This window comes from Elaeis guineensis, chromosome 9 (assembly GCF_000442705.2).
Source record: "Elaeis guineensis isolate ETL-2024a chromosome 9, EG11, whole genome shotgun sequence".
Lineage (NCBI taxonomy): Eukaryota > Viridiplantae > Streptophyta > Magnoliopsida > Arecales > Arecaceae > Elaeis > Elaeis guineensis.
Window position 1 is genome coordinate 68980797 of NC_026001.2, and position 72089 is coordinate 69052885.

General features: G+C 39.7%; 2 protein-coding genes across 2 annotated transcripts in view; both read left to right on the forward strand.

Annotated features, from left to right (window-relative positions):
• Positions 1 to 27277: 27277 nt before the first annotated feature.
• LOC105034960 (membrin-11) lies at positions 27278 to 38425 on the forward strand. The gene is made up of 4 exons (XM_010910318.4): positions 27278 to 27644; positions 36674 to 36794; positions 37625 to 37774; positions 37983 to 38425. Exons 1-4 carry the CDS (start codon positions 27358 to 27360, stop codon positions 38142 to 38144), a joined length of 720 nt encoding a protein of 239 aa, XP_010908620.1. The 5' UTR covers positions 27278 to 27357; the 3' UTR covers positions 38145 to 38425.
• An 8594-nt stretch (positions 38426 to 47019) lies between these two features.
• LOC105034959 (signal peptide peptidase-like 2) overlaps positions 47020 to 72089 on the forward strand; it is a 99348-nt gene continuing 74278 nt past the window's right edge. The window contains exons 1-8 of the mRNA XM_073243935.1: positions 47020 to 47310; positions 50078 to 50236; positions 54007 to 54118; positions 54278 to 54397; positions 63028 to 63185; positions 70438 to 70620; positions 70769 to 70803; positions 70904 to 71060. Coding sequence (XP_073100036.1) covers positions 47152 to 47310; positions 50078 to 50236; positions 54007 to 54118; positions 54278 to 54397; positions 63028 to 63185; positions 70438 to 70620; positions 70769 to 70803; positions 70904 to 71060 — 1083 coding nt within the window. The 5' untranslated portion in view covers positions 47020 to 47151. The remainder of the gene's footprint in view (positions 47311 to 50077; positions 50237 to 54006; positions 54119 to 54277; positions 54398 to 63027; positions 63186 to 70437; positions 70621 to 70768; positions 70804 to 70903; positions 71061 to 72089) is intronic.

Sequence of the window (72089 nt, forward strand, 5' to 3'; positions counted from 1 at the left end):
TAATGTGTGTGATTCCGTAGGTTCGAACCTAAGCCGGTAGCACAAGAATCAATTTTGTACTAATCGAAGTGATCATCTAGTAATGATATCCGATATTCGGATAGGTCGAATAGTCGCAATCGCAATATTCAGAACCTATGCGAATATGGTTACTATATAATTCATCCCTTTTGACCCCTGTGTATAGGACGACTCAGGGTTAAACTGTCAACCCTGATTAGATCATCCGAATCGTGCTCAACTCAAACAGTCCTGTGACTCCTCACTAGGACTACCCTAGCCAAGATTTTGCTAAATTGAAACACGACTGTACACAGCTCCTAAACTGGAGTGGTCAATCCCATCTTGACACACGCACCGACAAGTCAAGACTTGACTACACCCAGCAGCCTTCCGTCACTGAATTAGAAATTCAGGTAGTCCAGTGCCTAAGTGCAGTGAGTTGCTTGCAAGTCACCGTGGTGGTCTCAGATCGGAGGGACAGTTATACCTATATCCCATTGGAGCAAATCTTGACAGTAGAATAAGCTCCGGAGTCGGTCACGTTCAGTGCAGATGTACCCTTACATCTCACCTATAGCCATACCAGTATCTCTACACTCCTTGGTTAAGAGAACAACCAACCCATATGGCACACAACGACCTATGCTTGATAAACGTTGTTGTCCTTGGTAACAAAATATCATTTGATCACGAACTGGTTTAAGGGCTAAACGACAAATCTTCCTTTGTCGAGTCTAAATAGTCCTAAGGACTTTACCACAACACAGGAGTTCATTAGAAGATGAAATAATTTATGATGAAAAATATCAAAATAATTTTATTAATTTATAATTTATATACTAATATAAGAAAGAGCACAACCATCAACAGGCTGACGATTGGCTTTGGGACACTATTCCCAACATATGCATTATAGTTTCAGCCTTGAATGGGCTATAGAATAGGCTATTGAAAGATCATGAAAAAGATGGAAGATTTATTTTCTGGATTTTAGCATCAGATCACTCAGAGTCTTGAGGAGCATAGAATATCATCTGAGGGATAGTTTGAGCATCTTAGTCAGTAGATCAACAGCTTATCTCAGAGATTGAAAATTTTGGAAAAGACTCAGAGTGAGACTTTTGATTTTAAGTGTTTGACTGCACAGACTATCAGGGTTGCCAGGAGGATTGAGGAGGCTATCATTTCTCAGTAGGATAGCGTGGAGATTATCATCACTGCTATTCGAAAGATTGAGATGCAGATCAGTCAGCTCATGGTTAGTCCACCTCCTACCCAGTCTAGACCCTCCCCTAGCCAGCCTCACCCATTTACAGTTAGACCCCCTTTTAGTGCCTCTATTAGATCTGATACTGATTTTTCTCTATTCACTCTGGATCCTTTGTAAGGATCCAAAGTAAGAGATCAACACCCTCCTCCTCATTCTCTGGTCCAGTTAAATCCATCATAGAGTTTCCATCTGACGAGGAGTAGTCTTTTTAAGCTTAGATTTTTCTTTATGCTTGTCTTTATATTTGCAATGTCTTAAGTTATGTTGTATTATTTGGTTGGCACTTTTTTGTAAGCAATACAAGCATGTAATGAATGTTATCTATTTTTATCTTTGTATTAGGTATCTTTAGTTATTAATCATGTATTACTGATTTAAACCGCTTTGTGTACTATTTAAAGTTTCTTTTTATAAAACAATACACATACATAAAATGTAATAGTTCTTTAATACAATGATCTTTTTTTCATTATCATATATAAAATATAATATTATCTTATTATTTGATTTTGATGATGACAAAAAGAGAGAGAAGAGAAGAGATAAAGCCATAATACAAAATGATAGAAACTTTAATTTTTAATTTTTTTTTAAAAAAATCACTAATAAGAAGAGCTTAAATTAAGGGGAGCACTTCCTGAGGGAGAGCATAAATTGTTCAACTCTTGCTAAAAGGAACTCTTACAAATCCTTTGCTAATCATACTTCATTGTACAAAATTAAGTATCATGATTAAGTTCTCACAAATTCATTTATACCTTATATTTAGTTTAATTTGAGCAAAATTTAAATTATTCTTTTGCATATGCTCAATATTTTATCATCATCAAAAAGGGGGAGATTGTTGACTCGAAAAAATGATTTTGATGATGACTAAATATTGTAACATAAAGGTATACTAATATCTTTCAAGTTCTTTTTAAGAATATTTTTGTAGATGCAAAGCACCATTGAAATAAGATTGAAACCAATTGAGAACACCTTAAGCTAATGAGACATGAGTTGGAGTCAAACCCCATGCAAAAAGATCATTTGAAGAAATTTGAGTTGACTCCAGATGGAATAGAGTCGACTCTAGCACATTCTGAAACTGGCACACAGAAATGGCATGACATCGAGCCAACTCTGAACCAAACCAAGTTGACTCTATCTCAGAGAATAAAAGATCAATTTCTACGATCTCAAATCGAGTCGACTCAAAGTAAAATCGAGTCGACTCTATCTCCGAAGATAAAAATTCACAGAGAGCTATGTTTCTACCGACTGAGAATGAGTCAACTTGAAATTCAATCGAGTCGACTGGAAGACCAGTCGAGTCGACTCAAAATCAATCCGAGTCAACTCGTGGGACTCTGACAGCCATAACGACTAGTTCTGCAATAGTCCGAATTTCATCTAAAATTTTTTTCAATGACTATTTTCATCCACAATGGTCAAAAATGGCTATTTATGGCTTCAAACTACATCAAACTTGCTGAAAATCAAAGGAATATATATAAGACACAAAGAGACAAAAGAAAAACATTGTTCAAAGTGAAAAGAGAAAAGTTTGCAACATTCATTATGTTCAAAAGTGTTCATCAATTTTCAACCTACTTTCTCTTGACTTTTATGATATCATTGAAAAGAAATTCAAGAGTTTTAATTGTAAACATTCAAGCACTCAACAATCAAGCTTCATTGACTTTTAATCTGCTCATCAAAGGAGCTATTTGTATTTAATTTTCTATTCACTAAATTTTTTGTAACTAGTTTCATTTGGGATTGAAACTAGGAGGATAGGCTCATCCAAGCCTTAAATTGGATTTGTACAAGCCTAGGATTGGCTTGGGGTTAGGTTGTGGTTGGTTCTCTCACAAAATCAACTAGATTAGGATTGTGATCTCAGAAAACTATCTTGTTGTAATCTTAGTAATTATAGTGAAATTCTCAAGTGGATTGCTTGAGGAGTGGATGTAGGTGTTGGACTGACACCAAACCACTATGCGTCACTTGTTTGTGTGTATGCTATCTTTTCTTACATCTTAACTTTAATTTTCTGTTAATATATTTACTGCTTTCATTACATACATTTAATTTTCAGCATAAATAGTGCACATAATTATTTTTATCTTGCAAAAAATTTTAAAACCCAATTCACCCATCCCTCCCCTTCTTGGGTTGTATCTCTGGGTAACAGTTAATTTAGTTAAAATTTTTAAATAACCCAATTCACCCCCCTCCCCCTTTTGGGTTGCTACCTTTCTGCGCAACAGATGGGGAGGAGTCAGAAAAGAGCAAGACTGGACAATGATCAGAAGCAATACACGATAGATGTCAAACCAGAAAATTTAGATAATTCTGGATCTGAGAGGCCATTACTAAAAATCCATCCACCCACTCCCAGACTCTGGCTCCCCCTTGTTGGTTGTTGCACCAAATGAAGGTGAGACCAACAAAATCCAAATCCACTAAATCGATGGATTGAATAAAATCGCTAAATTCTTAGGACCCAATATCATCCATAAACGGCCGACCATCCCTCTTCTTATGCAATCCATAATACAGTTGAAATCCCCAGCCACTACTGTAGGAATGCCCTGATCAGCCAAGCATGATACCTCTTGCCAGACAGCCCTCCTCTCTCTATAGTCAATGCTAGCAAACACATCAGACAAAAGCCAAATAGGTCCATTAATTTTAGAAATAACAATTGCTACTTGCTGATAATATTTATAAAAAATATCAACTATAGCAATATTTATTCTCCACACAACAACGATTCCTCAGACAGACCCTAAAACTCCATAGCATAGAACTCCCAATTCGTCTAAAAATGATGATGAGCATGATCTAAACTTGAGCCACAGAGTCTGGTTTCGATCAAATTGCACAAGTCAGGACTATGAAGTTGCATGAAACTTTTAAAAGTAGACTAGAAGGAGATCTTTCCTGCCCTCCGAACATTCCATAGAAGTATCTTCATTGCAAACAACTCCATGACTCTGTAAGGATAGGCCTCAGACCCCCCCCCCACAAGTCTCCTTCTAATCCCCTCCAGTCATGGCTTCACTGCCTGAACTAGGCTTGAAGGCTTGACCATCTTTGGTGCAGCAAAGAGGGCTAGCTTCAAATGGCCCACAGTCTCCTCGTGGCCCAAAACTTTCCCAATTCCTCCTACACTTGAACCATTTTTCGTGATAGTCTCTTTCAACATCATAAGCTCCGTTGTTAAAGACTCCCCTGCCAATGGTGGCCTTTCCAATAATGGGGTCTGCTTCTCACACTGACAGCCATCAGCAAGCTCCTCCTAGCCTTCAGGCTATCCGCACTATAGGTGAATAAGAGCCAATGAAACGGGAGACGTCACTGGTCATCAGAGGATGGGCTATCGAGCTAGCACCAGTCGCTAGAGAAGAGGTTGAGGTGGCACGGCTCATGACATCTGGGCAGCCGTTGGTGAAGAAGATGTCGCTGGTGAAATAGCTAGTAGCAATAGTGGAACCTTCGACGAAGGATGTGGGACTGGTCCATCGCTTGACCCTATAAAGCTCAGCCCAAAAGAAGAGTTTGATGATGAAGACCCAACAGGATGTTGAATCGTCTGAAGTTGGGCAGCCTAACTAGGCTTTTGGCCCGCTTTAGAGAGGGTCCGCTTACCTCAGCCATATGGGTGTCTTTCGTGCTAGGGCCAGCCGCGAAGCCCACCTCCATGGCATCCTATACTAGGCCCGTAACTCCAAGTGAAAGCCCAACTCAGCTAATTGGACACAATTTGAACCCGACTCACTTGTCATCTTCTTCGATGAGTGGCGATGGGTGACTTTTGTGGGCTTTTGCCACCCATCGAAGTCCGACAAAGAGCCTGATGAGGTCTCCTGCACTCGCAGCGAACTCAAACAAGAGGGGAATGAAGAAGGTCTCAAAGACTCCGAGTTGGAAATATCTTCCTTCCACGGCTTGGTAGAAGCCCTAGATGGGAGAGGTAGGTAGATCCGGGAGGTTGCCACCCAAGGGCCAAGTTTCGGCCACTCCATCATCACCGCTAGACCATTACCCTCCAATCCCCCCTCAATGGCCAACAACGAAGAAAAAAAACTCCCTAGCTGAAGATGACGTCCACCGCTAGCCACCATCTCTCGAGGGAACCCATAGTCATTGCCAGAATGTCCCAACTAGCCACAGCAATAGCAAACCACCGAAATATTTTCATAAATGAAAGGCTGCCAAAATAAACCACCACTCCCCTAGATCGATATTCTGGATCTCAAGGGTTTCAATGAATCAATTGCCATCAGGATTTGAGTGAATCCAATTTTTCGGTGCCAATCGGTGAATTCATCCATATCCAAAGGTTGGTCAGCCTTTGTTGTGATGCCCAATAAAGTGTCCAACCACTAGTACTCCATTGGTAATCTCAAAAGATGAAACCAAAGAACAGCCCATCGAACCTTCTTGGTGCGAAGGACAAAATCATGAGCCTACGACTCCATTGCAAGAAAATTAGCCAGTGACGAATCAAGACCCTCTGGCAATGATCACATTGTAATCTTCTGCAGACCAAAATCTGATGAGATGATGGTCTTCAGCGAGGACGAAAAGCTTTGGATCATATTGAATCTTGCCCCTATCATGGAATTCCTTGACAATCCAATCCATCGACACTCGTCGGCCGACACTCCAGCCAATACATAGATGTTTTCCCACTGCTTCCTGAAATCCACCATCACCTCTTTCGGGAACTCCAAGACATCTGTAAAGTAATGTTGAAGTTCTTCCACTTCCTTAGATGAGATCTTATGGCTTGTCCAATGGGGTTGCTGCATCGGCCCCTGAGTCATCGACAATCTCCCCTCCACCTCAATTTCCAGCATCGATCGACTACTGTTGTTCGAGTTCTTCCCTTTCTCAGCCATCACAATAGACTCCAAGAACACCCAAACCTGTTCAACGACAGACCAAAGAGGACCACATGACTTTTGATGCAACAACACAATCGCATGCGAGCGGACCCTTAATAGCACAATGCCATCAATATTAGCCCCACATGATGCATGAGGTATACTTTTTTTACTCTTTCCCTCTATTTTTGAAATGTAATATGACAATGTAATAAATTATAATAAATATAATGCTTCAACAAGCAAAATTTTTACTACATATTAGGTAATAAATTTTGATAATGACTAGACATATCTATATCGATATCATTAGTATCTGTTATATATTTTTCAATAAACTTTAATTATGGATAAGCAACAACTTCCATTAGTAATACTAGCATCATTAATACTATATTCATATAGAGAATAGAAAATTCTGCATGGGTTAAGTTTCTATGCAAAAACTCCCTTTACTAATATTTTGGGCAATGAATCAGGTATGATTTTTTTTTTAAAGCTTTTTTTGAAATGTATTATAACAATGAAACAAATTGTATTCAATAGAAGGTTTCGATATCTAAATTTTTATTATATAAAAATAATAAATACTAAATAATGTACATTAATACTGAGGTCATTATTATTATTGCATATTAAACTATAAATTTTAATGATGATCGAGCACATTAATATTAGCATGATGTCCATGTAGCAAATGGAGAACTTGTCGGATGATTTCTCATAAGATCGAGTACATGATTATTAGAATATTAAAATAATTAATCAAAATTTAAAAGAATGTCTATTCACACCATTATGGAATATACAAATGCATATTTGATTCTGGATCTTTTTCTCCAAAAATCTTGCTCAAATGAAGGCTATCAATAGGGCAAACATCTAAAAATTAGGTTTTAGAGAGGGAACCTAGCCTATTTATAATAGTTTACTGATCCCTCTTATTATGGATCCAATAAAATCCAGTAGCCCACATTTATCATTCAACCAAATTTTAAATAAAAGGTATATTAGGTTTTTTAATTTTATGATCACAAATAGCCCATGATTTTATCTCATTGGACTATAACATAACCCAATTTTATTAAACACAAAACATATAATTAATGAAAGCCTGCATTTTTAATAAAATTTTCTAACATTCTCTCACTTGGGTGATATTTATTATAGTTTTTTTTTAAAAAAATAAAACTATCTCTCGGATAGATGGGAAAGTTTTGATGTGGCCATATTTAAAAAAAAAATCTTAAGATAATACCTCAACAATAACCCAACTAATATGACCATCAGTAATGAATCATGGTAATCATCATACTATTCTACTGACACAAGATCAATCCATAGTTACAGTTACCAATAACCATACCAACACAAATCACTAGCCTGGTAGGGTGGCAGGAATAGCACCTAATAGGTAATCTCAAAACATGTGCTATATCCATATCAGTCTTAATCATGATTTCTCTTTAACTTCATGCTTTAATAAAAGCTAGAGAAATTTTATACTTCAAAAGAAGCCTGTATATCTTCAAACAAATATGTTGAGATCTCATAATAGTAAAATGAAATATACTCATACAACTATCACTCTCAAGACAAATATTTATTCTTAAGATACTATGTTGTATTTTGTTTTATATGCGCATACAAATCATACAAAAACAAAATCCATCAATTAATAAAGCAATCAATTATAAATAAAATTTGTCTATCAAGTTATCGCATAAACTCAAAATATATTAAACTTTCACTAACTTGAAAAATCAAAAGACTCTAAAATATCCATGTTCTCGACATATTTCTTGAAAACTATGGGTCTTAGTCCATTGGTTAGGAGATCAGTTTGCATTGACTTTGCATCAATGTACTCTACTAGAATATCTTCCTTATTCACTAGGTCCCTGACTATGAGATATTTGATCTCCATGTGCTTGGATCTGCAACTGGTCTTGTTGTTCTTCAAATAAAAGATAGCTGCACTATTATCACTGTAAATCATCAGTGGCCTTGAGATGGAGCCAACCATGAGGAGCCCAAAAATAAAATTCTTCAGCCATATAGCTTGACAGGCTGCTCCATAGCATACAACAAACTCAGCATACATAGTTGAAGACACGATCAATATTTGCTTGACACTTTTCAAAGATATTACTCCTCCAGCAAGCATAAATATGTATCATAAAGTGGATTTTAAATTATCTAAGCAGCTATCAAAATCTGAGTCAAAGTATCTGTTGGTGCAAAAATCCGCCGGCATCGGAGAAGCTGGAATCGAGGGAGTCGCGGTCGCCGCGGGACCTACAAAGAAAGTCTAAACGGAGTTGGGGGTGCTCTGGTAAGATCCTCCGACGCTCAAGTCAGTTCTCTGCCTCAACAAGAATGGAGTGCTCGAACGAAAATTTTTAACAGAGTTTTGAGATAGAGATTAAAGCTTAAGGAATAACGTATCTGGGGGTCCCTTTTGATAGGCGGAGGGCGTAACAGATTGACAGCGATGTCTGCAGTGCCTGGTAGTGAGCCATTCAAGCCATGAGGAGTTTGTTACGGAGAGTAGTGGAGTGGAGTCGTGGCCATCACCGTGGCCTGCCACGTGGAGCCTGTTGGGGAGAGTGGGGTGATGTCCATTATCGTGACTCGTTAGAGCATGATGGAATCGTATGGATCCATTACAGGAAGTGGAGCAGAGTCGTGGCCATTACTGTGGCCTGTCGGGAGTCCAGGCCTGTCGGCCGAAGCTCGATTGGAGGCTTCCTGTGGATGAAGCTCGGGTTTCATGCAAAATCGACAGAAGGTCGACCGACAGTGGATGTCGGATGGTGCTGGAGAGGTTCACCCGCTGGAGGGTCCGGCTACTGGAGTCCATGTGTCTAGGAGTTCATCCGAAATCTGTCCGCTATAGAAGTTGATCGGAGTCCGATTCCCATAGAATCCGGATGGGGATCATTTGTGGAGGAAGCTCGGTCGAAGCCTGCCTGCAATAGAAGTTCGGAGGAAATTCGTTCACAATAGAAGCTCAAGTGGAGGCTTACAGTAAAATTTGACGTGGACCGCTCGTAGTAGAGATTCGAAGTAGACCACTTTTGTGGTAGCTCGGAGTAGACCGCTTGTAGTAGAAGTTCGAAGTAGACCGCTTGTAGTAGAAGTTCGGAGTAGAATCTTGTGGTGGGGGCTCGGAGTCGACCCTTGTCGGAATTCGGATGGGGCCTACCTGCAATAGGAGCTCAGGCTGAAGTCCGACTCCCGTAGGGGCTCGACGAGGTCTACCAGCAATAGGAGTTCGGGGAAGGAGTCCGGCTCCCGTAGGAGCTCGGACGAATTCGGAAGGTGGTCGATCGTCGTAGAAACTTGGACGGAGTCCGTCCGTCGTGGAGATCTACTGTTGGAAAGTTGACCACTTACGAATTGACAAAGTTCTGGAAGAAATTCGGATTGGAGTCGATCAAATCCTGTTGAAAAAAAATCTGGAATAGGTCCGGAGAATGATTGACCCTTGTAGGAGGTCGCCGACAGTAGAATCCTGAGAGCATTTGGAGCAGCCTGATAGACGACTGAAGAAGCTCATCGTTAGAGAAGTCCGGGAGATGCGACAGGGGTTCGTCCGTCGGGGAACCCGGTTGACACTTGCGGAAGGAGCTGTGGGAGTTTATCCGTCAGCAGAACTTGGGAATGTTGCGGAAACTCAACCGCCGGAGAGGTTCGAAAATATGTCGCCCAAGGTTGGATGCCGGCAGAGTCCCGGGAGGGTGACTTCCGACCCGAACTTCAGCTAGGGGATATTTTATACCCAACACCAGTCCCCCTACTTTCGAGTTCAAGCTTCGAATGAAAGAAGTATAGAGAAGTTTTTACAGCCGAAGTTGCCCCCTCGAATTCTGCACACGACTGCCCTCAGAAATCTTGACATTTAATGTGCGCGTGCCGGAGTCTTTTCAAATCGAGGCGATCCGAAGAGACTTTTCAAAATTTTCGCTGGAGCATTGCTCTAGGTACGGTGCAATAATGGTCATGCCAGCTGTCAGCCACTTTTAGTCGTCCGCCGTGACGAGTGAGACACGTGACGAACATGGGTTGCCTGGAGAGATCCGCATCATTATAGCGTCGGATCCCAGGGTCTATTTAAACCCACCCTTCTGCCTCCGGGAGTTTCATTCTGCCTGAAAGTCCTATTGGTGCCCGCCTTCTCTTCGAGAGCTCTGACCTTCCTTGGTTTTCGTTTTGGCCCTAAGTGTTTTTCGAGTCATCCTTGTCCCTACACCTCTGCATCCTTCAGAGCAACTTAGGTTAGTTCCAGAACTTTCGTTCCTTCTCTTGCCATCTAGGTACTCCTTCTTCTCCATTTTTCTTCTGCCGCATTCCACTCGTTTGGTCCCCCATGAACCTTTCGCCTCTTATTTCGCCTGATCTCTCCGAGATTTTTAGGATTCTTGCTTGAAATATCTTCTGGCACCTCTGCCTCTAGCAGTTCCAGGAGTTCGTCTGCCTTAGTCCCTCAGAACCCTCATACTGTAGACGAACCCATATCTAGGGCTGGGCCTCATCTGATTTTTGCGTCGGACGCCATTCTCTGTTCTCTGACTCCGGATGAACTTCTACTGATAAAGGTTCAGTATGGAGTTCCTCCGGAGTACGAACTGGAGCTTCCTGGTCCCACCGATCGGGCTAGCACCCCCCCATCTGGTCGTTTCTGTCTGTACCAGGAGGCCTTCCGTGCTGGGCTCCAGCTCCCGCTTCCATCCTTCGTCGTCGTTCTTTTTCGTTTTCTAGACATTTCTTTAGCATCAGTCGCGCCAAACTCCTTTAGATTTTTGATAGGGTTTCTCTCCCTTTGCCACGTAGTCGAAGTTCAGCCATCTCTTCCTTTGTTTAGGTATTTTTACACCTTCAAGCGCCACCCGTAGGCAAAGGACTGGTGGTACTTCTCCCCCAGTTCGGCAAGAAGGGGTTGCTGAAAGGTGCTCCCTCTTTATCCATAACTGGAAGGGAAGTACCTCTATGTCTAATGTCTGACTTTAAAGCTGGGATTGCCCCCTTGGGGCTCCCTGAGGGACTCTGTCCGTCGGACTCCTAGCCTGGGGAGGACGACCTTCAGACCGCCCGAAAGCTTCTTACTTATCCAACTCCTTCCCTTCCCAACCTTCTGAAGGAGCAATTCTGTTCAACATCGGCTTGAGTCCCTTGGATCCTACGAGTATTCCATCTTTCCTTTCTTCTTCTCTTCTTCTTCTCTTCCCCCCCTCTCTTTCTTTTTTTTTTATTTTTTATTTTTTTACTGCACGTCACCTCTTCCTTTGTTCACTCCATTGCTGATCTCTTTTTTTTTTCTCTTCTTCTTTTTTTTATTCATCATCATTTTTTTTTTAGGAATGGACGCCGAAGCAGCACGGATGCTTGCCAGAGGCCTCAAGGTTCACAAAAGAAAAGGGCTGCGGCCTCCAGATCGGCGAAGAAGGCCAGAACGGAGGAGACGAGCTCGATCACGCCTGCCCAGACGGCCCTCACGCGATGTTCCTTCAGACGTCGAGCCCCCGGTTCCCGAGCCTCTTCGAGGAGTTCTCCCATCGAGGTTCCCGCTTCGGGGGCCCGCTTCGAGGAGGTGCCAGGGGTTGAGAGGGGGAGGAGAAAGAAGACAGTGGCCCGCAGGGTCAGCGGCCGTCGAGCCGCCATCGAAGAATCCCACGGCTCCGAGGAAGAGCCGGTGGAGAATCCCTTTAATGACAGGGACCTGATAAAGTGACTGGTCGACGGGTGCATCCTGCCCGAAGTCATCCAGAGGATCGTTCGCCGATCCGAACAGGGTTTGGGACTCTCTAGGGTCCTTTCTCGAGGTAAGCAGATTCACTTTCCTCCTTCCCCTCGCTCCTTCATTCAATTAACTTCTCAACTTTCATTCTGACCTCCTGGCCGCCCTTGCAGATCGGGCACCAGCTCCTCCCAACATCGAGGCGACGAACAAGGTGAGGAGGGATGCTATCCAAGCGGAGGAGGGCCACCGGGCCGAGGCCGCCCGTCTCAAGGAAAAAGCTACCGAGGTAGCCAACCTCCAAGAGGTCCTTGAGAAAGAAAAGCAGGCCTCAGAGGAGATGGTGAGGAAGGCAGAGGTCGAGGTCGTAAATCTGACAGAGCAGATTTCGGTTCTGATCTCGGAGGCCAGGGTCCAAGCAGTGGAAGAGTTCAAGACCTCTGCTGAAATGAGGGACCTGAACGTCAAGTTCGGCCAAGATGCATTCATCAAAGAATTCGAGCTCTGCCAAAAGAAGATGGTCAAAAAAATTTTGAGCTCGACTTCAGCTTCTTGGACGAGGTGTCTGAAGATGAAGTCGGGCCTCTCCTACTGCCGCTGCCACCGCAGCCCCCCTTCCAAGAACACCGGACTCCCCAACTCCTGCTTCGAAGGTCTGAGACATCTGACTTTGTATTCTTCTTTCACTGTGATTTTCTTTTTTCTCTGTCTTTAAGAGGCATTCAATCAATAAAATTGGGCTCCCCCTTATGGGAAACTTTTCTTCTCCTTTCTCTTTTTCTCTTTTTTTTTTTTTGCAATGAGCTGCACCTTGACGCTTTTGTCTCCCAATGGTAGTGTCCTGCCGAAGTGCTTCCCTTGCAACAGGGAGTTCCGTGAGGTCTACGATCCGACATCTGAGGAAGAAAGTCCGTCATTTAACAAAAAAGTCAGGGAGATAGAGCACGAGCTTCGTAGGCTGAGGGAGAGCCACTCAGAGGCCACTGCGGAGGCCACCTACTTTCGGAACCTCCACGTAAAAGGGATCATGGAGTACAGTCGGAGGAAAGGAACTTCGAGAAGGAGCTCGAGGAACATAAGAAATACGCCAACGACCGATCTTGGGCTCAGGCTTCCAAGATCAACTCTCTTGGAGCGGAGCTGTCGGCTGCACAGGAGAAGATCGGCCAGTTGGAAGGAAGCTCGTCCTGACTTTCGACTCGGGCCGACCGCGACCAAGAATGGTCGAAGAAGTTCTCCGACCTTCAGCAATAACTCCAGGATGCCGAGGCGAACTATAACGCATACCGGGCCGGCTGGTGCAAGCAGGTGGACGACTACAGGAGGAAGCTCAGGATGGCGACCGACGAGGTTGCCCGCCTTCAAAGGCAGTTATATGAAGGAGCCCAGTTTGTTCCTGTTCAGGATCCGACGAACTCCAATCCCTGAGAGGAACCATAGAAGAGCTATCCATAGCCCTTGAGGAGGGAAAGGTCGAGCTACAGTAGTTGAAGATCCAACTAGTATACGAGCAGCAGGCGTCAAGGATGCGGAGGCGAAATCTGAGGTCCTGAGAAAGAGATTCCGAGAGGTGGAGAACGAAAGCCAACAGTTTCATCGGAGGTATATGAAGATGCTAATGAGGGAAAAAGAATTGGAAGAAGAAGTCGAAAGCTTAAGGCACTCCTGATGAGGGTCGAAGCGAAAGTTTGAAGTCGGAAGAAGCCGGGCCCCCTTAGGGCTCTTTTTGCCTTTCGTCCTTCTATGTGTCTTCTTTTTCTATTCTTGTCATTTTTATCTCCCCCCCCTTTTTTTTGGGCCTTCTGGGCTCTATAACGCATACCTTGCTAACGAAATGAAAAGGAGATTTTTTGTTACCTTGCCCACGTGTTGTGTTGAATTATCGTCCGTCGGACTTCTTTCATTTTTTGTCTTATTCGATGTCGATGTTGTCCGAAGATTCCTTGTTCATTTTTTATTAGGTCACCGTTATCGAATTTCTTGTGTCCTTTGATTTGTTCGACGTTGACATCGTTTGAAGGTTCCTAGCCGTTGTCGTGTTGATTTGCCTTTTCGTTCATGACCGTAGATCTCTCTTTCTCTTTCTCCTTCTCCATGGAGATGAGGTCTTTATATTTTTGGTATAGTTTGGCTTCCATTTTTCACTGGTGTAGTCCGTCGCTTTTCCTTCACATCTTCCTCCTCTTTTTAAGCAAGGGTTCTTCCTAGCTTTTTACGGGTTGGGGAGCGTAGAGGGGCCATCGAGAAGGTTCTCTTTTTTCTTATCAGATCTCGAATAGCCGGACTTAGTTGGTGTCAGGATGAGGTTCTTTCCCTATTTTGATGTAGTCAATTTTAGCTCAGATTAGGATGAGGTTCTCCTTCTGTCCCTAACAGGGCTGTGGGGGCACGTATGGGCGTTGCAGGGCCTCTCCCTCCATCCGGTCTAAGGGTAACCGGGCCTTCGACTTTGCTCATGTTAGGGCGAGGTTCTCCTCTGTCCCTAACAGGGCTGTGGAGGCACATATGGGCGTTGCGGGGCCTCTCCCCCATCCGATCTAAGGAGAACCGGGCCTTCGACTTTGCTCATGTTAGGCGAGGTTCTCCTCCTGTCCTAACTAGACTGTGGGGGTACATATGGGCGTTGCGGGCCTCTCTCCCCATCCGATCTAAGAAACGAGCCTTCGACTTTGCTCATGTTAGGGCGAGGTTCTCCTCCTGTCCCTAACATGGTTGTGGGGGAACACAAGGGCATTGTAGGGCCTCTCCCCCCATCCAGTCTAAGGATAACCGGGCCTTCGACTTTGCTCATGTCAGGAGAGGTTCTCCTCCTGTCCCTAACATGCTGTGGGGGCACATAAGGACGTTGTAGGGCCTCTTCCCCCATCCGATCTAAGGAGGATCGGGCCTTCGATTTTGTCGAGATGGGGCTCTCCTCCCGTTCCCGATACGGTTGTGGGGGCACATTACGGCCGTTATATGGGCCTCGCCCCCGTCTGATCTTAAAATAATCGGACTTTCAACTTTGTCCATGTTAGGACAAGTTCTCCTCCTGTTCCTAACACGGCTTTGTTTTCGTTGTCTGAAGGGGTTATCCCCTGTCGTTACGAGTCCATACCAAAAGGAAAGATATGCAAATCTGAAAGGAATCTTGATTTAAAGTAAAGTCGTTCGTAATACATTTACAGATTTTTCAAGTCTCATGGCTGTAGAAGGTCTGCTCCCCGTCAAGGTCCTCCAGAGATGGAGTTGATGATCCCAATTAGAGACCAATCTCCAGGCTGCTCTTCTCTCCTCGATGGCTCAGGTTGAGGCAGGGCCCTTGGCCGATCCTCTCTACCCTCAGACCGACGTCGGATGAACCTGTCGACCCGATCTCATCTGATGAGCTCCTCGATCTCATCTCGGAGTTGAATGCATTCCTCTGTGTCGTGGCCGTGGTCACGATGGTAGAGGCAAAACTTGTTAGGATTGCGCTTCCTGGGGTTGTGCGCATCCTTTCTGGCCTTGGGAGCTGCTCTCTGATCTCCATCAGCACCTGGGTTTTCGACGCATTGAGGGGGGCATAGCTGCGAAATCTTCCTGGGGGAGAGCCCCGTCGAACCCTGTGGTCTGGGCTTCTCTGCCTGCATGCTCGGGGAGGAGTCTAGGCGTGTTGTACCCGAGAGGAGTCCGAGAACATGGTCGGGCTTCATTCGGGCCTCTTTCAACTGCAGGCTTGCCGGAGTCACCTGCCTGCCGCTCCTTTGCGGCTTTCTCGTCCTTCAGCTTGAAGGCTTCCTCCACTCGGGCATATCCTTCGGCCCGAGCCAGCAGATCGGCGAAGTCTCTAGGATACTTCTTTTCCAAGAAAAAGAGGAGGTTATTCTTTTGAAGGTCGCTCTTTAAGGCGCCATTACAACCGATTGGTCCAGGTTCCAGACCTCCAGGATGGCGGCGTTGAAGCGGTTGACGTAAGCTCGGATGGACTCTTCCTCCTTTTGCTTGATGTTGATGAGGGATTCCGAACCTCACCGGGACGCCGGCTGCTGACGAAATGAGCCACAAACTGGTGACTCATTTGGTCAAAGGAGAAGATTGTACCCGACTTCAATATTGAGTACCAATTTCTCTTTCAAGGTAGATGGAAAGCTCGACACAAGATGGCGTCTGACGTGCCATGGAGCAGCATCATGGTCCGAAAGGCCTCCAGGTGGTCGACCGATCTGAGGTCCCGTCGTAGCTCTCGAATTGGGGGAGCTTGAAGTTCGACGGGATCGTTCCTGCATGATCATTTGAGAGAAAGGAGGGTCAGTGCAGATGTCCTCACCGTAAGCAGTGGGAGCACGGTGGAGCTCTTCGATCCGTCGGTTCATCTCCTAGAGTCTCTGATCCAGGAGGTCCCCTCGACTGCGGGCCTCGAAGATTTTCTGGTGGAGCAGAGGCAGGGACTCTCCGAGGGTTGAATCATGATCGGACGGAGGACTCTCTGCCTTCTGTTTTTCTTTTCTGGGGAAGATAGGGCGGCTGGCCCAAGTGGCCCATCCGGTCGTCGGATTCTGGAACTCCGACGATGCTCTTTCCAGCTGCACTGATGCCTGCGGCTGCTGCTGTATGCCTGCACTGCTTCGGTGAGGCCTCTGACCTGTTGAATCAGTAGGTCAAATTGCTCCATGCCGACCGCCGTCGCGGACGAGGAGGAGCCTGAAAAACTGGAGATGAGGCTGGGGCTTGCGGGGCTCGCTGAGATCTAGCCGTGGAGGCGTTGACTGCCTGGTAGATGCCCTTCGAGGAGGCATCAGGTGGAGATCAGGCAGGCAATCGGAGGAGGAGATGTCGGAGAAGATGATCGAAGGCGGTCTCATGAGCGCTCCTTTAAGAATAAGGGTACTACGAAGACACAGGCCCTTCCTCTAGCGCCAATCTTATTGGTGCAAAAATCTGCCAGCTCGGAGAAGCTGGAATCGAGGGAGTCGCGATCGTCGCTAGGACCTACAAAGAAAGTCTAAACCAGAGTTGGGGGTGCTCCGGCAAGACCCTCCGACGCTCAAGTCAGTTCTCTGCCTCAACAAGAATGGAGTGATCGAACAAAAATTTTTAGCAGAGTTTTGAGATAGAGATTAGAGCTTAAGGAATAACATATCTGGGGGTCCTTTTTATAAACGGAGGGTGTAACAGATTGACAGCGATGTCTGCAGCCGTCTGGTAGTGGACCGTTTGGGGCCATGAGGAGTTTGTTACGGAGAGTAGTGGAGTGGAGTCGTGGCCATCACCGTGGCCTATCACGTGGAGCCTGTTGGGGAGAGTGGGGTGATGTCCATTGTCGTGACTCGTCAGAGCATGATGGAACCGCGTGGGATCCGTTACAGGAAGTGAAGCAGAGTCGTGGTCATTTCTGTGGCCTGCCAGGAGTCTAGGCCTGTCGGCCGAAGCTCGATTGGGAGCTTCCTGTGGATGAAGCTCGGGTTTCATGCAGAATCTGACAGAAGATCGACCGCAGTGGATGTCGGATGGCACTGGAGAGGTTCACCTGCTGGAGGGGTCCGGCTGCTGGAGTCCGTATGTCATAGGAGTTCGTCTGAATCTATCCGCTACAGAAGTTCGGTCGGAGTCCGGTTCCCGTAGAAGTCCGGATGGGGATCATTTGTGGAGGAAGCTCGACCGAAGCCTGCCTGCAATAGAAGTTCGAGGGAATTCGTTCACAATAGAAGCTCAGGTGGAGGCTTACAGTAGAAATCTGACGTAGACCACTCATAGTAGAGATTCGAAGTAGATCGCTTGTTGTGGTAGCTTGGAGTAGACCCTTGTAGTAGAAGTTCGAAGTAGACCGCTTGTAGTAGAAGTTCGGAGTAGAATGCTTATGGTGGGGGCTCGAGTCCGACCTTGTCGGAATTCATATGGGGCCTACCTGCAATAGGAGCTCAGGGCTGAAGTCCGCTCCCGTAGGGGCTCGAACGAGGTCTACCAGCAGTAGGAGTTTGGGGAAGGAGTCCGGCTCCCGTAGGAGCTCGGACGAAGTCCGGAAGGCGGTCGACCGCGTAGAAATTTGGACGGAGTCCGTCCATCGTGGAGATCTGCTGTTGGAAAAGTTGGCCACTTACGAACTGACAAAGTTATGGAAGAAATTCGGATTGGAGTCATCAAATCCTGTTGGGAAAAAATCTGGAATAGGTCGGAGAACGATTGACCCTTGTAGGAGGTCGGCCGACAGTAGAATCTCGAGAGCATTTGGAGCAGCCTGATAGATGACTGAAGAAGCTCATCGTTGGAGAAGTCTGGAGATGCGGCAGGGGTTCGTCCGTCGGGGAACCCGATCGACACTTGTGGAAGGATCTGTGGGAGTTTATCCGTCAGCAGAACTTGAGAATGTTGCAGAAACTCAACCGCGGAGAGGTTCAAAAATATGTGCCCAAGGTTGGACGCCGGCAGAGTCCCGCGAGGGTCACTCCCGACCTGAACTTCGGCTGGGGGGGTATTTTATACCCAACAGTATCCAACCACTTCAAGATTATCCATCTTTCTATACACAAGTGTAAAGTCTTTTGTCTTCTGTAGGAACCTCATAACCTTTTTAGCTGCAATCCAGTGGTCAAGTTTTAGGTTTGAAAGATACCAATCAAGAATATTCACAGCGTAATGTCGGGTCTGGTGCATACCTATCTATACATCAAGCTTCCAATAACACTGATATAAGGAATATTCTTCATAGATTTTCTTTCACATCATTCTTAGAACACTGCTTGTTGCTGAGCTTGTCTTCTTTCATAATAGGTACATCTCCAGGCATTAGTTTTGCATATTGAACTTCTTAAGTACATGCTCAATATAAGTCCTCTGAGACAATCCAAGCAGCCACGAGATCGATCATAATGAATCTCGACATCGAGAACAAAAGATGCATTTCCAAGATCTTTCATATCAAAAGTCTTGGACAAGAATTCTTTGGTCTCATGAAGCAGGCTCACATCACTACTAACAAGTAAAATGTCATTAATATAGAGTACAAGAAAGATGAATATGCTTCCACTGGCCTTCATATACACACATTGGTTGAACTTATTCTTAGTGAAGCTGAATGATATCACAATCTTATCAAATTTAAGGTACCACTGTCGAAAAGCTTATTGGAGCCCATAAATAAACTTCTTCAGCTTGCAGACCATGTGCTCCTTTCATTCTTCTTTGAACCATAGGGTTGCACCATATAGATTTTCTTGTGAAGATCTTCATTCAGAAAAGCTGTCTTCATGTCCATTTGTTGAAGCTCCAGATCAAAATGAGCTACGAACGCCATCACTATTCTGAACGAGTCTTTAGTAGAAACTAGTGAGAAGGTCTCATTGTAATCAATGCCTTCTTTCTGTATGAAATTTTTTGCAACTATTCTGGCTTTGAACCTATCAATCCTACCTTTAGAGTCTTTCTTAGTCTTGAATAGCTATTTGCATCCTATAGGCTTGTAACCTCTAGAAAATTCTACAAGTTTCCATATAGAACTATCTACCATGGATCTCATTTCCTCTTTCATTGCATCTAACCACATATTTATTGAGGACTTGAGATAGCTTCATTATAATTTATGGATCCACAATATGGCCAATATCATAATCTACCTCTCAAAGATATAGTAATCATTGGGGTTTGCTGATCTTCTCTCTCTTATGGATCTCCTTATAGGAACCTCTATAATAGGCTCATCTGTAACAGGAGCTCCATCTATGGCAGCTTTAAAATCTTGTGGAATCTCATCAACAGCAGGCACATCTTGAGTCTCTACATTATGATAGCTCATCCCTTCTACAGGTTTCACAATAATATTATCTCATTCTGTAGGTAAAAGAATGGTAATAGAGGTACTTGGCTCATCCTCAATCATAGATTAAAAGTGGCTTTCATCAGTTACATCAAGCTCCAAGAACTTTACTATCATTAATTCAACTACTTTGGTGCCTCGAGTTGGATAACAAAACTTGTACCCCTTGGAGTGCTCTGGGTAAATAAAATAACAACGGATAGTTCTGAGATCCAGCTTTCTCTCAGAAGGATTATAAATCCTTACTTCAGCAAAATATCCTCAAACTCGAAAATGGTTTAAACTAGATTTTCTTCCTATCCACAGTTTAAAAGGAGTCTTGGACACAGACTTGCTTGAAACTCTATTCAAAATGTCCAGTGCTGTCTTAATAGCTTCTCTCCATAAATACTTTAGCAGATTAGATCTGCTCATCATGCTCCTCATCATATCCTTGAGGGTGTGATTTCGTCTCTCAGCCATGCCATTCTGTTCAGAAGTCCCAAGCATGGTGTATAGGACAATGATCCTACAATCTTGTAAGAACTTAGCAAATTGACCCATCTACTGTCCAGCTTCATCATGCTTGCCATAATACTCACTACCACGGTCAGACCTAATTATCTTGATGACTTTTCATGTTTGCTTTTCAACTTTAGTCTTTAAAACTTTGAACTTCTCAAGTGCATTGGATTTCTCTTTTATCAAAAAGACATAGCCATATCGAGAGAAGTCATCAATAAATGTGATAAAATATTTATTACCATATAAGGTGGTTGAGTGGGGCTCACTAATATATGTGTATAATTTTCAAAAGGCATTGACTACGGGTTGCATCTTTCTTTATAGTCTTTATCAACTTTCTCCTAATACAATCAATACATATTCCCAAGTCCCAAGAATCAAGAGGAGAAAGAATTTCTTCATTTATCGGTCTATCAACTCTTTCTCTAAAAATGTGGCCCAACCGTTTGTGCCATAGCAAGGAAGACTTTTTCTTGATTTTAGATCTCTTTGCCCTAACATTTTTTATATTAAAAGATGAGCTAAAACTATTGGGATCCAAGCACATCCTGTACAATCCATCAGATAAAACATAACTATTAATAACTTGAGAATTAAACTTAAATCAATTCTTCCATTACTGATAATAAAACTACATCCAATCTTGTCAAGCAAAGAAACTGAAACCAAATTCTCCTAAATGATGTACATAGAAAATATTCTCCATAACAGATTCAAATCCTGAATCTACTTCAACTTCACAGTTCCTACGTAGCTAATTTCGATTTTCACATCATTTTCCACTTTTAGTTTGGACTCCCTCTCACTTGGCTTTCATTTCCTTATGAACCCCTGCAAGGTAGATGCCACATGAAAAGTGGCACCACTGTCAAGCCACCAAGAATACAGGGGACATTGACCAAATTTGATTCAAACCAGATATAGACTAGTGAGTTATCTTGTTCTTTATTTTTTTTTTCTAGCCAAGCTTTTGAACTTAGTGCACTCAGCCTTCTTGTGATTCCTTTTCTTGCAAAAATAGCACTTGTTCTTCATGTCACTCTTTTATCCTGCTCCACTCTATGTCTGATCATTACCTTGCTTCTTGAAATCCTGATTTTTCTTAGGAGCAAAAGACTTAGATTTTCATTATTTCATTTTTCTTTAAAGTTAGGTTTGGACTGAGCAACAAAGTGAGCACTCAATTTTACCAAAAAAAAAAAAGAGTAAACACTCTCAGTCTTCTCCTTCTTCAGCCACACACTTGGTGATCAAATCATTGATACTCCAAGACTGATTCTGAGTGTTGTTGGCTATTTTGATTTGACTAAAATTAGCTGGCAATGAGTTGAGGGTATGATGGATAATAAAGTTATCATTGATGGGGATCTAAAAATTCTTGAGCTTAGATTGAGTATGGACCATCCTTAGAATGTATTTCTTGATTCTTTTTGAGCTGTCTTACCTTGCACCTATTAATTCACTCATCAAATGCCCAATTTTAGCATTATCTAATACTTGATATCTCTCTCCAATAGTGATGAAGAACTTCTTGGCACTGGTAGTCTCAGTCAAACTACTCATCAGATATTCTACAATCGATCTCTTCATAGCATGCAGGCTCAATCAGTTGGACTTCTCTCTCTTAGCATGGAGCTCTTTCTCTTCAATAATACTCTTGTTAGTAGGGTTAGGTGGCTCATTAATCTGCAGAGCCAAATCAATATCCATAATCCCAAGTGAGAACTCAACGTCTTGCATCCACCTCTTGTAGTTGGAGCCAGTTAGGACCTCTATGATGGCATTATTATTGTTCATATTAAAAGAGACTAAACACAAATACAACATATTAGCAGTACAAATAATAAATAAATAAGCAAAAATAGCTTTTAAACATGATAAGCTATTCCCCACAAGTGCACCAGGTACATCATCATAAACTCTCCTTTGGGCAGAGAACATAATATATTATTGAGCTCCAAGTATGTGTTAGATGTATGACCTGAAAAACTAATTGTTGACTGACACATTATATTTTTTCAAATATTTTTTTATACTTGATTTATTAAAATTAGTAAAATAGATAATTATTTTCATTCTAGAGCAATGTGTCTTAGAATCATCCAAGGAGTTAATGGTCAATGACATATATTCTCAAAAGTTGAGAATTTGAAACATGTCATTATAGATTAACTTCTGAATTACTCTCGATCGTTGAATCATCATGAGGTTAGTGATTGATCCGTCTAGATTGATGCACGATCATTTTTGGATAGATGGGTCATGAATCTATAGTATAGAGATATTGGAGCGAGAGTGCAGATGATTGTTAAAGAACAACGGTACTGAGTGTGATCAAGAACGAGAAGTCATTTAAATATCTACTCACTCGTTAGTAACTGTCTCAATGCCGTAGTTGTGTGGATAGTTCTTTGATCTACGGTATCTCGACTGCTCACAATAGGGTTATTATAGTTTGATAATACATAAACATGATCCCTAATCATTCGAAGTCCTGTGGTGTTCGTTAGCTATAGTAGATTTACTGTAGGAGTAAGAGTGCACTTATAGAAGATCTATTGACTTTAGTAGTTGAGGAGTAGTCCTATACGACTTAAGAGGCTGAGTCTTTAAATCTGTGGCCACAGCAGCATGATAATGGAAAGAAATTTTCATAAGATTCATGATTGAACTCAAGCTAATTAAGTCTGACATATGACAAATGCTTAAGGTTTGACAAATTTTCATGATCTGTATCCTGTCGAAACTCTCGATAAAAAAACTTGATCATACGATAACTATACCTAAGGATTCATCTTTCTATTCTACTGAGTTATCACTATATGCTGCTAGACATCACTGATGGATTGTGAGAACTCACTAAGATCATTTTTGGATTAACGATCCTTGTTGGGTTGAGTTAGAATCATTCCAGCCTATCGAAAAGAGTTTCAATGATACTATGATGGAGATCACGGTATGTCTCACTACCAGACAGAATAGAACCTAAAGGGTCACAGACAAAAAGAGTACGATATGATCAATAGCTTGGATCATAATCAAATTATCAATTGGGTTGATGGTTTGAGTTAAGAAATTGCTAATTATGTAAGAGTTATATATTTAGTAACTACTAATTGTTAGCAAAGGAACTTAATTGCAAGTGTTGCAATGTCATTGAGCTTAATTAAATTATGGATCAAGTCTTAATTAATTTAAATCAAATTTAATTTAATTAGGTTAGAGCTAATTTGAGGTTAATTGGATTTAATTATCCAAGTTGGACTGAAATTTTAATCCTGATTAGATCAAGTTGACAGTCTTTTCGAATTTAATTTGAATTAGACTCGAATTTGATTCGAATCCAACCCAATTTGAAATATAATTAAAATGGACTGCCTCAACCCACTTTCCTCGAGCTTCTCTCTCCTTTTTCAAGTCAGAAAGAGAGAAGGGTGCGTGAAGATGCTCTCCCTTTTCTCCCTTGCATGCATGAAAGCTAAAGGGGTGCCAATGGTTGGCGCCCCTCCTCTCTGGGACTCTCTTTCCTCCTTGGACTCCACTTCCTTTTAAATTCAATTCAAATAAGAAAGAGAATCTGATCTTTATCAGGTTTAAGGCATTGGTGGTTTATTTTGTGCAATAAAAAATAAGAAGAAAAGAGTAGGGCATGCGGTATTTTTGATGCGTGGTCCTTCCTTGCCGCAAACAACATTTTCACGCCCCCTCCTCCTTATTTCTCTACACGCCACACCTTGTCCTCAGATCTGATCTAAGATAGAGAGAGATTTTAAAGAGAGAGGAAGAGAAGAAGAAGGGTTCTTCTTCCTCTTCTAGGCATCCTGTTCAGTTTTCGTCAGATCTGCGCAAAAAGATTCATGCAGCCTTTGTCTTCTTCGAGATCTAAAAAAAAGATCCAGATTCAAGCCAAGGAGAGAGATCTGCAAAGTGCTAGCACTCTGATAGCCTTGATGCTTCGATCAGACTATCTCTGTGTGGATACCAGTAGAGGCTGAATGCTTGCGCGGCTCCGATAAAAATTTCGAGCATCCGTCGGATCCGATCCTAGTAAGAAGAAAGGATAGCGATTAAGATAATTATTCTTCCTTTTCTATTTTAATTTTTAGATCTAAAATATTTATTTCATAGCATGTTTAAAACGATCCTTAGGTGATTTAGGATTAGATCTAAGCATGTTTTAGATTAAACTTGTTTTAATCTTATCTTTCTGTTGCATTTGTTCATGAGATGAAAAATCTGTATGCTAATCATCTAGATATCCAACAGTATGAGGTCAAAATAATAAGAATATAAGGCATTCAAAAATCAGTCTCCTTTATGCAGATAAACTTTCTAGGCCTAATATACCTCTTTACAAAATCAAGGATGATACATGTCAATTGAAAAATCTATTACCTTAGGTAAACAGATTTCTCAGGTATATTTCCACCATCAAACTTCATATTATCATTAATTTTAATACACACAATAATCTCTTTTGGGTAGAAAATTGCACCTATTAATATTAAAAATGTCTCATAAAAATTTAAAAAAAATTGTGAGCTTTAAATTAATGCATCGCTTTGGTGACAACATTCATAACATCTCACAAAATTCTCAATTGAGACTAAAATTATTGTCAAAATATAATTTTATGAGATATTTATTCAAAATTATCTCTAACAATCACAATTTAATATTTGTTGCATTCAATTTTGTGAACAATAATTTTTTCTAAAATTTAAATTCTAACCTTACATAAAATATGTACTGCATCAAGTTTGAGAGTATAATTTTCACATTCACATTTAAGAAAAATATAATATGCAATCATGTTCAATCAATATCCAAATAATTTTTTGAACCTTATTTTTGGGCTCCAATAAAAAAGAGCTCCAAAGAAAAAGAGCCTGCCTGCACCCACATGCATCACATGATGTGAGTGGGCTTTGTCTGATGCTTTGATATCACATGTAGGATGATTTTTCATAGGATCAAGTACATGATTATTAGAATACTGAACTAATTAATCAAAAGTTAAAAGAATATCTGTTTGCACCATTGTGGAATACACAAATGTGTATTTGATACTTAGTCTTCCTCTTCAGAAATCTTGCTCAAATAACGGCTATTAATAGGGCAAGCATCTAAAAATTAGATTTTGAAGAGGGGACCTAGCCTATTTATAATGGTTTACTAGTCTTTTCTATTATGGGTTCAGTAAAATCTAATAGCCCCCACTTACCATCCAACTAGACTTTAAATCAAAGGTGCATTGGGCTTTTTAATTTTATGATCATAAATGGTCCATAATTTTATCTCATTGGATTATGTCATAACTCGATTTTATTAAACACAAAACCTACAATTAATCAAAGCCCAAATTCTAATGAGGATCGAGCACATTAATATTAGTATGATGTCCATGTAGTGAACGAAGAACTCACATATCGATGTCAACAGGGCAGATTCGATGCATTAGTAAGAAAATCAAAATTGAATCCAAAATCCATCATCATTTTCGAAAACTGAAACCGGATCTAGATGGTTTTTGAAATCAAAACTATAATTGCCACTGAAAAATTATAAATTAAAACCAAAAAACATAAACCATTAAACTTTTATTATTCATTTCAAACTTATCACATATAAGTAACAAAATTAAGGATATCATTGATAATTTTTATAATATAATTTATACCAACTCATCTGATAAATATATCAAAAATGTACTGACATTAATATACTTTATAATATAACAACTCACCATAATTTATAATATAGTAAAGTGTATTAAATATATTAACCATGGGGTATTTTTATTTTTGGGCCAATTTTGGATCGGAGAATTCATCAAAGTCAAACTTAAACTCTAAGTTGGTTGATTTTTAATTTTTAAAATCATATCCGAAACTAGACAATTTTATCTAAATAATATTAATTAAAAAAATTATGAAAATAATGTTCTTTCCAAAATATTTATCAAAATTCTATCCAAAACAAAATCGTCCTATCATAGGACGACTTTATGTGCTGACTCACCACAATTCACACTATGTGGACGATGAAATCAGCAACGTAGAGTCGCTCCATTGTAGGGCAGCTTACTAAGTTGTCCTACAATAGAGCGACTTTACAATAGGGCGATTTTTTTTCTAAGTTGGGAGAGGTGGGGAAGGGCCGAGAGAGATGGGGTAGGGGATTTCTGGCATCGGAGACCGAGAGGGAGGTTTGGGGGGGGGGGGCGCATGGGGAGGAGCGGCGGGACCGAGAGGGAGGGGGGTGGGGTGTTTGTATTTTTTTTTTTTAAGTGATGGAGAGAGAGGAGAGAGGGATTGTGGTGCTGGGGACTGAGAGGAAGAGGGTCGAAGGACCGAGAGGGAGAGGGATGGGTGGCCGAAAGAGGGGTGGGGTGTTTGGCTTTTTTTTTTTTTTTTTTTTTTTCTAAGTGACGGAGAGAGGGGTTTAGTCAGGAGAGAAGAGAAAGGTTTTTTTTTTTTTAAGTCTTAAGTTGTTCTACGGTAGGACGACTCATATAGCCATCCCACCATAGGACGACGCTTTTATTTTTGCCCATAACCCTTCGGCCCTCAAGGGCCAACCTTTTTATAAAAATTGGATGGTCGCAGAAAATCATCCTTTCAAGTAGCGACTCACTAACTCCACATACTGTCTTGCCAAATCGACCGTTGGCTGGACAAACAAAATCGTTCTTTCAAAAGACAATTTTATTTAGACAGTATTTTGATAAAAAAATTTTAATAGATATTATTTTTTTAATATTTTTAAAATTAATATTATTTTAATAAATTAGTCTCGAAACCATCTCTATTTAATTTTTTATTTAAACCATTTCATTCAGTTCGGGAATAAATGAAATATCCGGATATCCGTATCCATCTGTAAGCTGAGCCTCTATTTTAGATTTATGGTAGATGACTTACACCTGGCCTTGATCCCATCCAAGCCATTCTGCACCCAACCTGAACTCTACTTGATCCTACCTCAATTCGAGCCGACCAAATTCTTAGTTGGGTCAGACCTGGGTTTAGTCGGTTTAGGCGACATCCGGACCCGACTCGTTAGCGCCTTTCCCATCCCCATTCAATATCCTTCCTCTGACAGGAGGAGGAAAAACACATGGTCTGCGCTCCTAATTCTCCATCCGTTCTTCGTTTCCTCCATCTCGTCTTCCGAGAGAAGCCACCCAATGGAAGGAAGCGCCGGAGGAGGCGGGGGCGGTGGGGGCACGATTTCGGACGTCTACCAGAGCGCCCGCCGCCTGCTCCTCCGCACCAGAGATGCCCTCGACCGCCTCGAGCGCCTCGATTCCTCCTTCCCCTCCTCCTCGTCCGCCATCGCCGCCGGCGTCTCGGACTCGCCGGAGCTCGCCCTTTCGATCAAGAGGGACATCACCCAGATCCACACTCTCTGCGCCGACATGGACCGCCTCTGGCGCTCTATCGCCGCCAAATCCCAGCGCGATCTCTGGAAGAGGTATGTTACCGTCGATCATCTCATCTTCTCTCGTCTTATTGCTATTCCGATGGTTAGATGGTGGAATTAGATCTTCTGTATTTGATTCGATTCCAGAGGGGCGTAAAATCTTAGTTTTCATTTTTCTTTCTGAATCTTGGTTCTTGAGAAGGTGCATGCCATCAAATCACCCATGATCTCACCTTTCTTTTCCGGTTACGGATATTTAGATATCTCGTCTTTGTAATTACTGCTTCTTTTTTTTGGCTTTTGGATCTGTTTCCTTGAGATCTTTATCGTGGTTGTTGGTGCTTTGATTGGATTTGTCTAAGTAAAGGAAGGGGCATTCAGATGGTTGTCTGTTTAGATCAGAAAGCTGTTTCGCTGTCTCTTTGTTGTTTGTTGATCCCATCTGTTGATTTCAATTTTTTATATACAATACTAATTTGCAATTTTTGTTTCTGAATCTTGATTCTTGAGGAGGCACATGTTGTCAAATCATCCACGACCCCACCTTTCTTTGCTTCAGGTCGAATAATTAGGTCTCTTGCTGTTCCGCGGGTCCTCGTCTTTGTAATTACATTTCTATTGTTTGTGCTTTTCGATCTGTTTCCGTGACATTTTATCGTTTTTGTTAGTATTTTGGTTGGATTTGTCTAAGAAAAGGGCATTCAGATGGTGTTAGTTTAGATAAGAAACCTTCTTCGTTGTCTCTCGGTCGTTTGTTGATAGCATCAGTTGATTTCAATTTCTCTCCGATGTAACTCTAGTTATCATGAGATTTAAGATTTGCACGTATGAATGTAGAAGACCATGGTCTTCAATCGCCAGCCAAAATTTAAAAGAATCATTTTGAAATCTTTCATCACCTCAAGAAACTCGAGTAGCGGTAGATACCAAGTGAACTGTCTCCCAGTAAACATGACGTGGATATAAACAAAACGTGGATACAGAGGGCTCCTCCTAGGAAGTCTAATTCCTGGTTTGAGATGCACCTAGAGTAATTAAGGAAGCCATGGAGAAGAGTTCTGATTTCTGATTTACTATATGGCTTGTAGATAGCCCATTTGATACCCACAGGTGTGCCTCAACATATTGGAGACTTGAGCATTACATTTACATAATGGTGAAAGTGTTCAGGGCCCAAGCTGGTGCCACATTGGTTGAACTTTAAAATTAGGTTATTGGCATAATTGTGGTGCATGGGGAGTTGACTCCTTGCATGATTTTTGGGCCTCAGAAAGCTAACTTGCACATCAGGTGGCCTGTAAGCATGCCATTCTGACAAGAAGATATTAGTAAGTTTGAGTCCACAACATTTGGTTGCTATACTCAAAAGAAGCCCAAAGAACATGAAGGAATATCGAAAGAAAAGAAATTTCTCCTATACCACATGGAACCTAAACCTATTCATTTGCTCTCATGTTGTAGAGTTAGATTTAGGGCCCGTTTGTTGTCACCTTTGGAGGACCAGATTTTTTTGAATGATTTTTAAGGTATTTGATAAAAATTTTGGAACAGCTTTCTCGCTCCTCCAAAAGTTGAAAAGATCTGCTAAGTAAAAGCTCCAATTTGGAGCTTTTAGTTAAAAGCTGTACTTTATACGTGTTGAGAAGTTGTGCTTTTTTGGAAGCAAAAGGTCACTCAAGAGGCTCGGATTTGAGTCCCAAAAACAGAATCCTTTTAAAAAGTAATTTAAAATACTTTTTATTACCATAATAATTTAAGTTGCTTTTTTATTACCACAATCATTTAAGTTGGTTTTTTATGCCATAATCAATAAAGGATTTTAAATTTATATATTCTATTATTAAGATTTAAATATAAAAATAATTTAAAAATTCCCAATACTTTCTAGCAACATTTTTGATAGTACAATATTATTATTATATTGTATTGTCTTATACTATAGTAAAATAATATTATACATTTATACTGCTATCATCATTATTATTCTAATATAATAATTATATATTTATTATAATATAATACCATTATAATATTCTGTAAATAATAGATATTATAATATAATAATATTGTGGAAATATTACTAATTTTTTATAGTAAATATAAAATTTATTATTTATTGTACTTTCTAGATTAAATTATCCTAATAAATAATTTACAAATTAAGAATACTTTATAATTATAATTTTTGATGATTCAAACAATTAGATAATTGAAAGTATTATGTAATGTCCTTTATTATCATTTCCTGCTACTAAAAGTACTTTCTCAGTTTGAATACAAAATATATATTAAAGTTTCATAGCACTTCAAAATTATAGATACCAAACAACAAATATCTTTTTATTAAAAGCTCTAAAGGAAAAAATTTTACTACCTAAAGCAATGCCAAACATGGCGTTAGACAGTATATTTATGCTATTAATGATATTTTTTTCCTCTAACATGGAACATCAATCATGTAGGCTATTCATATGGCTGGATCGTTCTCTTAAGACACTTTGTTTGGTGATCTGTATGGTTTTCTGACCATATCTGTTACATAAAATTAGTGAGATGATAAATTAGTATTAGACTGTCATGAAGTTTAGATTAACATGCAGCTTTGGGATCATATAGTTTAGCAGAGGACAAATGCTAATATTAAAAGCAACATGAACCTCTATGATTGCATGATCACGAAGACAAACCAATTTCTTTATTTATAAAGTTATAGGATTTTAATTGTGCTTGCTAATGAGAAAAATTGTTAAGGAAGTGAGCCCTAGTATACTGCAGTTTTTGAACATTCATCTTGACAGATAAGCTTGTTCAATTGTTCATCTAAATTTTTACATGGATTAATCAACTATAGGACTTAGTTCCCTCTTAGTGGGCAACTAGTTTGATAAAACTAGATCTGGATGGAGTCGCCAGTTCTATCCCAATGATACACCATAAAACATCATGAAGCCATTGGCTAATCTTTAGCTTTAGTGCGATATGAAGAAATCCAACAAATGTTGCATCTGTTCGAGGTTGACATGGAGAAGTTTGAGCATAGCAAAATTTTGATGAAACTTTAAATGAGGTGTTCACATGCCTCGTATTTTTTCTGTACATAATGGTGAAACATAACATCAAAGAATGAAATTGCGAAGCAGGTGATGAGGTTGGCTATTAATATACATATTTTTGAGAGGTGCTTATGGCTCAATGCAAAATTCTAATCTCTTGATTAAGAGAATGCTGTAAGAGCTAACCTGGAGCAAATTGTTGATCTTGGAGTATGTGACTTGGAGCTAAATTATTTTCATTTTGTTTGGGGATAAAATATTTACCTTAGCCAATTAATGTTGCATTATTGCCTATAAACAGCCATGATGTTTCCAACCATTTCTTTTCTTCACATTTATCATTAGAAAATCCTATTTATATTTTGTTGTCTATTTTATCCTTTGACAAAATAGATATTCTAGCTGTTCTGCCAGTAGTTTGAGTTTATCGTCTCCTGATCTTCGTGTCATGTACAGGATGGAACCCATAGTGCTTACAAGAATGCGATGGAAGTGCTGATTTTTAGTTTAAGTGTATGGTTGTTATAGTGCTACTAGGATTGGGGTGTACTTCTAGGTATTTATTCTAATGTCTTTGTAAGATGGCATATAACTACATGGATTGGAATTTATGTGTTAAATGGTCCATAAACTAGTCTTCGTGCTAGTCAGAAAGTTGGCTTTAAGAGTAGTCTTTCTTTATGTTAATAAATGGTAAACTTGAGTGTTAGAAGCAGCAAAGGTGAGGTGACTCATTCCCTTTTTATTGCCCTTTCTAAGAAAGAGTCTATAAACAAGTTTCTTGAAGGGCTTCACTCTACTTCACAGAAGGCTTCAAGTTTAATACTCTGGATCGTGAAGATTTTATGTTCAACATCACAATTTGTCATAATTACTAACCAAATCCAGTTGGACACAATTGTGAGACTTTTTTCCCCACATTTCTGCTTTTTCTTTAGCCTATCTTTTGTTTCCATTGGAAATCAGAAGACTAAGTTTTTACTATGAAAATCAATGTTGGTTTAATGTTTTAGAAACTTTTTCTTGGTTAAAGAAGAATTATCAGTCCATTGAGGTGAGATTAATTAGATCTAACTGATTACAAATCATTTGGATATTGCACTTGAGGATAATTGATTATCAATGGTGAGTGTTTGTTTAGACCTTCACACCCTTTAGCCAATTGCACTCACCTACCATCCTACCAACAAACATGGTTTTTGGGTGGTTCTTTACATGTAAGCTATGTAACTTAGATACAAGGTTTTAAGTGCTGCATGCTAGTGTCATGAGGCTTGTATGTGCATGTTAAATGCCATCATGCACCATATCAGTTCTTCTTGGCTTGTAGGCAGTGGGAATGCAACCATGCCCCATGTTGGTTCCATGTTGGTATGTTGTGTGCCAAACACCATACAGTGGCATAGGCCAACATAGCAATGAAGATAATTTGTGTTGGTATTGAAGAGGAATGCATATTTACTCCAATTAGTGAAGTGAAAGAACTACCTCCTTATGGAGATTCACAAATTTGTATGCATGCCTTGTGGTGCTGGTTCACAATCTCTTAATGGAGACTCTTCTTGATTATTTCATCTTCGTATCTAATGCTGGAGCATCTAGGGTTCACTGGTTGGGCGAGTGGGTTTGAATCCCAAATTAGGTGCCACCCCACTTGAGCACCAATTCTCTTTTAGGAATGTTTGATGTAGTCAACTTTAGGAAGTTTTAGTTTTTGTGAACTTCTCTTAGAGGATTTTTGATGTTATTAGGAAAGTTAATAGTTAGAGTTATTCGAGTTATAATAAGATTAGGAGTCCCTATTGGAAAGGTGAAGAAAAGAGTTCCCTTGTACTACTTATATATACCCATTGGAGCTCCTTTTGTAATTATAATGGAGTTATTGATTGGTGTAAATTCTGTGGGTATTATTCTTGCCTTCTCTCCATGATCTCACTCTCCTCCCTTTCAGTGGATTCCTAAGAATTGTGAGCTAGTGATGGGAGAGCTATATCCTTGGATTGGCTAGCCAAGGTGGTGTTTTTCAGCCTCTGGAGAGAGCGAACCGACTCTGTCTTCTTCTAGCTGCCATCCATTCCTATTGAGAACCCACTGGTTTGTGGGTCACTGCTGCCATCGAGGTTCAAACACTATGTTGTACATGCTGCAGTAGGGTTTCTATCTCACCACAATCGGCTGGTTGTGTTGGCTTTCTCTTCCTCCTCCAAACTTTAAGCACAAGTTCAACACCTTCCAGCATCAGTATCATTGGTTTGACATATCTATTAGTTGCTCTGATGATTTGGTTAGTGGTTTGCTATTGTATCCTTGTGGGGTCAATAATTCAGACCACTTCTAATGGAAGAGTACTTTTGCTAACATCTGAAGCAATTTCTTTAGAAAGATCGTGGTTGTAACTTTGATGATCTCTTCGTTTCTTTCCATCTTACATTTGAAGTTTGATATAACCCTAGATAGGAATACTTGGCAAATGGGGATCCATAAGCTGACCTCAAATAGTTGGGAAGAAGCTAGATGATGGTTTTTGTGATTTCAAGTTTGTAATAACATTGTTGGGAGGTTGTGGATGATATCTTTCGCTCGATATCCTTCTCCTATGTAGATTCTCAAAAATTTTCTATCTAGAAAGCTTAAATCATCCTTATACAAGGAGCATGGAATGAAGTTTAGAGATGGGCTAGGTTTGCATTATGCTACCCTAATTCCTAGTACTAGCTCGCATTGTTTTACACTTGCTCGGGCCTAAGCTAAGCCTAAATTATTACTGTATGCTTGTGCTTCCATTGAGCTTGGACTTGATCGGTCCCATTTATTATAAGGGCATCTAGAGCAGATTGGAAGACAGTATGGCCATTGAGGTTGATGGATGTGCCAGGTCATAGTAATAATGGGGATTACCAGTTCTGCCAAGAGTTGGAACTCAATGGATGTGAAGATTGAGGAGCACGCTATAATAGTTTGGTATGGACATGAAATAGAAGCAAAATTAGATGAGAGGGAGAGGGGAGTGAGGTGGAACAAAGGAGGAAAAATTTAAGGAAAAGGAGAGAAGGCCAGCAGGAAATGGGAGGAGAAATGGAGAGAAGGGGAAGGTGAAGAAGAGGACTAGGCTTCTAACTGTATTAAGCTGAGAGGACTTGGATTTCGTCCAAGTGAGTTATTTGAAATGAACTCATGGTCATGACTTGTTAGTAAAAGACATGTAGATATATGTATTTGTGTATGTATTATTTTTTAATGGGCTTCAGATGGGTTTGGGCTGAGCAATGGGCTACCAAAACCCATTTTAAATATAGTCTAATCTTGGATTTTAAACGCCTGACTGGAAGCTGGAAAAGTGCATTAAAAAGCCTAGCTTGGCATGCCTGGTGTCAGGTTGGCTCAAGCACATTCAAGCCTAATTGGAGGAAATAAATTATGCACAACAACGAGATTAAATAAACGAATGGCTTAGCTAAACCCCTAAATCCTCTTGCTGGCTGTGGCATGGCTTAACTATGAATTTTGCTTTTGGTAATTACTTGTTCCGAGGCTTAATTTGCAGATATAGATGCATTATTAGTCATGCTGCAATACTTGCTGACTTTTTTCGTTGGTTTCCGCTATAGGATTAGTGGCTCTTTTCATTTTCCTTTTTTCCTTCCTTCTTTCTTTTCTTTTGATGGATCAAGGGCCATAATATCATGTTGAAACTTGGCTTGCACAGGTATGGAAAGATTTAATATTCTATAAAAATATTCATTAATTTACATGCTAAGATGTACAACACTTGTAACTACTTTATACCAAAATATGTTCTAGAAAAGCATAATTAGCCAGTGTTAGAAAATATAGAATCACAAAATCATTCAAAGTATCTTTATTTATTCTTGTTTGTCATGTGCATCACCTAGTTTCAAGTAGTTTGTCTTGCAAATTCCCACTTAAAGTAAGCTCATTATTGTAAGTGCAAAAGGTATTTAACCGTGTCTACACATTAACAATATAATATGGTTATTTACACTGGGTTGCAAGCTGTTTTGGTTGGAACAGAGACTTGCATATCTCAAATCGTATTCATATTTGAGTTGGGCCAAAAATTTGAACCCAATACTCATCCATATCTATTTGGGTGGATTTAGATTGGATTTATGATATATTTCATCAATTGGTCAGGATTTTCAGGTTAAATTGGGTCGAGAATAATCCAAACACAAACCATAAGAAACATGAATAAAATTGATAACCTAATTGTGCAACAAAATAACAATAAGCTACACTAGACATTATGAACAACCTATTCAACATGAAATTTTATGGCAACCACATATAAATTATGACCAACAACACAAATTGATGGTTAACCACATTAAGTTGATTAATGAAAATAATAATTTTTTAAATTCAATAGAGTTGTGAAATATAGAACATTATTAATTTCTGCTACATTCAGGTTTGTTTGGGTCTAGATCAAGGTCACTAGTGATCCAAATGCAATCCATATTTTAAATGGACTGTATTTCTAAAATCAAGCCTCATTCAAATAAATCAATTTCAGATATAATCAAGTTATCAATCCAATCAACTTCCAGCCATAATTGTACACATATTGCAGAACTATGGAAAGCTGATACGAGTAGTACCATGAGAAGGCAGACTACTATGGGCCATCTTGATTATAACCTCTGGTCAAAATAATTTTCTGTCATTAGCATGTCAGATCTGTAGATTAGGCACTCAAAAATCCTAGAAAACCTGAAAAAGGGAAAGAGTTCTAACAGTTTTAAATAGAAAAAGGAAATCTGCTAGGACGATTGGGCACAAGTTTAAAATGGGAAGTGGGAGTTGATGCAAACTAAGGGTGCGTTTGATTAGCCATTAAAAAAATACTTTTTTTGCTTTTTGATTTTTAAAAAGTAAAAATCAAAAAGCAATGTTTGGTAACACCATGAAAAGCAAAAAGCAAAAATCAAACTAATTCCTTTATATGCAAAGCAAAAATTTTTTATTTTCCAAAACTTGCTTTTCTGCTTTTTTTGCTTTCCCACATTTAAAATGCCAAATCAAAAGTAAAGAGCCCGAATCCTTCTCCTTCGTCAAGCTTTTTACCTCCCCACCTCCTTCTCCCTTCCTTTTCGAATCCTTCTCCCTCGTCGAGCTCTTCACCTGCCATCCTCAAATGTTACTTTTTACTTTATAGCAACATAGTTACCAAACATATTTTTTGCTTTTTGCTTTTACTCAATAGCAAAAATCAAAAAAAAAATAAAAAGTACTTTTTAAAAATCAAAAATCAAAAAGTGTAACTAAACGCACCCTAAATGAAGCAGTACTGGGTGCACGGACAGTCTACGGAGCTAAGCACCCTGGTTCTTTGCCAATATTCTTAAAGCAGCATGGGACACATCAGTGGCCCTCCAAACCTTTGTAGTGTTGAATAGTTTAGTTTATGTACTTGTCAAATGTCGTCTTCAAATGATACTTCTCTTTTATTGGTAGTATCAAATCAGAAAAATGAAAGAAAAGAAAATTTTGCATAACTTCCCCAGGTCTTCCATTACCATGCATTTGTTGATTCCAAGTCTGCAACTTGATGAGCCTCATTTTGGTGTTCTATATTACCAGAGTGAGCTGATAATGACTCTGGATGCATTTTGTTCTTCTTCTTCTTTTTGAGGAAGTTTGGATGCATGCCAATAGACTAGCTAATCCAGTCATCTTCTACAAGTTATTTTCAATGGACCATGGCTTAGGATGCTATGTAATTCTTCAGATCTTTTGCTCAGAGAGAGCTCACTATTCACTGTTCACATCAATATTTGATAGGAGTACAGGTTGCGACAACACTAACTATAATTGAAATAGAATTTTCTGACATTGACACTTCACATCTATATTTCTAGTTTTTCTAATCCCTGGTTCTTGATTTAATATGTATATATGATGTGCTAATTATTAGCATTGAATTAGACAGTTCAACAAGTAGATCATTATCATATTTATAATGATTGATTTTCAAGGCTTCATAAATTTTCCATGGTGGTGCAGAAAAGTTGAACAAGTTGTCGAAGAAGCCAATTCCTTTAAAGAAAGCTTGGACAGGCATTCACTGCGTCATCAAAAGAGGATTCTGGAAGCTAAAGAGAGAGCAGAATTACTGGAAAGAGCGGTATAGAATCTGCCCCTTCATTATACGGAAGTTTGATCAACAATAATTTATTCACCATGCATGTGGAGGGTTCATCATGACGTAACCCCATGACCTCTTATCATGTAGTGTACAGCCTAACAAAGAGTTGTGCAAGCAAATTAGAGTGCACCATGGGCTGAAACTGCGAAGAGAACCCATTAGATAGAAAGGCATAACAAGACCTTATAAGTTCTACAACTTATGATAGATAAGTTCCATTCCTCATGGTGATTAGCAATAGAAAAGTAGGAGGTCCGCTTGTAGGAGCAATTAACAAGGAGAATTTTCTGGAAAATAGCTTAATGAGAGGACAACTGTCTGAGAAAAATTAATTTGAGAGAAAATGACTGACAAAAATTATTCCCATTTCCTTTTTAATCCTCATTCCTTCTCTGTTCTTATTGAAATTTCTCTTTAAGCTCTAGATCATAGTTTCCTGTAGAAATTTTTCCTGTAGAAATTGGATTTTATGCCCACAACTCACTCGTGGAAACTCTAGAAAGGAGGCTTTCTACATCTCGCTAATACAAAAGGCACTTTCCTCAATAGTTAACACTTTATTGGACTCCACGTAATCCATTACCTGTGCACTTTAAAATGGGTGAAGAGCCAAACACCTACCACCACATTATAATGACTTGCAAAATGAGCAGATGCCAAGCTTTTGAATGTGTTGCATTTGTTTTATATGTCCTGATAAGTATTTCATATTGGAAGTATTTTTTGTTACGTGCTTGTATGAGTTTCTGCTGGTTAGATATTTTAAGTTCACTATAGCTAGTCACTCTAACAGAGACTACATGCTGCAGAATGGTGAGTCCGCACATATCCTGAAAATTTTTGATGAGGAAGCACAAGCAATGCAGTCAGCCCGCAATTCCTCTATGATGCTTGAGGAGGCTTATGCCACTGGAGTGGCCGTTCTCTCCAAGTATGCTGAGCAGAGAGATCGGTTGAAGGTCACTATTATTCTCACCTTGACATGAAATCTCTCCAAATTAGTAATTTGTTTTTTCGCATCATGTCTTGCTTTGGGTGCATAAGAAATCTTATCATTTAGAATATACCATGGGGTTCAATATGCAGAAGAAACAGGTCTGAAATTTATTTTCATTCTCACAGATATTTGAGCTTCATAGTGTTTTTTCATCTGTTCTGTGGGTGCAGAGAGCGCAAAGGAAAGCTCTGGACATCCTCAACACTGTAGGACTCTCAAATTCGGTGTTAAAGCTGATTGAGAGGCGACACCGTGTGGACAAGTGGGTTGCATATGCCGGTATGATCATCACTGTGGTTGTGGTGTTTGCATTTTGGAGGTGGACTCATTGATGTTAATGTGCATATGGTACAAGCAATTGGATAACAAGCTGTATTGGATATTTATCATGGACATGTTCTGGTCCAATAGCTATTAACATTGTGCCCTCTGTTATCGCTGTCATTGTGAGATCTGGTTATCAATGAAATGTGGTGCATTCGGTGCATAGTTTCTCGGCTATGTTCATAGAGCAGGAGGCTTATGTTTTTAAGTGTACTTTTTGCTCATATCGGGAGATGTATAGCCAGACTATTGACTGTCGTAATGACATTTTCTTCTCCTCTTCCAACTAGTTTGCATGACAAAATGGCAAGAAATATTGGTTATTTAACAATTTTGATTAACACATGGGTTTGAATTTCTAACAGTGCAAGTAAACTACCTCATTGTATATAAACATGAAAATATAGTTTTGTATATAACAACGTATCTCCTATTTCTTTTCTGCTTTCCCCATTTTGTCCCTAGTTATATAAATTTTTTAGCTATGTGATGAAAGATGATACGCAAGTTTTTCTTCGGGTTTGTGTTTTTTGTTTTAATACAGCACATCTGTGACTGCGTATGTGCAAATTTTGTTAGCAGCAGTAAAGTAAATTGAACAGACGTGTGTTTAACCATTGATGAGATACTCTTCTGCATGCACAGGATCAGTAAGCAAGACATGGTCCGCGTGGATGGGTTTTTAAATCGTAATTGATGTCAGAAAGACTGATGGTTCCAGATGTTAAATTTATATATCCTGCTTGACAAAAAGGTAAGGGTGAAAAGGGAGAGCAGGGGTGTAAACTAGCTGGAGATGCCCAAGCCTGCCCAAACCTGAGTATGCCCGTCTTATTTTATAACCGGGACGGGTTAGAGCCAGCTCATTCAAATTCTAGGCCGAACTGGAGATCTTAAACTTGTGCACTGATTTTTATTATATTTTGATTTATAAGTAAAACATATTTTGTTTTTAAAAATTTTATTAATTTATGACAAATGAATGTAAAGAATAATTTTTGTATTACTAATATAAATTATAAATATATATAATATATAAATTATTTATATATTCATGTTTCGTGCAAATAAGGTGGAGCTCAAGTGAGCTAAGCATGGCTTTAGCTTTGCTCGTTTGCTAACCAAGCAACCTAAGCTCGAGCCAATTTTGAGCCTAACCTGCCCTTCTACGAAGCTTTATCCATGAGCTTGAGTTTGGACAATATCCATCCAATTTCCTTCCTCACCATAGCTGGTAGGTTTAGGTTCATCAAAGTTCACTATGCATATATAGGCCCTGGAGTAGTCAAGCTTGGTGGTCCTCACTGATAATATTTAGCTTGTTCACATTAGTAATATATGGATCAAGCAATCAATGGTCGACCAAAAAGATTTCTCAAATAAGCTGTCTTCAGAAAGTACAACCATCTAAGCGATTTATCTTTAATTTTGATGAAAAAAGATCAATTGAAAACGTGTCCCTAGAAATATCTGTGGAAGGTAGCCATACAAATGGGTTCTGTTTCCGCTGTATTATCATGGGTAGGGGAATAGAATTTGATCTAAGTGTATGTTTGTCTGCAGGTTCTTGCCAAACGCACCAAATATAACTAGGCTGGAAATGCATAGACTTCCGCATGGAATGAAATGATGGAAACTAGGGATGGAAATAGGCTAGGCGGCTTGTCAGGAGCCTACGGCCTGGTCTGGTCTGATCTATTTATCTAAATAAATCAGGTATAGGCTTTTAAAAAGATATGTTTAAATAAATAGGTCAGGCCTAAAATTCCAAAGCCTGGCCTGAAAGTCTGTAGGTTGGTCTGTATAAATTATATATATATATAATTTAATAAAAATTATTATTTTATTAATATATATAATTAATTAATTATTGATCTTACCCATCAATATCCAATTATTTTAGTCCTTTCGAGAATCAAGAAGACGGAAGAGTCTTTCTTAAATAGGCTTTCAGGCTGGACCAGACTTTTTTATTTTGCAAAACAGATCAGGCCGAGCCTCATTTTAAGCCTGAACCAGTCCAACAGGCCAGGCTCAGACTAGTATTTTACAATACAGGTCTAACCTGTTTAAGCCAAAGCCTGGTCTGGCCTGGCCTATTTCCACCCCTAATGAAAATCTCTTTCTTTTCCAAAAAGAGCAATCTTGTTGCTACAACCAGTTCAAGTATCCATTCCAGTCTTCACTTCATCCCATACATTTGTCCCTCTCTGTGTGCTATATCGGCTAGAGAAAAAGCCTCGGCCATTCTTGTGGGGCCATTCAGCTGATTTCAGAGGGTTTATGGATTAAATCTTTGATTACCATGTAGCAGAAGATGTTTGCCAAGTTAGTTGTCTTGGTGGTACTGCAACAGAGTCTTTATAGGCCCAGGTGGTCATAACTAAATATAAGTCTCAGGGTTCTTAGGTTACCTACAGGGGCAGCTCAACATATTTGGAGGCCTAAAACTAAAAACTAAAATATAATTATTTAATTAAAATTTATATAATTTTTTTATTAAAATTTTATTTTTCTAACTTTTTGAGATGCAAAATTTTTAATCAAATTTTTATAATCAAGTTCTCCTAATATTTTTTTTTCAATTGATAATATAGCCAATCCATTTAATATTTCTTGAGACATTGTTGATCTTAAGTAAGATTTTATTAATTTTAATTTTGAAAATTTTTTTTCTGCCGAAGCAACACTTACTGGAATTGTTAACATTATTCTAAAAGCAATATATGCATTTGGAAAAGAGTCGAGTCATCTTATATGATTGAGTATATCCATTGGACTCTTCCACTTATATAATTTTTTTTAAAATTTTTAGCTCTGAAAATAAATCTAAACCATCAATATCAGAGTAGTTATTATATTTTAAAGAACACTCAAGATTAAGACAATATTCTTTCAAACTATCATTATCTAATGACTTCAATTTTTTACCACTAAATAGAAAACCAAAAATATTTTCATATATCTTAAATTGTTCAAATCTATTTTGGAGTGAAAAAATTGCTTGATCTACTATATATAAGAAATAATCAATTCTAAATGATTCTTCAAGAGATTTTGTTATTTTATTGCCAAAATTCTCATCAAATTGTTTCTTTCTGCGAATGATACGCTTATCATGAAATTTAGGTTCTATTTTCATTTCAAATGTAATTTTTTTAGAAGAAATCATAGCGGATGCAAATCCATCTTCTCTATATTTTTCAAAAAAAGAAAGAAGACCTTTTAATTGTTCTATAGCAACATCAATATGCATATCTGTTGATTGTAAACTTTTGCTAACTGAATTAACAGCAAATAATATATCATACCAAATAGTCATGCCTAATAAAAACTCAAAATTTTCAAGCTCATATGTTGCTAAGCAATTAGCTTCGCTTTTAGTTTTAGGATCTTCACTAACTTTTGCTAATTCCAATAAAGCATCTCTTATTTGTGGAGCTTAAAATCTTATTGCTTTAATAATTTCAATACGACTTTCCCAACGTGTTTGTGATAATGATTTAAGAGTTAGACCAGAAATATTATCTTGCAAAATTTTTCATCATTTAGTAGAAGAAGAAAATAGTGAATAGATACGTTGTACCACTCCAAAAAATAATATAGCTTTAGTACAAGAACTAGCTATATCACAAAGTACTAAATTTAAACTATGACAACCACATAGTGTATAAAAGGATCTAGGATTTATATCTAAAAGTCTTTTTTGCACTCCTTGCTGTTTGCCCTTCATATTAGATCCATTATCATATCCTTGTCCTCTTAAATTATTAATATCAAGTCCAATATATTTTATTTCATCCATAATGACATCAAAAAGACCTTTTTTAGTTGTATCATCTATTTTTAAGAATTCAAAAAAATATTCCATAATTTTGATTAGACTTGATGAAATATCTACACATCGCAATATAAAAGATATTTGCTCTTGATGACTTGTATCTGGAGTGCAATCAAGTATTATTGAATAATATTTTGCTTCTAAATTTTTTTTAATAATTTTATTTTTAATTTCATTTGCTAACAAATTTATCAATTCATTTTGTACATTATGTCCAAGATAATAGGTATGAATTTTATCATCTTTAATACGTCAAATATGTTCTTGCATTACCGGATCGAATTCTGCAATCATTTCAATTAGACTTAAAAAATTTCTATTATTTGTTTGATAGATCTTTTCATTTTTTCCACGAAAAGCTAAATTATTTTTATCAAGAGTTTTTACTACAGCAAAAATTATTAATAAGACTTTTTTTCAATGTTCTTCATCTTTATTTATTTGTTCTTGAATACTTTTATCAATTATTTTATTTTTTAAAAGTCTCATTTCTAAATCAATCCATGAACACATATTAATAACATGCTCATTACTCATCTTATGACTCTTAAGTTTAGCACTAAGATTTCTCCAATCTCTACTACCAACATTAGCTAGTTTACTTATACTAGAAGCAGAATTAAATAATTTGTAACAAAAACAAAATATTCTGTCTAAGTCTTTTGAATAAACTAGCCATCTTCTTTCATGCTTCTCTCTGTTTGTCAACTTTTGAATATAGTATGTAGTAGAAAAATGTCTTGAAAATTCATCTTTAGAAAAATCTATATCATCAATTATATTTGGACCTTTTTCTACTAATAAATCTCTCAAATTTGTATCAATATTTGTCCATTGACTTTGATCATAAATATTTTTAGGAATGCAATCATTTAAATTAACCGATTGATTTTCTTCACTATGACTTTGAAGATTATCTTGAATCTCTTCGTTGACTTTTTCTTCTTCTAATATTTCATTATCATTTAATTCTAAAGAATTATTAACTTATTTATTTAAAGAACATTCATCAATATTTTCTAATTTATTATTTTTATTACTTATAAAGAATTTATCAAGAGCTCCTTTTTGAGATTGTATTAAACTTTCAATTTTTTTTTTTGAAGCTTTGAATAACCAGATTCATATTTTCGAGTTGACATATTTAAATTCTTATTATGAATTATCAAAAAAATATAACTATTATAATTATTTTATATTTCTTAAATAGCCAATACAAGATCAACAATCAAAATTTTTAATTCAATGAATCAAATATTAAATAAAATAAAGATAATATATAATAATATAATATAAATTTTAAATTAAATAAAAAATAGATAAAAATTAGAATAATAGTATCTGATTGTTCAATGCTGATTGCAAATGAGAATAATAGCACCCGATTGTTGAATACTGTGTAAAATATGGAGCATCCACTGCAACACTGTTCCACAATATTTTTATCAATTATTTAAATATAACAATATAAAAGAAAAAGTAGCAATTCAGGTTAGTTTTATAAAAAAAAAAAAAGTGACTGTTGAAATTTTGCCGTTGAAGTGGTTGGATCGTTTTAATTACCGCTGTAATGCTGCCGCCCGCCGCCCCTTTTTTTTTTTCCCATGCAGCCACGCTACCTGCCCATCAGCCACCGGCCATGTGTTTTGATTTTTGAAAAAAAAAAAACTGATGCCACAGCAGCACAGCCCTTTCATCTTCCGTGGCTGTGATCGGTCACCGCCCGATCGACCGTCGGCGAGCCACGACAGACGACCTCACCCTCGGGGGGACTTGGGGGCTGCGCAGGCCGCCAGGGAGGGCCTTCTTCCGGGCTCTGGCTTTCGAGAAACGAAGGCGGACCGGCGGCCTGCCGGCCCGGTGCACCAAGCGGGGCGGAGGGAGAGTGCCGAAAAACAAAAAAAAAGAAGAAACTTACCGGTGGTGGTCCTGGACGGCTGGACCTGGACGGCTGACGGCTGTGCCCGTCGGCAACGGAATGATCGTCGAGGTAGTCGACGATGTCATCGAGCCACTGGACGGCGAGGACGCAGTTGTCGGAGAGGAAGCGGAGAGCCTCCTCGAGGCGCTTGAGGATGGAGAGGTAGCCGGGGAGGTCGGCATCGGGGTCGGAGAGGAGGGGCCGCTCGAGGCCGTGGACGGCGTCAAACACCTTGAGAACGGCGGCAACGGGGCTGACGACGCGGTCGATATGGCAGCCGACGGCAGCGAGGGCGTCGCGGTGGGCGCGGATCGGGCGGACGGAGGCCTCGAGGGAGGGGAGGCGCTGGTGGATCTCGTCGAGGCGGGGGCCGGCGCGGGCCAACGCTGCCGACAGCCAGGGGCGGCTGAAGGGCAAGGCCACCGAAGGCGGGGAGGCCTTGCCGCCGCCTTGCCGGTCGGGGAGGTCTTGCCGGGCCGGGGAGGCTCCTGGTTCCTGCCTTCCTGGTGGTCTTGCTCTTGCCTTGCCGCCTTGCCGGCCGCCGGCCGGGGAGGCCTTGCCGGGCCGGAGAGATCGGGACTGGTGGAGCCGTGGAGCGTGGACTTGGAGGCGGGGCGGGACTGGGACGCCGGAGGTGGAGCCGCAGAAACATGGAGGCGGAGCGTCGGAGGCCTGGAGGTGGCTCAGGCGGGACCAGGACGCTGAAGACGGAGGCTGGACGCCTGGACCGGGATGCCGCCCGGAGGCGGAGGCTGGACCGCGATGCCGGGCAGCCGGATGCGAGCGAGCGCCGAGCGGGGGGCCTCCTGGGGGCAGGGGCCTAAGGCAAGGGCTTCGGTGGCCCTGCCCTTCAGCCACCCCTGGTTACCTATACGAGACCTCATGGTTGTTCTTTAGGTTGGCAGACAATTTTTGCAGCTGGATTAATGATCCAATCTCAATTTTTATGGGCCAAATTGCAGGTGTGGCCTACGTTTCTCAATGTCAACTAGGTCCTGGAATGTTCATGCTCTGGTTGAGGTATTCCCAAATGATGACTCAGATTATGTCTATTCCTATAGCGCAAGGATCATGGCTAGATCAACTGTACTTGACTCATATGCATCGTCTTTATCCTACTTCAACACTAGCAAGTACTTCTCTTTCCTTTTCTAAGATTTAGAAGCTTTCGATTCCTATGTGGGCCACCCATTTTTGTTGGAAGTGGCATCTGCCTTGCAAATAATTGCTAGGTTATAAGGTGATTCTATAGCCGGATCATAATTACGGTGACTTATGCGGTGCAACAGGATCGGAAATTGAGCATAGTTTTGTTCACCGTGGCTTCGCAATTTTTTTTTAAGACCTGCTCCATACCAATTTTCTACACCTACCTATTCTGAACTCTTCATCGGCACTAGTTTTTTTTGTTGAACTAGTGCCTGGATAGGACACTCGAGGCATTGGTGATGCATGCTTTACGGCCGCCATGGAAAGCTAGGAATCATAGGATATTTTAGCAAAGGTTGTTAATCCGATTCAGGTAGTAAGAGAGATTCTATATTTTGATGTTGATTCTCATTCCTTATTGTCCCATCATATCTTCATAACACATTCAAGAAATTGGGATGTGTTGTCTTCTAATTTGTCTCAATACGATGAACACATATAATTTACTTCCCTTCCTAAATCCATCTTCCAACGACCAAAAGGGATCGAAAATACAAAATAATGGCTTCTTTAGGGCTTTTTTGAGTCACGAAGTTGAAATACGGAGAAAATAAAGAGACATATAGCTGTTTTTATTTTCTTAGTTTACCATTAGTGGTATTTAATTTTATCTCATTGGTGGCCAAATATGGAAAAAGGGGGATGTTATAGAAGAGGAGACTGGAATATCGAATCTCCTAATTACATAGTGATATTTAAGGGCAAATTATGAGAAGGATATAAACTCATCGTTAAGATGAGTTTAAATTTATCTTAATGTCAATTGGGTATTGATGATTTTGGAGCAGGGTCCACCAAGGACACAATGGTGGAAGAATTCCCATTCACCAATCAACCTACAATGATTATGGTAAGGGAAGGGATATATATATATATTTCTAAATAATTCTCTCTACGTTCTTCTTTTCTTTTTATCTTTTAAGATTTTTTTTTTTAAGTAAAGTATCTAACGGATAGCTTCTGATGATATTTAAAGTATGAATACTATAGTGGGTATTATCATCAACGATGATCTTATAATGAGTCATGCATTGATTTCTCTTGTTTTCTCTCCTCTTTCTCCATCCAATTAAGGGTATTGGTTCATCTTGGACCGTGATCACTTTTGCTCCTAATGATGATTGATGAATGAGTGGTTTTGAATATTTTTTTTTATTATATTACACAATATAAATTTATGGAGATGAAGTTAGCCGAGGAAGTTCATAGGTTGAAAGTTCATAGACTTTATGGTATGAGCTTTAGTCCACACATCGATTGTGCACGATTTTGCAGAGTTGCACAATATAGCAGCATCCAATTTATGTAGTAGTCATAAAAAAGAATAAAAAATAAATTTATATAATTAGCCATATTGCATGAAAGATAGCATGGTAGGAGACTTACAAAATAATTGAAACTAATTATCCATGAAAATTTCATGAGAATGATATAATTCATTAATGAAATTTTTGTACCATGTAATGATTATAGTATTATTTGATCTCTCACCAATAATTTGATGCATTACTCAGTAGATGATCTCTTGCAATAATTCAGAGCATAATATATTTAAAAAATATTTAATTAAACTTTGTACGCATTGCAAAGCGGCATTAGAGATTAGTATTTGCGCCTTACCGGTTCTCACTGATATCCACAAAATTTCGTTGGGTCCCAGTCCGCAATCTGAAGCGAGCCGTCGCCAAGGCTGCCAACCGCGGTAATATTCACCTCGTGCGGAGCAGCGGCAATCGCTTTAAGAATCGGATAACAGAGGAACACGTCCCCTGATGCCCTCTATTTTTAAGTTTTACCGCGAGACCTGGATAACTTAATAAGTTCCTGATGAACAGAGGCGTGCTATATGCTAACATGCACCGCCCCGACCTCTCCTACCTGACAAAAGGATTTTAAACTAAAATCCACCGAGCAAAGAACACGCTTTGAGTAAAGGGGGAGAAAAAATCCAAGGAGAAGAAGAGGAGGAGAGCCGAGAGCGAGGAGAGGAGGAGGGTTGGGGATTTCTAGGGTTTTCGGTGGCTCGCCGGGAGGAATAACTGCCATGGCGTTCCGAAGAGCTTCTCCCTTTCTTCATCTTCCTTTCTTCCTTTTATTATTCTTCGTTGTTTCAGATCTTATGGTTGCGATGGCGGCGGATGACATCTCTCACGATGACGCGGAGGCCCCCAAATCCCCCGCATGCAACAATAAATTCCAGCTGGTAAGTGGATACAATTAGTTTCCCCTGCCAGTTCTTTGGTGAAATTTGTTAAAATGGTAAAATCGTCGCGGTTTGGTGATTACGTTTTTTTTCCCTGCAAAGTAAGACTTAAGCTTTTCGGTTAGATTGGTTTGCGTCGCAAGTTTGGTACCGGAGCCTATTCCATGTCCTAGATTTGGGTCATAAAAGAGGCAACTGTGGAAAGACGGTGCTTATGAAAGGAGGATAGGAAACAATATTTAGCTACCAAAGAGGATAAATAGAAGAGAAAAATCTGAATTCTGATGGAGATTTGATGATCAAACTTCAGATCTGCCAAGTTTTCCTTTCGGAACAGAGATTACAGTGAGTTAAAATTAAGTCTCGACACTATAAATTCAACTGCAGGTTACCTGTGTTATGTCTTACACTTATTGGGGTTTATGCTGATACCAAAGAAGATGCTAAAATTTCTGAAAAATTAGAGGTCTAAGCTGGTTTAACTTTAAAACCTTTCTGTAAAGTACAGTTTTGATGCATATGCTCGTGGACATTGAAATATGAAGAATATATAAAGGTTGTTTAGAGGTTTCGGTTGGATTACTTTAGATTAAGTGGGTAATCAATTCAGGGTCTTCTCTAAAGGCTTCTGAATGCAGAAGCATTGATTTTTATGTTATAAATGCTATGCACCAAGCAATTTTGGCAATCTTGTTCTTGCAACTTGCTCCAACTCCCCCTTGGGCTTATGTTCCTATGCCAGTTTCAAACTTTGAATTGAATGAAAATTACTGTATCGTATTCTGTTGCCACACCATGCCTATGTTACCTTTATTACTCCATATTGATCTACTATTCCATGTTAACTATGATAAAGCCAAAGAACTTTGGGTAAACCAAGGGGGAAGCACAAGATGTTAACCTTAAGCATAGGAAGACTAGAAAATGAAAATGAGAGAAACATAGAGGGGTTAAACAGTTATGCTAGATCTCTTGCTATTATAAAGACTAAAAACTGTATTTATTGATTAATCTACACTCTGGAACTTTGGTACTTGTCACTAAAGGTTTTGGCTTTGCCTTTGGTTGTTTCATATTGGAGCGAGTTGATGTTGGGTTTTTGCATATTAGGCTTGTAAATTGATTGAATGCAAATTGGATCATGAGTGATTGAAAGTCAATCTATTAACGTGCAATCATGATCTAATTAGGCAGTTCAGGAATGGGTATGAATACCAATCAAATTTTAAGTCTATTAGGAACTGGATATTTGACTTGATTACCTGAGCTGATTTATCTCTGCCTCTTCTTTTCTCTTTGATTTTTCCATATATTGTCCAGTTGGCTGCATTATGACCCTTAGCCTCCTTGCCTATTTGGGTCACCTTTGATTGTTTGTCCCCAATATGAGGGTTTCTTGTTTGAGGGCTAGTTGGAGATTTGCTGAGAAATAGAGATAAACACACTGGAGGGAGGGGGACTGCAGGATGCTCTTATAGATGTATAGCCAACAGTTCCTTTTTTCTTTTCCTTTTTTTAGGTGGGGGATGAGATGCTTGGGTTTGAAGTCTGGTTCTACCAAATAACTCAGTTGCTAAAGCTTATCCTCTTGCCAAAAGAAAGGCCCAATCAAAGCTCCTGCTTCTTCCGGAGTTTCCATGGGAGAGCGAGAATAAGTGGAGGGAGGCAAAGGGATTGAGGGGCAATGAGTGTGGGCTGTGTCAGAGACAGTAGAGAGGGATCAAATGGTGATTTGGAGTGGGCTTGCGGGCTTGAGATGGAGAGAGGTGGAGACAGAGAGGGATAAGAGGAGAATGAGATGGGTGGATTGTGGTATTGAGTGAGAGAGTGATGAGAGAAGCAGAGGGATCGACAGCAGTGTTGGGGGAGCCTGCATGACACTAACTGATCCCTCATATTATTGAATTACTATAAAATTTGTTTTGTGTTTGACCAATATGGGTCTTCACTTGGTCCGGATCATCCTCAGACTAAATATGGTTTGTTTCTTAGTGGACCAATCATATGCAGATCATCATTGGTATACAAATCAGAGCTCCTGCCAGTTCTGGATTACTGTTTCAACTTTGAATCAAAATCCATTCTGTTTGCAAGCCTACTCCAAACCATCTACAATCATGATTGTGATTGCTTTCTAGGTTATCCCTGGCTAACTGTTGATAAACTTTGTTAATTATTAATACTAATGTTTTCTAGTTGACCGTCATGTGATTGTAGAAGCATTCAACAATTTCTTATACTTCTTTGGGTTGATTAAATATCCATGTAACGTGGTTATGTTGGAGCTCCTATGTTTGCTGTTCCAGATATGTTGTTCCTGATACTTGTGTTGTCCCTGATACTTGTGATGTACCAGATATCAGAAATATCAGTTATTGGTCTTTTCTGTCAATGAAACTTATATGCTGTTGCCATGGTTTGCGTAGCTATTTATATTGCAGAATGTCTGATGACTTCTTGCCATCAACTGGAAACATGACAACTTGTATTTATTTACTTGCTCATATACCTGTATCTCAATTTTGTTAATAAGTGCCTGTATTACAAGAGTGGAAATCCTATGTATCATACCTATTCATACTTTAATGTGAGTGACTACAGGTGCATGTGAAAGAGAGTCTGTTGTAAAGCCAATCATAACAAAAAGAAAGGGACTGTATTCATGCAATAATTCATTGGTCTAAGGCTCTAAGCAACACACAAGCATCCCTATAGGTGTGCAAGCATATTTCTGGACTTCTAAGCTTTTTTTTATTTCCCCCTTCAGGTTAAGATAAAGAAATGGGTGAATGGGACCGAAGACACTGGCATTGTTGGACTAAGTGCCAGATTTGGCGCTTCCTTGCCTGGTCATGCTTCTGAAGCTATAAAAACAGCTGCTGCTCTTGCAAATCCTTTTAACTGCTGCACTAATTTGTCATCAAAGGTTTCCAACTATCTGTATTCAAATGAATGCTTTCACTAATTTGATCAAATAGTTTGAATGCTTCTCTTGCATCTGAATCTTACTATTCTGTTGCTCATTTTTATTGATTCAATTGCCATGCAGAAGTTTGGTGCCTAAAAAGTTGTAAAGAAATTTATTTGGTATATGCCACTTAGCCAATACATATACACATGTTCTATGCTATTCGTGCTTTCTATAATGCATCATTTTAAATTATAACTACACTTTTAGCTCTTTGACTAGCTTTTGATTTTTTAGAGACAAGATTTCCATATCATTTAGGCATTTTTATAAATAATATAGTGATAGAGGCAAGTTATTTGTGTTAATTGTGGTCATATACTCAAATGACTCATATGGATACATCCATTGTTGGTGACATAAAAAGGATATGATAGTATTAGTTATTAGTTGGATGTCTAGGAATTGCATATTTTCTTTTGATAGCCAAAATCTCGGTAACTTTAACCATAACCATACCGCCTTATCCCAATTATTTGGTTGGCAGCAAGGTTTGCCATACCGTGCCGAACTGGCCGGTAAACCCCATCTCGTACCGGACCGGCGGGGAATCGGCACGATTCGGTCGGTAAAATCGGTACACCGGCGGGGAATCGGCACGATTCGGTCGGTAAAATCGGTACACCGGCGGTACCAAAGAATAAAGAATGAAAAGTGAGAAAGAGAGAGAGAGGGGAGGGAAGGGAGGGAGGTGGGAGCTGCCGGAGGCCGGCGGTGGCCAGCTGCGGCCGTCGGAGGGCTTCTGAGCCCTGTATCGTCCGATAGGGCTTTTAAGAGAGCAAAAAAGAGAGAGAGTGCTCGGAGGGGGGGCGGGGTACCTATCGGACAGACGGTGCCTCCGTTGCGAGGCTCCCGGTGGCCGACGAGCCAACGCCAACGGCTTGAGGGTGGTCGAGTGGGCGGAGACCCTCCGCGGCTCCGCCCCCTTCTTCTTTTTCGAAACAGACGACGTCTGTTTCGATTTTTTTTTTATTTTTTTATTTTAAACTTATGAAGTCGGCAATTGGGTTGCCGATTTAAGAATTTTTTTTAAAAAAATAAAAATCGTGAAGCCGGCAAATCGTTTGCCGACTTCACTTAAAACCATGTTTTTAAAAAAATTTGCGAAACAGGGGCGATGCCCCACCCCTGTTTCACGCCTGCAGCGCCGCGCGCGTGGACGGCGCCCTCCGACGGCCAGTCGGAGGCCGTTCGGCAGCCCCGCCGGCTCTTTCCCCTCCCTCTTTTTTTTTCTTCCTCTTTCTCTCTCTCTATTTCTCTCTTTTTCTTCCAGTTCGAGTCGTCGGTTCGGTACAGTATGAAACCATACCGAACCGTACCGTCGGCCAGTCGAAATGGCCGGCGGTACCGGTTCAGCAAACCTTGGTTGGTAGTCTGAATATTTTTATGAATGGCTCATAGTTTATATACACAATAAAGCTTAAATTAGTAAACTAAATTCTTTCACCTTTTCTTGCAGAGGAGAATGTGCTACTCATCATCGATCAATCATGTTCATGATGATCGTGATAGGTCATAAAAAGGGAAGCCCCAAACCTTGTCATGCTGCACATATTGAATAATTGAAGCTCAAAGCTTCCCTTGCTTTTTCCCCACAATTTTTCCCAATTTTGCATGTGTTGATCTTTGGGCACCTGCATTGCTCATAGGCACTTGATTCATATGTTAGAATAGGTTGAAATGTAGCTTATTAATTTTAATGTCTGTCACTTAGTTATATAGCTAATATATGTGCAGGTATGTGCATGATATTTGAGTTTTAATGGATCTAAGCAGTCCTAGAGGTGTGCTTGTGCTGGAGGTCTTAGGTGTCTTTTGGGCAAATGTATATTAAAATCGTATCATTGTGCCTTGGGCATGTGACCTAGTTGTGTTCATTGGAGATTTTATGTCTTTTTTAATGTGGATATTAGATGTCGATCATGGTGCCTTTTTATTGTATTGTCCAACTTTCTTTTATGGTTCTGGAATCTATTTAACTAGAAAGAGAATGCAGGAAGCTTAATGAACCTCCTACTAATCGATAAACAAAGAAAGGCATCAATCCTTCATGTGTTGCATATGCTATGTAGGGTTTTGGATGGAAATCTTCACACAATAAAAAACAGGAGAATTAATGTCAGAGAGAGAGAGAGAGAGAGAGAGAGAGAGAGAGAAGCAAAGGATAAAGAAGAATAGAAAAGTGGAAGCATTTGTTGCCTCTATCTAGCCATCCCATCCCTAAAAACTCTGGTGCCAACTTTCTTTCATTTTTGATCCCTGCTTTCTGGCCATCTGTATCAATTTGGACCTGATAGACCATTTGCTTAATTTTGGGCCCTGTAAGGCTCTAAAATGGAGAAATAAAGGCGCTATTTGGTGAATGAAGCATTTGTTGCATCTATCTAGCCATCTTATCCCTGAAAATTCTGTCGCCTATTTTCTTTTATTTTTGATCCCTGCTTTCTGGCCATCCATTTCAATTGGAACCTGATAGACCATTTGATTAATTTTGGGCCCTCTTAAGGCTTTAAAAAGGAGAATTAAAGGTGTAATTTGATCATCGATGTTCACAATGATAAAAAAAGGCTGCTGCTTTTCTTCTTTGTTTTTGTTCGACTCTAGTTTGATTGTTGCAAGGTTAAGTTAGGTCTGATTTATAATTTCAGATTTTAAATATATTGCAATGTAGTTAGTGTTTGAGAACAGCTTTGCATGAGTGCAGGAACTTGCCTTGCCCCTTAAGTTTTTCAAAGCTTTGCTTCCAGGTCTTGTTGAATCACCTTCACCGCTACATCAAATGCTTGAGACATTAGTGATGATGTCGGTGTTTGATTTATCCTAGTTATATGTGGCATGGTCATCCTTTGCCCTTTTCCAGCCGTAAGTGTAATGCATGGTGTTATAAACAATAATGAACTGCCTATGAGTATTCTTACTATAAAGTAATAAACATCAAATGGTCAACCGTATTGACACAAATAAGTTCTTTAAAATTTCATTTTCCTGCATCTCAAGTTTTCACTGTCTTCTTGCTATACTAAACATAAAAAGCTCATTATTTATTTATTTTGATTATCTTTTTTGTCCAAGTGATATTGATATTTTATGCATTAAAATATCTGTAATGTTTTAAAAGAAATGGGAGAAATCTTTGTTTGGTAGTGATCTAGAATAACTGATAACTCAAGCATATGGCAATAATTTTTTTTCCTGTGCAACTAAAGTTGAATGACTCCTTTTAACATGACTTGGATGTCGATGCTTGAATATGCTAAGCTTCTAGTGATTAGTTGTAAAAATATTATAGTTAATATGCACCTCTTTATTGTCATTTGCTAGTATTTTTGAAACGAAATTTATGTCAATACAACTTTGACATAAATTGGCTATCCAGTAACCTGGTGAAACTAGTGATGCATATCCTTTAATGTTCCCATGGCCTTTTGTGAATCATGCTAATATTTGTAACATGTCCCACTTAGATACAATTTTTTGAGTAAATATGGGATCTTGCTTGAATCCTTGACTTAAGATTATGTTGTCCAAGGACTTGTTGAACCAAATTAATGCATTGAGACTCCATTCTTTAGAGACCTTACATGTTGATTCTTGTCAAGGAAAATAATTGACAATCTTGCAATTGTGGATGATCTCGCCATGCCATACTTGAAATTGCATTTCTTATATTATTCTGTTATTTAGCATATGCTTTGTTTAGTTTTTCAACCAATATCATTTTGCTGCAGTTAACAAGTTCAATTGCCTTAGCTAAGCGTGGAAATTGTACTTTCACTGCCAAAGCAAAGGTTGCACAGGCAGGAGGTGCAGCAGGCTTACTGGTGATAAATGACAATGAAGGTAAGATATGTAGCATCTTGATGTATGCACTTATCATTGTTTTTTTGTTCATTGAAAATGATATTGTTTTCTCTTCTGATATTTGCATTTGGTTTGCATCTTATAGCTGATGTTTTGTGTGCATTCCAGGTATTTTGCTTACTTGCTTTTGTTTTGCAGATCTTTACAAGATGGTTTGTAATGAAAATGATACTTCCCTTAATGTGACAATTCCTGTTGTAATGATACCCAAGTCAGCAGGAGAGAATTTAAGGAAATCCTTGGCTAATGGGGAGAGGGGTGAGCTGTCCTTTTTAGACTTGGCTAATTTTAGATTGACTCTATGACAGTCTTTGTTTACCATCCTTTTCATTATTTTGATTTCTTTCATTATGTTCTTTTTTCCCTCTTTTTGCTTGACTTTGCAAGCCTAGTTACCTTGACTGTAAATAGGTGTGAATGATTTCCATCTGAGCCTCAAAATGTATATGTCTTTCTTGCTGCCCCAGATCAGCATAGAAGCTTGATAGCTGTTTAAATCTTGATGATAAACTGAATGGAGTTGCTCTTCTCTTATATTGGGAATATGTTCTTTTATGCTGTTCTTTTGTTTACCTTCATTTATTTTCTCTATGATAACCTCTATTAGTAGTAATGAATTTCCAGATTTTTTTGCTCCTATATGGATTCTGTTTTTAAAGATGCAGTCAGTCTTTTCTATCAAGGGAAACTAATTTATACTTTCATAAATCTTACCGTATTAGGTTGCCTAAAGTTTGTGTAGTGAACCCCATAATTTGTGGGAAAAGGGTTAGATGATGACAATGAGATGCACCATGTTATTGTCATCATGTTTATCTTTTTCATACCCTCCATATTGTTACCATTTTATGGCACAACAAGAAGCATGCTTTTAGTTTCTTGGTGAGGTAATAAATTTTTAAGGAGGTGTAACTCCTTGCTCTAACATCTGCGTTAAATGGATTCCGAAGTCCTGAGGAAAACCATGTTTATGTATGTGTTAGTTATGTTACAAAACTAATGCAGTAGTGCCTTACTTGCAACTACAAGTTGGTTGTGATGGGTCTTGGTCCAAGCATCCTGCTTGACCTAGGGCCAAGTTGAATTGGCTTTGGGACTAAGATTTTTGCCCAAAATCCATCCCATCCTTGCTGGTTCTGGCCCCGATCACGTCCCATTTCAGGTTGGGTCCAGCTTTGATTTCTGTAAGGCTAGATTGGATTTTTGAGTGAACTTTTGCTTGTCAAATCAGGTCACTCAATTTTTATCGGGTTGGATGCTGTTATATAAAACCTATACCAAGGTTTTGAATACCATGGGATGGAGCGTACTAGTTTTTACATTGGAACGAGATGCGTCATGTCCTCAAACTTGGGACAGTGAATGCCCCATGCCATCTTAGTCCATTTCCTGATTTGTCCCATCCCAACACACAAGATGGTGGGACGTCGCACCATCCTGCTGGTACTTGAACCTGTATTCATACTTAATCCTATCAGGCAAGGTTCGCTGTACCGGTACCGAATGGCGTGCCGGTGCCGGACCGGTACGGTATCGATACTGGTATCGTACCGTACCGACACACGATACGTCTAGACGTACCGGTCCGGTACCGGTACACTATTTTTTTTTCGATTTTCAATTTTTTTTTTGGATTTTTGAAGTTAATAATTGATAAATACAACCTCAATATGGCATTATATTGCATATTATTGACATATTTGGGTTTAATTTGGAGTTAGGTTGCGGTACAAAGATTCTTGATCCAAAATTTCAAACATATATTTATTTACATTATATTTCAACTATGTCATCTTAAAACTAAAGAAAAAATATATAAAAGACGCATGAAAATGTATCTAAATATTTAAGTACAAAGCGCAATAACTGATATACGAACCTTAAGATGTATTCTGCATTTAATTTCTTGTCGAGTGTCTGTGACGCTCGTAGATGTCTGGATCATCAACATAGTCTGAAGGGATATCAGTCAAACCCTCTAGCCAAACTGCACCGTACTCTCGAATATTCATCATCCCATAAGGCATCCTCTCTGGATTGTAAGACATCTCAGACCTCTCGCTAAAATTCTGACTCTGAGAAGTATCCTCGAGATGATGGTACGGTTGTGGAGGAGCCCATCCAAATATGCCACTAGCAAAATCTGATCCGTAAGATGCTCTAGACTGCATAGGGTAGTAACCACTAGAAGATGATGCCTCGGATGCACCATATACATTTGGATCATAAGGTGGCTGTGGATAATAGGATCCATAATACGAGGATGATCCAGATACATCTATGGATCCTACTCCACGTGCAAGATCGTCCGCAGCTGCATCATGTGCTGGACGATCTCTAGGAGCCCTCGTCTATATAAAATCGGCTCCTCACGATCTCTACCGACTCGTCCACCATGATCCCTATCCTGTGTGACATGCTTAAACTGAGACTCACTGGTGAATCGAATATCACTTTGTGGCTGTCTCATAAACGGTGGTCTTCTGTCCTCCAGTTCCTCCCTGATCATCAGATCCATGGCTACTACTACCAGTATCATCATCACTCTCCCTGATGTCCGTATCTGAATCAGATAGCTCTTGTACTCTCGAGAGTGGTGCACGTATAACTGTCTTTTCCTTTCTCCCCTTGTGCCCCTCTGTGACTGAGTTTCCTGTGATTAGGAGGATGGATGTCTTCTTGTTAGCTGCCGGGAGGATCGTCTATACATCTCTCACTCGAATCTCTGGAAAGATGTATCGGATAGCGAGTCATATGATGAATGAGTCCCTTGTGTCCCCTCAGACTGTGGCTGATCAGCTGAAACTCTATGTGGAATATTTTTTTCTGCCCATTGCCCTGGATCCACCCTGATCTCCCTCGCCACCACACTGGCTGGTCGTGGAGGGGATCCTGGCTCATCAAGCTCTGGTTCCTGCTGTTGACCTGCAAGCCATCCGATGATCAGATCGTCATCCTCGTCGGCATAATCATCCAGCATCGGATCAGTGTACTTCAACTGAACTTCCTTTTGAATACATTTTAGCCTCAACCTCAGATTGTAGTGAACATATACAAGATCGTCGAGGCATTTTTGTGTCAGACGATTTTTCTGTTTGCTGTGGATAAGGACGAAAGTGGATCAATTATGCTCACAGCCACTAGCAGAGACCGTCTGAGAAAGAATACGGACAGCCATATATCTCAAATTTTCTGCTAACATTCCAAAATGAATCCACCATTCAGCTACAAAAGCAAAATTACATATCAAATTTGATGATATTATTAACAATTTTGGTGTCATCGTGTAGATCTTCCAAAGATCTATCACATATAATTAAATCATACCAAAATCACAAGATTTTGGCATGATTTTCTCTTATTTTCATTCTTTCTCATTCTTATCCTATTTTTAACAACAAAAATAAAAAAAATATTTACTAAGAAAATAACATATTATCTTATCTCCGGCCAAAGATCAGCCTCTCCTCGAACCACTCCTCCAATTTGACGGAGTTTTTTTTTTTTTCTAATTTTTCGGATGTCTCAACGATTTCGTTGAGACCTTCATATGCTTCGGGAGTTCTCTGAGACTTCTCAGAGAACTCTAACACCTCTTAATCATTTAAAAGCTCTCCGACCCCACCCCTCCCCCCTCCCCCCTCCCCTTCCCCCCTTCCCCCTCTCCACTTTTTGCATGTGGGGATGTCGGCACGGTTCGGTTCACGTCGAACCGGTACCGAACCGATCCATACCGTCCGATTTTGGGCGGTATGGACGCTAACCGGACCGAACTGAGTGGTTCGGTGCGGTTCGGGGAGTTTTTCGAAAAAAAGGTCCGAACCGGACCGGTAATGTACCGGTCCGGCTCGGTACGCCTCGTACCGGGCGGTTCGGCCCGGTACGGCGAACCCTGTAGTATCAGGTATTGGGTCCTAATTTTGGAACAATGCTTGATCCATCAATCTTAACATTGGATATTTGTCTGATTTGGATGGAGCTGAGCTCCAACAATCCATTTGCACTCTTATCCAAGGTTTTAAATCCTGTGAGATGGAGATGCCTCGATATCTCCGTGGAACGGGATGCTCCACTGTCTCGTCCCATCCCATCCTATCGTGATAGCTGTTGCGATCATGCATCCCAATAGATATCCTCCTTTTCTCTCCCCTTCTTCTTTCATTTCATTTCTTTTTTTTCTTCCCTTTCTTTTTTTTTCTTTTATATTCCTTTCTTTTCTTTTCTTTTTGTTTTATTTTCTTATCCCGTCTCTTCTTTTTTTTTCTTTTTTCTTATTCTTTCTCTTTCCTTTCTTCCTTGTTTCCTTTCCTTTTCTTCTTCATTTTTCTTCTTCTTTTCTTTCATTTTTTTTCTTTTTTTCATCTTTCTTTCTTTCCTCTTTCTTTTTCTCTTCTTGCATTGATGGATTTTGGAGTCCCAACCCCGTCTCGGTCCCATTTTCTCATAGGAACGAGATAGAACGGTCGGGATGCCCCCCTCCCACGAAGACGTAAAACCTTGCATTTGTCCATGTCTAGGTACTCAACTGATAACACCTACATCATGATATCATTTTCGACCTTTTTCTCTTTAGAGACTAAAATCAAATCCAACAACCGTCTGAATATCTTCACAACTTTTTCATTTTAATAGAAGGAATTTATAATTTCCGAGTCATTTAAGGATCTGAATTACCTTTTATTTTTTGTGTAGGAATGAAGTTCTTTTTATTAAATTTTGAAAGCAAGTTGTTGGAAAAGTCTTCATGATTATATCTATGAAAAGTTCTTTTGTGAGTTCCTCTTAAATCTTCTGCTATGAAATTGCAAGGATTTTGGGAAATTTTGCATGGTTTGAGATCATGCATAAGGGATATTATTTATGAGTTGACTAAAAGAACATTAAAATTCTCTTGGTTCTCCTTCAAAATCTCTCAGAAGTTTTTAAGGATATCTTGGTTTTATAGTTTTCAGGGATATTTGGGTTTTATAATCTCTCTCTCTCTCTCTCTCTCTCTCTCTCTACATACACATGGCACAGACATAATATTTATTTGTATTAATGCATCAAGTATTTCATTGTTCCCATTTTGCTCCCTCATTCATAGTGGAATTTCTGTTAATTATTTAGTTCATTTGGGGTATCTTCCGATGTATGCAAGAAGCACAATAAGGAACATAGGAGATAATGTCATATCTATATTCTTGCACGCCTGTATATAACTAGACTATATTTGGATATTAGCACCACTCATCACTGAGCACTGATTCTTGATTCGGCTCTGCATTGAGTTTGTTTTAGATCCAACAACAGTTTCTCATATTGTGAATGAATATTAAAGTCATCTAATCGTCTTTTTAGTATGTTTTTAGGGAAAGTCATCATATTTTTTTGTCTTTTGAGGAAAAGCAACTTACCATCATGGATCACCAAACTGTCCTGAACTGGACGGTTCAGGGCATTTCGAGCCATTTCGGCAGCAAACTGGGACGGTTCGGCTAAGCAAAACGGCACATCGGAGGAGGGGGAGGGAAAGAGAGAGAGAGAGAGAGAAGAGGAGGGAGACAGGGGACGACACCATCGGAGGTCGGCGGTGCTCCGTTGAGGCCACCAAAGGGTCATGGAGGCCTCTGTGGCTTGGTATTGTTCGATAGGGCATTTAATTGAGTGAGAAAGAGAGAGAGGAGGAGCGACGGTATCGGAGGGAGGCGTGGCTGGTGGAGAGGTGGCTTGGTATTGTTCAACAGTCGCTGTGGCCACTGGCGGCGAAAAACGCCCAGGTGGAGCTGTGGCTGCGGAACAAGGGCAATCATCCTGTTCATTTGTTAGCCTTTTTTAAAAATGAAGATGAATAGTGAAGCTGGCGATGGGTTTGTCGGCTTCATTTAAGTGAATCTGATAGACCCATTGCCGGCTTTATTGTTTGAGGGTTTTTTTTAAAAAATTTAAGAAATAGTGAAGCTGGCAATGGGTGTACTGAAGCCGGCAAATTGATTGCTGGCTTCACTGTAATCGAGATTTAAAAAAAAACTCGTGAAATAGGGGGGATCGTCTTTGTTTCACACTCGCGGTGTCGGAGGCCGTGATTGCGCCGTCCGGCGGCTTTCCCTCCCTCTTTTTCTTTCTCTTCCCTCTCCCTTCCCTCTTTTTCTCTTTTCCTCCTCTCGATTCCTTTCTTTGTCAGTTCGCACTAGTCTAGTCTGGTCCGGTTCGGTATAGACCCCTACCGACCCATATCCCCTACCTACCGGCATGGGCTCCGGTATCGAGTCCACCAATCTTGCTTACCATAGTGTAGCACTTGGTGTATAGTTCCGTTAATAAAGCTCTAAGATTACAAGAATAAATGGTTGTGACAATAAGATTTATGGTTTCTTTAGGTTTCATCTCAATGTTTGTTCACAATCAATTTGTTTTGTGAAAAAATTGAATTTGTAGCTGTTAATGAATATTAAAATCATTTAATGTCATCTTTTCAATATGTTTTCACGGAAAGCCATCATATATATTTTTTTCCTTTTTCAAGGAAAAGAATTTATCATAGTTCGATTGGATGTTTGTGTATGGTTCAGCTAATAAAGCATTCAGGTTAAAAGATTAAATGGTTGTGACCATGAGGTATGGTTTCTTTGGTCTCATTTGAATGCTTGTTCATAGTTAATTTGTTTTATTAAGAAATGCAAATAGTGCAATTTGCTTAGAGAAAACTATTGTGAAGGAACATAAAGTTTCTAGTAGTAGAGCAGCCTGTGCTTATTCCATCACCTTTTATTTAATGAAGCAGCTTGTAGGGTTGCCACTGAACCCCACAAACTCAGACCTGATCCAAATCCATAGAGTTATGGGTCAACTGTGGTCTGGATATAGGTCCTAAAAAAACTGAGGTCAATCAGGTTCTAGCAAAATGGCACTGGACTTGGACATGATCTAACCTGATCATATAATATATTGAGGGTACCGGACTTGTCTCTGTGAACCCGACCCAATCTATCCCAAGCCAATCTGCACCTGATGGTTTACTTATATACTTTTTCACTTTTGTTATAAAATCTATTAAATGTACTTTGAACCTCTGTCATTAGTGAATTGTTTTGAGTGCACGAAAGGAATCAAGCTTATTAATACCCACTTCGAAGACCGAGACATGATTCTCACTTGATTCAAACACAATGAATGTTGGCTAGTGTATGGGTCTTAACATATTCAGATCTGACCTGTAGACCTGCCTGCTGGGTGTTATTAAATCTTAATTACGTGGATTCATGATTCTTGATGGGTGGATTTTGGGTCAAAAGTTTAGAATTGAACCTCCTATGGGTATGGTCCTGGGTTTGAGGCAACTGGATGCCACCCAACCTCATGGCGTCCTGGGCGGTATCCTTACTACTAGCATCTAATTTTATTTTGAAATTTACCTTGGCTGCTGTATTGCATGATTTTTAACATTATTATCAAAAAAAGGTTTATTTTCTAGTTTCTACCTGTGCACTTGGAAAGTTTTGGAAAATCAATCTGTCAAGTCGGTGATTTATTTACCACAACCAAATTAATTTATACAAACAACCTTCTTAGAGAGGACAACTTCAAAGCTAGTCTTTGGCTTATGTTTCAATCTTGAGATTTGAGATTATATCTTGCTTACTATCATGGCAAAAAAGCTCGATGATATTGAGTAGCTCCTTAAACGTGCTTGATCCAATTTCAATAGAGTCGTCGATGTACTTTCTATTTTAAGTGCTGGTTGATGCCCTGCCATTACTAGCACAATGTCAGGATGAAACCCATGATATTATCTAAAATATCTAACTATAAAAGCTTTTTCATTTTATCTCTTCTTTCTACTTTCTTTTTCTTTTTTGGCAGAGTCGAGCATGTGCATTTGTCATGATCTAGAATTAATGCAAAAACAATGATAAATTATGGAGATTAAAGATCCACTCCATTGGCCATGATGTGCAAAAGAATCCATATGTATTGTGTGGTGTCCTTCCTATGTTTCAAGTGTTAAACAAATGTAAATGGTATTTACAGTGCTATGCTACTAAAGTGTTATGCTAGGTTATGTAGATTTAAAATTAATACAATTGATGCACTTAAATGTGTATGAATTGAAGCATGTAAGAAAATAGGTTTGCTTGCTTCTAAACAGTAGATCATGGCAAATAACATGTCACTGCCACTAAAATCATCTGTGTTGCCTTCATTTGGTGCATAAATTGGAGACCTCCATAACATAAAACTTTTGGTTTTTGAGTATTCTAAATGCAATAGATCATGTTCAATGCAGTAGATCATGTTCGGTCATGTGGTTCTTCATGCTCAAATCCCATCATTGATTTTGCAATATTAATCTCATTGTGAAGATTTTGACTAGAAACGTAAGTACCAACTGTCTCTTTATGTGGATTTGTACTAGTTTTATGTCCTTAATCTGTGCCGAATTCTTAAGTTATAAAGCTCAGAATAGGATCCTGTATGTGGAAAATGGGGACCTTCCTCCAGTCTTAGTCAACTTCACTGCTTAATCAATCAGCCTCTAGCATGATAGAAAAGGTGTTATCCTTTTTCCTTCTAAAACTGGTTCGCTAAACATTGTCATTTGCACTTGAGGATTCAACCACTCCCCAATGCCTATTATGGTTGTATGTATCAGATACTATCCCCATGTGTGCATTTCATTGAATATTTTTGGTCATTTGATGCGTGCCCTTATATTTGAGTGACAACTTTGATATTTTCATGTCGCTTTTTATTTGAATATTCTAAATTGTATATCAGATGATGGTGCAATTTAGAAACATACTGATAACTTTAGGTATCTATTTATTATCTGCATTCTCTTTTATGTATTCTTTGATGCTTCTAGTTTCCCTTTATATTTGTTACTAAGACTCTCTTTCTTCTTACAGTGGATGTCCTACTTTACTCTCCAAACCGACCAGTTGTCGATTTCTCAGCAACCCTTTTGTGGTTAATGGCTGTTTTTACCATTGTCATTGCTTCGATCTGGCCCGAATATATTGCATGTGAGCAGGTTGACGAGCGTTATAATCAATTGACACCGAAGGTTTTTTTACTTTATATAACCCTTTAATCATTTCAGTATCAAACTATCCAATTTGTTTTTTTCTCCCCATGTTATTAGTTTCACTGCTGTAGATTATGGTGCAATTAAAAATTCTTCTTGGTGCTATATTACTTTAATGTTCAAACAATATTGTTTGGCAAATCAACCTTTTTTCTGTACATGAGTACACTGTTTAAGAACCATTTAATATGCTATAATTTAGATCATTTTGAGTGGTGTTCAATACTTTGCCTCACCTTTTCTGTCCTTGCCTATGTGAACTTAATGGCATGCACCACCATCCTGATTGCTTAAGACCTCAATTGGCCCGTATTGTCTCTCTTTGGGCGATGGCAATGGTGGGATTGAAGTGGGCTCTGATCAGGCTATTTTCCTAGTCCTCCTTTGATGCTCTTGATGATGGCCGCTATTGAATAGAGCCCATTGAAAATCATCCTTGACTTTATTCGAGGCTTGGGTTCCCTTTATTGGAACTATGTTCTTATTTATTTTTGTTTCTAATTAGTTACGTGCCATGCTCTTTCATTTTGGAAAATCATACAATCACCTCATGGGAAGTTAGTTGTCCCTGCTAATGATATAAATACTATTGTTGCTTTAGCTTTACCCACTTCAGCGGTATATTTTTATTCAGGCTTTACTAAAAAAGGATTGGGTTATTTTAGAAAATACATTTAACCAATTTCAATACTTTTACCAAAAAAAAAGTTTTTTTTAAATAAAATTATGGATTCTAAAAATCAATTATCGACGGACCTAGTCATTTGCCTCTGCTTCTTGTGGGGCAAGAATTGCTAATCACCTTGTCATCATCATTCTCGACCCTGTTTGGGGGGATATTTCGTACTAGCCGAAGACGTGAGGCAAACACGAAGGTACCTCAGGGTTGGCCCTACCTTGATACTAGCAGACCTAACAAGGCATTTGAGCTGATTTCATTCGGTAAAGCAAGAAAGGTTGACCTTCAGCTCCCATGCAAATCTTCAAATCTCGGGAATAAATGATGACAAGCGGATAAGGAAGAAATAATAAACAAATCCCCTCAGATAAGGGAACGATAACGGCCGAATCTCCTCTGATAAGTCAAGGCTAACTGCTTGATTCTCCTTTCTTCTCACAACTCTTCAGTTTCGTTTATAAATAAAGATCTATAGGGGATCCTCAAGGTATGAAATCTTCTCTCTCCAACACGCTCACTCTTTCCCTTTGTTGTCTAGAATTCTAACTTGGACGTCGGAGGTTCTCCGCCAAAGCCACCTCTGGTTGGAGACTTTTCTTGCAGGTCCTATCGTCACGGACCTGCTGTTGCCATCCAACTTCAGTTAATCTGACCTCGAGATGAAATTTTGCTGCAACAAAATGATGCTAGAGGAAGGGGTTAGGTCTGCTTACGGGAAGAGGTGAGCATCCAATGAGAGGAGCTTCATCTCCCTGCTTCAATGTCGACGGGATCCAGATCGTCTATCTCCAAATCAGCCAGATGATCTGGCTATCCACAAATCGACTGACGCCGATCAGATCTAATTGCCTCTGAATCGGCCAACGCCCTATGAACTATCTTAATCGAGGTCGAAATAGGGGGCTCAAACAAAGGAGGGAGATCACAACTTTCAAATAAAGAAGATTATGAGAATTCCTGATTCTCGGATCATTTTTGCTTTCTTGTTTACATTCGAAATTTTAAATTTGAATTCTTAGCAGGATCTAGTTAAGGAAAAATGGTCTAAACGATAAGGAAGGAGGAAGGAGATCGCAACATCCAAGCAAGGAAGGAGGATCCAAAAGAGGAAGAAGATACGAGAATCTCTCGATTTCCAAATTATCCACGCTTTCTCACTCCAAAATTCGAATTCTTGGTGAAATCTAAACAAGGAAGCGAGGATATTCTATGAGAACGGGCTCAAGAGGGAGAGATGCCAATGATTCAAAAATCTTTATGGTATCGTAAAGGCTCTTAGGCCCTCATTTATTATTCCATGTTAATTCCTTCCTGCAGGACCACGGATCCTTGAGCACATGAGCCAAGGTGAAATCCGAGGCCGAGCCAAAGTGAAATCTGAAACTGAGTCAGGATGAAGCTCCAGCCGGAGTCAAGATTACGGTCAAGCCACTGTCCTCTCCCCATAAGAGACTCTGAAGTCTCTCCTGTCACACCTCGATCAGGTGCCGATCTCCCTCAGATCCATGACCGACGGCGTCGAGGAAGCGCCGAACGGCCCAAAAGTCCTCTCGTGGAGGTGTCGATCTTCACCTCCGGTGTGTCCATGCACGACTTCGGACAATGCCAAAGCCGCCCACAATGACCTCGAAGGAGATCCGGTCGAAGTCCCCTCTATGTTCACCAAGCATCCATCGGCGTCGAAGCCACCTGTAGGAGCCTCCAAAGCCGTTGCGCCTGCCAACATCGTCGATCAAGCCACTTGCAGGAGCCTCTGAAGTCACTGCGCCCTCCAGCAGTGCTGGTTTTACTCAGATCCGGGCCTCCGAAGTCATCCCGCCCATCGATGGTACCGACCTTGCCCGAAATCGGGGTTCCGAGGTTGTTTGCTGGTGGATCTAAAGCCTCCCCACTGCGATTGGTCTCCATTCTTGGTGGGGTAAAAAATCCTGATGCTTCCTCTGTCGGCTGTCGGCTGCTATAGAGACAGACATGTAGGGGACAGTGATGCACACGCTGGCGTCGGAAGAAAAGATGGGTGTGCATCCGCTGGAGGCAGGGAGAGGGGAAATTGACAGCAGTCAAGGAAACCCGAAGCAGCCCAACTCAAACAACGAAGGTGGCACGGTTGCATGAAGGATCATCTCTGGGCAAATCGTGTCATGCAGCGAATCGGTCGATTGGCAGTGGTCGAAGTATGGTCCGATGGAGCCGATGTCACACAACGGGATGACCGATCCCTTCTTTCAGATAGTCAAGGCTCGGGGCCACCACACGTGCGAGGACTCTTATGAAAAATCTCAGATCAAGCCACACACGATGTGGATCAAGTTGGCTCACTGCAAACCCAAAAGTTTAAGTGGGACACATCTTTTAATTTGAGCCAAGCTAAGCCTAAGCGATGTTGGAGATTTTGGTCTGAGATAGGGGACTCATTGGAGACCTCCTGAGCAGCATGATCCGACCTCTTGGACAAGGTCGTTGGGTTCAGTTAGACGAAGCCCAAATTAGCCTGATCCAAAGTCGAAATGAAGGCCTGATCTGAAGCTAGATCCAGGCCAATCCGAAGCCAGATCCAGGTCAATTCGAAGCCAAATGAAGGTCAATCCAAAGCCCAGATCAGATTGATCCGAAGTCAAAATCGACCCATCCAAAGCACAGATCCAGGCAAAATTAAAGTAAGAATAAGGCCAAACTGAGGCAAAGCTCAAATCCAGGCTGAGGCAAATAATAAAGAGTCAAACAGAACCCATGGTTCTCAAATAGACCTCTAACTCTTATGGTAGGAGACCCTCAAGATCGTTCCACTATTCTATTTTCTTCTTGCAGAACAACAGGTTCTTGAGCACCTGAGCTGAAGCAAGGCCATGGTGAAGATCAAGCCCAAAGATGAGGTGAGGACTAAGCTGAAGTAAAGACAGCTCAAGGCTTAGGTCATCAGACGGCTAGCTTCAAAAGGTCAATATCGTTAGAAGGCTAAGGTCATGAGAGGATCAACTTGAGCAAACCAAGGTTGGGCTATCAAATAAAAGTTCAATAGCTAAAATGAAGGATCACGTAAAGTTTGATGTCAAGATGAAGCCCAAGGCCAATTTGAGAAGGCTAAGCTCCTAGTGCGGACCGTCCAAAAATCGACCTCCGAAGGTCGACCCCCAAAAAAGTGAACTCTTGAAAGTCGAACTTCCAAAGGTAACCTCTCGAAGTCGAGCTCCTGAAAGCTAAAATGAAGTGATTTAAAAACGCCAACTAATGAAGGCTGACTGAAAGCAAATCGACTAAAACGAGATAACGCAAGTCTAATTATCTGTTATTTTTTTTACTCCAAAGCTCGACTTAACTTGAAAATTGGAAGGTCCAACGAGAGTCGGATCGACAAGTTCTCTCATCTTTTGTGTACAGATCTGTAATTCAAGACCTCGACGACTAAGAAGCGGGGGCTCACCAATAAGGATCCCTAAAGGTTGCTCGCTTTTCAGCGAGCCAACGGCCCGTGAAGACCTTTGTTGTTCGAAAAGTGGGGGCTAATTTATAAGGACCCCCAACACTCACTAATCCAACCAATATGGATAGAAGACCTCAATGACTAAGAAGCGGGGGCTAACCTATAAGGACATCCGAAGGTTGTTCGCTTTTCAGCGAATCGGTGCCCATGAAGACTTTAGTTATACGAGAAGAGAAGGCTAACTAAAAGAACCTTCGGAGGGCTAACCTATAAGGATCCTCAGCTCACCGATTTCGGTAATAAACACGAGCTAACCTACGGGATTCTCGAAGGTCCTTCATTTTTTAGTGAGTAGAGCCGATGAAGACCTCGACGACTAAAAAGTTGCAAACACTTGGATGATATGACCCTCTGCCTCATCAAAAGCTACAGACACATCACTTCGGCTAGAAAGATGCTTTTAGCACGTCTTCGGCAATCCTGAAATACTCCTTTTGTCTGACCCAATTCTGGCTCGGACTCAAGAGTAGGGGGCCTTATGTTGGGGGGATATTTTGTACTACCCGAAGACGTGAGGCAGGCACGAAGGTATCTCAGGGTCGGCCCCACCTTGATACTAGCAGACCTAATAAGGCATTTGAGCTGATTTCATTCAACAAAGCGGGAAAGATTGACCTTCAGCCCCCACGTAAATCTTCAAATCCCGGGAATAAATGATGACAAGCAGATAAGAAAGAAATAACAAACAAATCCTCCTAGATAAGGGAAGGATAACGGCTAAATCTTGCCCGATAAGTCAAGGTTAATTGCTTGATTCTCTTTTTTTCTTACGGCTCTTCAGCGTTGCCTATAAATAAAGACCTATAAGGGACCCTTAAAGTATGAAATTTCCTCTCTCCCAACGCTCACTCCTTTTCTTTGTTGTCTAGAATTCTGACTTGAGTGTCGAAGGGTTTCCGCTGAAGCCGGCTCCGGTCGGAGATTTTTTTTACAAGTCCTACCATTGCCATCCAACTCCAGTCAATTCGACCTTGAGATGAAATTCTGCCACAACAACCCCCTAAGGTCACCTCATCTTTTCGTCCTCTCCGCGGGTCCTCTTTGGTGATCCCACTCCATTGTTGCCAGCAAGGCAGCCGGGAAGGATTTTGGAATACTGGTACTTGACCAGCAAGATCTTGCATAATGTGTCGGTATGGTATGTTGATATATCATACCAACCTGGTACCTGACCAGCAGGGGTCCAAGGTACTGGTACAACAAACATAGGTTTTTGGTTTAGGGGGAGGAATGCCCTTCAGTCTAAGGCACATTACAATTGTCTTTTTTTAGATGTTGACAAGGTCCTCTGTTCCCAAAAGCAATCCTTATGAAGCATGGCTAAACATTTTGAACAATTGCTGGGTTTTTTTTTTGCCGGTATGGAGTAAAAGAAGCACAAGGATCTGTACTGAATCTCTTCAGCTTTGTCCTTGTTCAGTGGATGCTTGTAGAAAGAAACAAAAATCTTTAATAACAGTAACGAATATAATTTGAAGGAAAAATATGAATGCTAATCATCACTTTAGTTGCAATAATGTGTGCTGGATGTGATATCAAATGATTGATTAATCTGAAGGAGATCTCATACTGAATCTGTTTTGTTCAGCTGCATATACAACTTTGATGTGCGTCTTCTTGGATTCATTTGTATTTTAAGCATGGAGTGCATATGAAGCACAGTATCTGTTCAAAGGTTGTATGGGCTTTATGTCTCATTTACTTCTGATGTGGATTAACATTTGTCTAATGTCTAGTAACACCGTCTCCATTCTAAACCCTAGAATGCATCAAGGTGGAACACTTTTAGATTAGGTAATCCAAGTCATGTGCATATTGTGTGCATGATAGGAGCTTACGTTTCTTTGTTTGGGTAGCAGGTTTTAGTCCTTGCAGTGGCAAATATTGAAAACTCTGATTGTGGATGGCCCTGCAGGATCTTGGCCTATTTGGTCGGGGCAGTTTTTGGGGAATTGGCTATACCCATTTGTGTAGCCCAATTACGCCTACAAGCTGAACTACTCAAAAAAAAAAGAAAAGAAAATAAAAGAAAGAGAAGATGTACTCCCAGCCAAGACATGATCTTTAGGCCTTTTGAAAGAGCTCTGTACACTTAGATTGCCATCACCATTTGTTCATCTTACTTCCAAGAATATCATGAAGATAGAGTGAACATTAAGGCTAGGACTGACCATTTCATCATTAACATAACTTTCTGGAAAATGAGATGAACAGTACTTGCTTATCTACATACTCACTTAAGGAGAAGGAACCTTAAAAATCATCTGTTAGTGAAACCAGTATGCCTTACCATGTGCACACTACAAATCTGATCCCTAACTAAATCTCTTCACATGTTGCTTACACATTTTATGTTTTGAAATTTCATCCACAGAAAATATTAATACATGTCTTGAGATAACTAAATCCGTTTTTGATCAGTCAATTTATAAAGAAACAACTTGAAAGCATAGTTACCAGTAACGTGTTTTTAGTGCAATTTAGATTTGGATGGAAATGAGTTTGGCAATCACATTCCATTCAGTTACCAAAAATATGGGAACAGGTAGGAAACATGAATGGACTGTAGTCTAGTGGAAACTCATCCAAATGCTTAGAAAATTTGTGGAGATATCATTGAGAAAACAAACTGCAGATTGGTTTCTTAGTGGCTTCTGTACATTCCCAATGTGTCTTCTAATATGTTTTAGATGACCGTTTGCTGCCTCTGGAATGCAAGTTTCTAAGCCTCATGTCCCACGTCTTGCTCGTGTTTCTTCCTGCATTCAATTCCTTATTGGCAGCTATGCTTCACAATATGAGTCTGTCAGCCCTTATGCAGCAACCTCAATATTTTTATTGTTATCAAACTGCAAGATCATTTTTTTTTGTTTGTGTGATTACACTAATGCTACATGCCTAGGATCAAACCTGTTATGAATATGCACTTACTATTTGTGCTGTTGGCATCTTAGCATATGGTGGTGGAAAAAATAAGTTATATCCGGCATTCTGCTTGTTGCCATTAAGATATAATAACGTAATGACAAGAAGCACACATTTAATTGTTTTCCTATTCATTTGTTGGACAGGATCAGCCTAACACTGGAATGAACGACAGGGAAGACCCTGAGAAGGAAGTCTTAGAAATTAATGCAAAAGGAGCTATAATTTTTGTTGTAGCAGCATCAGCTTTTCTTTTACTTCTTTTCTATTTTATGTCATCTTGGTTTGTGTGGCTGCTGATTGTGTTGTTCTGCATTGGTGGTACTGAGGTAAGCTTTTCTTTTTAGACTTTTGATTACTTTTTGTTTCGATTATTATATAGTTATTCAACTGATAATTATGGATCCATATACTGTCTCATTTTTTGTCTAAATCTGGATCATTTCAGTCTTTGTAACTCCAGCTTTCATTTTACAGGGAATGCATGTTTGCTTGGTGACACTTATTTCAAGGTTTGTTGGCAGACTGATGGTCATATTATAATCTGGCTACAGTCCCTTTCTCACTGCTTGCTCATTCCCTAACTTAAAATAATGCTGCTCTACTGAACAGATTATCCAAACATTGTGGGCAGAAGACTTTATATCTTCCAATTTTTGGTGAAGTCTTGGTTATATCTGTTGTGGTTTTGCCATTCTGTGCAGCCTTTGCAATTCTATGGGCTGCAAATCAGCATGCTTCATATGCTTGGATTTGTCAAGATATTCTTGTAAGAAATTTTTTTTGCCCTAATGATGTTTGGTTATGCTGCTCTAATTGTTTTTTTTTCTGGTATCTGTCTTCCATGTATTATCTTGAACAAATATATTCATATGAAAGTTTGCATGAACCAAATTTTATTCGATAGCAGTTTTTTTTTTTTCAAAAAATAATTCCCTAGGATCGTCCGCATGAAGGACATGGTTTAATCCATAAAAGGAAAGGGTTTTGTCACAAGATTTCACAAGTGCAAAATCCTTGTTAGTTCACACATGATGCTTTTTGATTTTTCCTAGAGAACTCTGTGTATCAAGCATCGAAAAGGCACATACCATGATCAGAAGTGGTGACTTTTTTTGCACTTAACATTCTTAGAAGTGGTGACTTTTTTTGCACTTAACATCCTTAAAAACATATCGACATGTCTCTTTACAAGGGACGTATTGGGGGCGTACCATACTATATTGGTTTGGAACTGGTTCAAAACTCATGTTCAGATCTGTACAGGCACATTATCGAGGCATACCAACTTGTACCGAGGTGTACTGAGATAGAAAGTGGAAAAAATGGTTCAATGGTTGTTTCAGCATGGGATGTGTACCATACCGTCCTGACTAGTATCATACTGAACCAATAAACTAGTATCATACTAAACCAATAATATACCGATATGGTACCTGGTATTGACATTGTGCACCTTGTTTTACATTCTTGGAAGTTATAGAACATAACTTTAGAATGTCTTTTTAACTTCTCTGAAGTTGTAACTGGTAGCAAGAGGCTCTTGTTTTCCTAGTCTCTCTTTATTAGACAGAGAGAGAGGATATTGCCTAGGACCCATTGCGTGTCTCTTTTTTTGTTAAGCCGAGTCCTAATTCTAGTTCAACCATTAAATCATTTACTTTAAATATAATATACTTGGCTTGGCGACTGCAATCGTATCCATCAACAGACTGCATTCTTACCCAAAGAATGGAGATTAAAATGAGTACCTCTTGACGTTGTATATTACATAATAGTCCCTCAACCAACTAATATT

Excerpts from the sequence above, each read along its gene's own strand:
- LOC105034960 (XM_010910318.4), top strand. The coding sequence starts at position 27,358 with ATGGAAGGAAGCGCCGGAGGAGGCGGGGGCGGTGGGGGCACGATTTCG. Across the intron at positions 36,795-37,624 it reads CAGAATTACTGGAAAGAGCG|AATGGTGAGTCCGCACATAT; the intron begins GTATAGAATCTG and ends TACATGCTGCAG. Across the intron at positions 37,775-37,982 it reads AGCAGAGAGATCGGTTGAAG|AGAGCGCAAAGGAAAGCTCT; the intron begins GTCACTATTATT and ends CTGTGGGTGCAG.